The 70,924-nt window shown below is 38.8% G+C and overlaps 7 protein-coding genes and 1 pseudogene across 15 annotated transcripts in view; 3 read left to right on the forward strand and 5 right to left on the reverse strand.

The window, feature by feature from the left end:
- The window catches only part of ggnbp2 (gametogenetin binding protein 2), a 6,731-nt gene extending 5,354 nt beyond the window's left edge, over positions 1-1,377 (reverse strand). For 3 of the 4 annotated variants that reach the window (XM_057357680.1, XM_057357676.1, XM_057357658.1), the window contains exons 1-2: positions 1,283-1,377; positions 138-248 (exon numbers count right to left, since the gene is read on the reverse strand). In XM_057357680.1, coding sequence (XP_057213663.1) covers positions 138-230 — 93 coding nt within the window. In that variant the 5' untranslated portion in view covers positions 231-248; positions 1,283-1,377. Of the gene's footprint in view, positions 1-137; positions 249-964; positions 1,173-1,282 lie in introns of those variants that run through there. The other variant, XM_057357667.1, reaches the window with a different exon arrangement.
- A 316-nt stretch (positions 1,378-1,693) lies between these two features.
- On the reverse strand, positions 1,694-3,964 carry pigw (phosphatidylinositol glycan anchor biosynthesis, class W). Of its 2 annotated transcripts, XM_057319531.1 has the most exons (3): positions 3,896-3,964; positions 3,747-3,792; positions 1,694-3,492 (listed from the first exon to the last, which is right to left on the reverse strand). In XM_057319531.1, the coding sequence occupies exon 3, from the start codon at positions 3,487-3,489 to the stop codon at positions 1,996-1,998; it is 1,494 nt and encodes a 497-aa protein (XP_057175514.1). In that variant the 5' UTR covers positions 3,490-3,492; positions 3,747-3,792; positions 3,896-3,964; the 3' UTR covers positions 1,694-1,995. The 2 variants fall into 2 exon arrangements, with proteins under 2 accessions (XP_057175514.1, XP_057175506.1); XM_057319523.1 differs by having other exon boundaries at positions 3,747-3,944.
- Positions 3,965-4,032: 68 nt separating this feature from the next.
- LOC130550323 (unconventional myosin-XIX) lies at positions 4,033-16,869 on the forward strand. Its single transcript, XM_057327763.1, has 23 exons — positions 4,033-4,297; positions 6,227-6,374; positions 6,527-6,675; positions 7,498-7,611; positions 8,153-8,279; positions 8,374-8,443; positions 8,523-8,625; positions 8,870-8,966; positions 9,060-9,136; positions 10,942-11,032; positions 11,248-11,413; positions 11,715-11,788; positions 11,955-12,190; positions 12,289-12,465; positions 12,569-12,703; positions 12,934-13,041; positions 13,216-13,286; positions 13,397-13,464; positions 14,324-14,481; positions 14,770-14,899; positions 15,855-15,940; positions 16,075-16,407; positions 16,611-16,869. Exons 1-23 carry the CDS (start codon positions 4,187-4,189, stop codon positions 16,722-16,724), a joined length of 2,943 nt encoding a protein of 980 aa, XP_057183746.1. The 5' UTR covers positions 4,033-4,186; the 3' UTR covers positions 16,725-16,869.
- A 130-nt stretch (positions 16,870-16,999) lies between these two features.
- On the reverse strand, positions 17,000-18,909 carry znhit3 (zinc finger, HIT-type containing 3). 2 transcript variants are annotated; one of them, XM_057327774.1, is made up of 5 exons: positions 18,726-18,909; positions 18,588-18,625; positions 18,399-18,461; positions 18,201-18,284; positions 17,000-18,016 (listed from the first exon to the last, which is right to left on the reverse strand). In XM_057327774.1, the coding sequence occupies exons 1-5, from the start codon at positions 18,791-18,793 to the stop codon at positions 17,814-17,816; spliced, it is 456 nt and encodes a 151-aa protein (XP_057183757.1). In that variant the 5' UTR covers positions 18,794-18,909; the 3' UTR covers positions 17,000-17,813. The 2 variants fall into 2 exon arrangements, with proteins under 2 accessions (XP_057183757.1, XP_057183765.1); XM_057327782.1 differs by lacking the exon at positions 18,201-18,284.
- Positions 18,910-24,835: 5,926 nt separating this feature from the next.
- On the reverse strand, positions 24,836-28,206 carry LOC130572047 (serine protease FAM111A-like; annotated as a pseudogene).
- Positions 28,207-36,366: 8,160 nt separating this feature from the next.
- On the forward strand, positions 36,367-39,443 carry LOC130545879 (serine protease FAM111A-like). The gene is given in 4 exon segments (XM_057320770.1): positions 36,367-36,442; positions 36,575-36,628; positions 36,767-36,829; positions 37,173-39,443. Coding segments are annotated over 3 exon segments (1,782 nt in total). The 5' UTR covers positions 36,367-36,442; positions 36,575-36,619; the 3' UTR covers positions 38,883-39,443.
- A 3,634-nt stretch (positions 39,444-43,077) lies between these two features.
- Positions 43,078-60,035, forward strand: LOC130548186 (serine protease FAM111A-like). 4 transcript variants are annotated; one of them, XM_057324816.1, is made up of 5 exons: positions 43,078-43,295; positions 43,977-44,037; positions 51,188-51,248; positions 51,339-51,395; positions 57,670-60,035. In XM_057324816.1, the coding sequence occupies exons 4-5, from the start codon at positions 51,345-51,347 to the stop codon at positions 59,356-59,358; spliced, it is 1,740 nt and encodes a 579-aa protein (XP_057180799.1). In that variant the 5' UTR covers positions 43,078-43,295; positions 43,977-44,037; positions 51,188-51,248; positions 51,339-51,344; the 3' UTR covers positions 59,359-60,035. The 4 variants fall into 4 exon arrangements, with proteins under 4 accessions (XP_057180799.1, XP_057180778.1, XP_057180807.1 ...); XM_057324795.1 differs by lacking the exon at positions 43,078-43,295 and adding an exon at positions 43,322-43,440; XM_057324824.1 differs by lacking the exon at positions 43,078-43,295 and adding an exon at positions 43,322-43,440 and having other exon boundaries at positions 51,344-51,395.
- Positions 60,036-65,530: 5,495 nt separating this feature from the next.
- Positions 65,531-70,924, reverse strand: part of LOC130572088 (rapamycin-insensitive companion of mTOR-like) — a 6,536-nt gene continuing 1,142 nt past the window's right edge. Inside the window, exons 1-3 of the mRNA XM_057363538.1 lie at positions 67,069-70,924; positions 66,822-66,977; positions 65,531-66,092 (exon numbers count right to left, since the gene is read on the reverse strand). The exon at positions 67,069-70,924 is cut by the window's right edge and continues 1,142 nt beyond it. Of these exons, the coding sequence (XP_057219521.1) occupies positions 65,965-66,092; positions 66,822-66,977; positions 67,069-67,165 (381 nt within the window). The 5' untranslated portion in view covers positions 67,166-70,924 and the 3' untranslated portion in view covers positions 65,531-65,964. The remainder of the gene's footprint in view (positions 66,093-66,821; positions 66,978-67,068) is intronic.

Here is a 70,924-nt window from a genome sequence, read left to right on the forward strand (position 1 = left end):
TCTTAAGAATCTATACTGGAAGAGCTATTAATTATTATTAAATGATCAGACTTGTGATTGCCGCCTAGCAGATGAGAAAGCTAGAGAAACAATCTTTTAGAGAAAAACACATAATTGAATGAATAAAAGAATTTTACAGTGAGGGTGTCATCGATGTAAAGGGGAATCTGGCGTGCAAGGAAAAGATAGTCCTCTTCTCCATCCCTGCAGACAGCCACCAAACGCGCCATGTCTCTCCTGAAACCTCCCTACGAAAAATTAAGACAATCAAAGATGTCAATACACAATATCAACTCTATATGCGACATTAAATAAAAAAATTAAATCTAGATCGATGATTATTAATGCACATTATGCCAGATCTAAAAGTGCAACCAGTGCCTGACTTCCCATCAGCCCTTGCAGCTTTGCTAGGGATTATTATCTTAAACACACACTCTCAGCCCAGTACAGAGGCTTCAACACTCACTATACTCCTCTTCACTCCCAAGTATTACTGAAATGCGTATATACATGCATCATGCTGTGCACACTCGTGAACTCGGATGTAAAACACACGCAGTATGTGTCTCTTTATTAGATGTACGATCAGAAGTCAAAAGAGGTCAACCCACAGCGCATGCTAACAACGAGCAGCTAAACACCTCGAAACCAGCCTCTCTAATATATCAAAATATACATTTCACATGAATGTATAATAACATGCTTGACCGTCCTGTCGCCATGACAACGTTACATAATGAATGCTGTAATAACTTCCCTCATATATCCCCTCCAACGACATGCATGCTAATTAGCCTGCTAGCTAAAGAAATGCACGCACGCACACACAGACAAACTTGTAGTTGAGCTTTAACGTGTGATTTTGAAATGTTTTACGTTTCAAAGTATTAAAAGACTTTAAACTAATGGTTTGAAAACGGGACAATTTAGCATCTCAGAATCGAGTTAGCACACGGCTAACCTGTGAAACTTCCTCAAGCTGCTAGTCATGACTGTAGCTTGCAGGCTGACATCTTTCACTGCGACTTTTAACTACTGCAGCATGCATTTCTGCATGTTAGACATGCAGCGACAGGTATCATTCATATTTCAAATATTAACTGATAAAGGTGCGCTGTTAGATATCTGACGTTATTCTGACTGACGAACGAACTGACACCTCCAGCTTTCACTCGACCTATTCCGGGTTTATCCTCAACGTGACGTTCCTTCTGTGGAGTTTTAAGACTTGTACAAGCTTTCAAATGTTCAAGTATAGAAATGCATTAGTCGTACACACCTGTTTTCTGAAAATTGGTTGTTTTTTGGACAAAAACAAACAAGTGCGACGGCGGCGTATGTGGCTGGCGAATGTTCTGTGACCTTTAGCCCCTGAATACGTCAGAAAGTAGTTCCGGGCTCTGGCATGACGTGTGGAGTTTGACTGACACCGGGGAGGAGTTATTAATCATGTACGTTGTTAGAAAGTTATTTTCTTCATGTATAAAATTTATATGAATATATTGTTCATTACCATTTAAAAATGGCAAGACACGTACAACTAAGACAATGTAATATGCATTTTTTGATCACGATAAAATGTATTAAGCATTTAATTCATTTGCACTTTGTATTTTTAAACCCATATTGGCAGTCTGTCTTTTTTGATGTTATGTTATATACAATAATGTTACTGTGTATGCTCTTACAAAACAATAGGTTGCTTGTACTTTAAAACATATTTAATCATAATGCAGGACTAAGCAAACTGCATAAATGTAAAAATAAAAAATGACATGAAAATGAACTCCTGATTATGAAATAAATGTCCATGTTATTTGCACTCGGGTATAATTTTGGTATAATACATTCATATTTACTTTACATTTTGTACTAGTATATTTGCTCATTTTATTTTATTTACACTATGCAAACGTTAAATTCAGCACACTTCACAACAGAAAAAAGACCAAATAAAAAATTAAAATGTAAAAATAAAAAGGGGTCAATGTATTACCAGAACTTAATGGTTATTTTATTAACATGCAATATAAATATAACTAAGCTGTTCATGAACATATACATCAACAAAACACTTACAGCTAAGACATCACTGCGGGTTAGAGTGTCTACTAACACATTGGTCAAACCAGTCATGATATTTGCAAGCAGAAAATATAATAACTGATTCCGGTTTACAGATTGTACGAGACACAATGCATCTAAATTTTGTCTAATCTTGTCATCTGCTGATGAATTGACTGACTTCTTATTTGTACAAGGAGTCCACGATGAAGATACAAGAGAAACATTAGAGATCACTTTGGAATAAAGCAAAAGTCCATCAGCAATGCTTAAGCACGAAATAAATAGCATGGATTGAGCTACAGTCCAAACACAGAAAGAAAGGTTGGCCATTCTGCGTGACACTGGCTCTATATATGTCTGGCAAATGTGCAAGGTGATAAATAACCCAAAGCAGGTTAACAGAAGGTTACGAATCACTTTGATCCAGTCCTTAACTAATGTCCTGCTCTGCATCAGGTAGAGGCCAGCCTGAACCCCGGCCATATAGATGGATATGTAACCCACAACTGAGACGATACCCTCCCTGTTGGCCTGCAGAAAGCCTGTACGGTCCTCATTGTGGATGAGAAAAGATTTAAGATCTGTTGTCTGCAAGATAACCTGGTAAGTTCCACTAAGGAGGAGAGCAAGAAGCCAGGAGACATTTACAGGAAAAATGGCTAAAAGCACAGATGCCACCACTCTAACGATAGCTAACGTGAAGAAGAAGTTCCAGTGAACTCCGTACTCGGTCACATGCTCGTGGTAGCCAGTTGACTTGACGCTCGCCAGCCTCACCAGCCCCAAAAGCACCAGAGGCCATACAGACAAAAACTGCTTTAACACATGGCTACATTTTGATCCTTGAATATTCTTTCCTCTCGCTTCAGGACACACTAGTGCATTGGCCATCACATACGCTCCAACACCAAAATCCATGACCCCCGTGCCATACATCTCTGTCTTTGCATATCGTCTTGGGAACACAGCGAAGTCAACGGCCAGAATGCTTATGGCCGTCTTCACATTGACCAGAACCCGGAAGACGGTTACAAATGGGACTAGGTTAGATTCTACTCTTGTTTGTAGAAACCTGTCAATCGTACTGTGGAGGGAACCCTGAGATGGTCGCCTTTTGTTGTTGTACACAAAGTATAAGACAGCAAAATCCACTAGAGCCAGACCCATGATTACAAAGTGAAGAATGTCGCTAAGTATGGTACATGACAGGACCAAAGGCATTATCAGTGTCATGAAGTCCAATTGGAGATGGACTCCTTGGGATAATGGAAGGACCCCTTTTCCCAGGTGGAACACTATAAGGAGGAGTCCTCGACTGAGGACACACAGTGGAGCTAACAGGGATCCCAGTGAAACCTCTGTCAGCGTTGTTCCATTAAGGTTGCTGACAAATGCAATCTTGCCTTCTGGCAATGCCATTTCCTGTAAAAAAAAAACACAGTACAAACATGATGTTACTTATGGTTAGTGAGGGACCTATATGGTAATGTGATATAGAATAAAAACAATTGACATATTAAACATAAAGTAGCAAAATAGGTCGATTTTAAAATAAGACACAGTGGTCCTTTTGCCAGACTCATCTAACGAGTTTGTGCTCAAATGTGTTCAGTGAACAACAGCGGTAAAGACAAAAGGATATGTTTCGACGCAAAAACATATTTGGATATACCTACCTCCTCCGGCTAACAGCAGACTGTCAGGATGAACCGGTTTAGCACACTAAAAACATTTAATAAACACTTAATGTTACCTGGTTTAATAATAACTTACTAAATAAAAACGACTTACAAATCTACTATCATTATTCATTGCTCATTCTTACTTTCAAACGAAATGCGTCCGCACATGAGAACTATTTAGAGATATTTCTCTTCCGCATTGGGAGTGGCTTTCTGTGTAGTCATCATGTGGGTGGGACTAGCATACAAACTGCGTGACGTCACCGCTCGAGTCAGCGGCCAGTGAGGTGAGTGAGCGGGATCGCGCGGTGGGAGTTTTGTCCTTCACGCAGGAATGTTCATGGCTGGAAAGGCAAAAACAACTAAAATGTCATGTCAGTGACAGAAATATAGCACAAAATACCAGGGGACTTGTTTTTATAACTTTTACATTCATGGCGACTGTCAAACAGAAAGTTTTATTTGGAAACAAAGACGTGTCGACCGTTAATAGTTCTGAGGGAGCGTTGAGAAATTTGGCTGGAACACCAAACCTACACGAGACGGTAAGTGCAATGTGTTTACTAGACTAGACATTTAATATCTTTTAACGCTACCTCACCTACACGTTATAAACATTTCCTCTTTATAACAGTACAAAAAAAGTTGCTGTATTGTATGTGTTTCAGAGTGTGACGTCCAAAAACATAGTGCTGCCAATAAAACACCATGATGTGTTTATAACAACATTGCTGAACTTTTTGTTGGTGTTGTCTGTTCATAAAATAGTTCCATCACAAGTAATGTGTAAGTGATTTTACGATGAATGGTCTTGTTTTGCGGTTTATACCTAAATGTGCATGTTCATTGACGTGGACAGTAGGGATGTAACGATTCACTCAGCTCACGATGCGATGCGAGTCACGATTCTGATCTCACGATGCGATTTATTCACGATTTACTCACGATTTATTTTTACAACATGAGTTGAAACAAATTAGAAATTTCTTAAATGCTTAACGTTTCTTTGTATATTAAAATAATGTTTTATTTCAAATAACAAAACTAAACTGCAGTTTTATAACAAATGAATAATAGAAAAAGTCTCTTTAATATAAACAAACTAATACTGTCTGAGCTTTTCTTGGATTTTTTTGCATTTAAGAAATATCAGCATGTCCACGTTTAGATTTGCAGTGAAAATAGCGGCCCCTGCTGTTCAAAAAATGTATTGCGATTCAGTTCACACCTCGACCGATTTGAATCGTCACTCATTATAACCGATTTTCAACCGGCTCACGGTGAATCGTTACATCCCTAGTGGACAGTGTTGTCAATGGCCCGGATTAACCAGGGGTGCTTTTAAACTCAGATTATTTTGGGTGTTCTGGATCAATGGATGTTACACCTATTATTGATAACGCAGCCTTTTTTACTGTTTTTGGTTTTATATCAAAGTCTAATAAAAGCGCACAAAATAAAAATGTTAACAACAACATTTTAAAACAGTATACAGTTGGTTTGCCAATGCCATGCCTCTCTGAGCCATTTCAGCCATTGGCACGGATACAGCCATACATTTGTCATTGTTACTATGATTCACAGACTGCAGTGTTAGTGCCACACAGGAATTCTTCTGTATCACATAATCGTTAGTTCTGTGGCTCATGTTTAAATACAGGAAGACTGTAATTTTGACATTGCAGATGTTCTCTCCCAGCTGGAGCCATCATTTTCTCAATAATGGTAGTAGTTAAGGTCTAATTGACTATTTCTTTTAAAGATGCTTGCCGCCTAGACTCCTCTTACCTTAACCGGATAGTGGTGTTACCCAGTGTTTGTGTGATTGGATTAGACACAGGTCTGTTCAGCATACGGTGTTTATTATTAGTTTATCCTGACCGTGTCCTGGCTCTGCACGTCCACGGCACATGCTTAGAACATACTGTCTTCAGCACAGCATAGTAACAGAATGCTGACCGTGACATGCAAACGTGTTGTATTAAAATACTGTTTTATTCATGATGTGTCCCATTAGAAAGGTTTGCACAGTCAGTAACTACATTTCTTTTTTAGAAAGATGCATGTATTAAACATGACTGCACAAGCAGTTCTAATAGTCATAACTCAAGGAAGGTGTTCACCAAAGGACTTATGACAAGCACATGTGTTAAACCTTTGTTAGTTGTTGCAGATAAGTGATAAGGCTCTTTTCAATGATGTCACGCAGAGGTCTGTGTGTACAAAACAGCTGAGTTTAAATATGTTAAACTGTGCGTTATGGTTTTGTATTTCTATGTGAATGAGACGTGTACATTTATTTAAGTATTGTTAGTTTGACTGAGTTTGAAAACTTAGAATTAATAGAAACCAAGTCGTCGAGCTTTTGTCATGGCTAGTTAGGTTAAGAGCTTTACTGTGTTGCATCTGGTTAAAATGTGGTATAAGAGATCTTATGACCGCATGGTCTGTGCAAATATGTTTTTATTATGCAGGTTAATGGGCTGAAAGGCAAAGCCCAGACCCGCAGGAAATCTCTCAATGATTCACTGGAAGGGGATATCCGAGACTTCCTTATAAATGAATCTGAACTTCATACTTATGATGACCTCACCAAAGTTAACCCTGTTACCCCCACTACAGGTAAGCTTTTTTTAGAACAGATATGTTTCGATTGACAATTCCTCAGAATGAAAGTGTGTGATATAACATGTCTGGAGAAATAAATCACTTTTTTTTGTTACCTCTATTGCATTCGCTTCTGCATATGTAATTTTTGCTGGTGTTTTTTGCAGTCCTGAAATGTTTGCAGGCCAGGTACAGTGCAAAGGTGTTCTACACACATGCCGGCTGCACGCTGGTGGCTCTCAACCCCTTTCAGCCCATCCCTCATCTGTACTCTCTGGATGTGATGAGGGAATATCATTCTGCCTCTCAGCCTCAGGTAAACACACCAGAAAACATGGTGAGGCCTGCGGGTACATCTGATGTACTACTGGTTTATAAACAACTGTAGTTTCGTACTGCTTTGTTTATACGTAACAGATGTCATCCAGATGATATCTAGTCACCCATCTGCCTTTTTTTCACAATGATGGGTCAAACAGTGTTTGTACACCTGGTCTATGAAGTATGTTTTGAGTTGAATGGGATAAAAAAACCCGAAATGTTTTATGAAAAATGCTACACAAATAAAAATAACCTAAGGCACAAGGATCTTGTATATGAAACCATTCTTATGTAAATGATTCCATTTAATTGAATGTTACATCTGCGATAAGAATAGATGAATTAAACTATGATGCATGCAGAGTTTGACCTTCTTTTCACATTATGCCATGGACCAGTAACTTCGCTTTACGCTCCTTGTTTATTTTGGCATCTGAGACTGTTAATGGCAAATTTGCAAATCAGGAAGTTGGACAAAACAGAGCACATTCAGAAACATAAGTAAAATGCTGAGTGATAGCTTTCCTTCAAGTCAGGTGTACTAGGCAGCAACAATGATACATGTCGTTTTACCTCTTCTTTTGCAAAACAGTGTATCTGTGATACATATGCCAGCAAGGAATGCTGAATCTCTCAAAAATGCAAACGAAGTTGCCATTAATCCAACATTTTGTAGCAGAACAGAATGAAGGTTAGGACATTCACTCTAAAACAATTACGGAGTAAACTGTTGAAACATGCCCAGTGGACACTAAAATGCAGGAAGTAATGTTGCTTTGAAGCTGGCCGTGATGTTAAAGCATCTCTTTGTATGCAGGATTTCAAGCCGCACATCTTCATCGTTGCAGAAGAGGCTTACAGAAATGTACAGGGGCAGGTGGAGCCCACGAACCAGTCTCTGGTGGTCTCTGGAGAGAGTGGAGCTGGGAAAGTGAGTGATGTGTGTGTGTGTGACCTCCTCATTTTTGCTTGGAGGGATTCAAGTTTGTTACTATGTGAATAACGTCATCACAAACTGATAAACAAGATTTAAGACCGATATTTTAAACCGATTAAATTTAGTAAGGATTTGATGTAATCTGAATAAGCAGTCTGGATGGATCTCAAAGCACTTGATGTTGATCGGAGATCCACAGATTTATTGAGGATGAAGGGTGTGTTTATGCAAAGTGTCCATTCTGACATCTGGTTTATTTGGCTAGATTCCACTGAGTGACCGGAATATTTGCACCATAATACTGTAGAGTTTGATTGAACCTGTCAACCACTGTAAAAGATTTGGAAAGTGTTTTCTCCCTCCTTTTACAAGTTGATAAGATTATTTATATTCTTACTACCACAATTATATCATAAGTTGCATTTTATTGTTTGCATGTGGTTTTATGCTGCCCATGACTCTAGCAGAGCAGATGAGAACCGCAGCTTTAGATTACAGTAATCTACAGTAACTCCTTTACTAAATATGTCTTCAGACCTGGACGTCACGCTGCCTGATGAAGTACTACGCCACGGTTGCAGCATCATCTCAGAAGTGCCAACACACCGTAGAGAAGATAGAAAGACGAGTGTTGGACTCCAACCCTCTCATGGAGGCCTTTGGTGAGGGGAAAAGCTAAGATTTGATTATTTTATCTGTCCTTCACTATGCTCTTATACTAAAAGCCCATGTTTGTCCTTTTCTTTTGTTTCTTAGGCAACGCCTGCACATTACGCAACAACAACAGCAGTCGCTTTGGAAAATACATTCAGCTTCAGCTCAACAGGTCAGTTGTGCGGTCTCTTCAGCTTTTGAGCCTGAAGCAGTATGTGACCGGTGTAAATATCTCTGTTTTTATAACGCAGCTCTCAGCTGTTGGTTGGTGCGTCGGTGCAGACGTATTTGTTGGAGAAAACCAGAGTGGCTTTCCAAGCACCTAATGAGAGGAACTTTCACATATTCTATCAGGTAAAATATCTGCATTCACAAAACCTTTCAGAATAAAAAACAACGACCAGTTCTTTAAAAAAAATGTGTTTATTGTTTCTCCAAGTTTTATTACTGACAACTGACAGCTCTGATGTTGATTTATTGATCTTTTTCCCAAAAAATATGATTAATGAAGACAGTTTTCCTCAAATTAACTTTTAGTTCCCACATGTACGTTTATCCTGATTATGTCTGCATCTCTTTTGATTTGTTTCATTGGAAGATGATGAAAGGGGCCAAAGAAAAGCAGAGACTGGACTGGATGTTACCTTTAGATCAAGCCTTTGCCTGGTTGCCACATGCCGATAAAAACTTAGAAGGTAAATATCAGAACTGAAATGTCCCATCATGCATGTAATATCATTTTAAGGGGAGTTTTGTTGTCTGATTTGACACTGTTTGTGTCCGAGCAGAAGACTGTCTGCAGGAGACTGTGGTGGCAATGGTCAACCTCGGTATCGATGAGGAGAAAAGGGCACAGATATTTAAGGTGAGTTGTGATGGGGTATAAATACAGGGTTTTCGCGGGGTCTAAAAAAGTCTAAAAAAGTCTTAAATTACAAAATCAAAATTTTAGGTATTGTGTTCTATGTCTTAATTCATTTTAAACAGGTCTTAGTTTTCCTACGGCCGTGTAACGCTACCTCTAATGCAGAGGTTAACCAAAAATTCCAGTGACGGAAAAATCTGAAGAGCGTCAGTGATTTTGACGGATTACAATAAGGGCAATTTGTCACTCCCCGTTTTGTCATTTCCCTTCATTAGAGCGTGATCTTAGGCTTCTACCCCTCTGCCCTGAACATGATCGCGAAGAGCCGTGTGTTTCCCATTCATTGGCTTTCTTACAATGCCTGGGCCGTTTTGGAAAATGCGCGCACGGTCAGACGAGACTCACGGTGCAGATGCATCTGTCACAGACCACACCACGTCCCGTGCACGCATACACACAAAGGCGTGTAGTGGTGCTGTGTTTACAGAGTTTTTTCCTTCAGAAAAGCGAATAGCGTCTTTTTGGATAAACCTTAACTTTCAGTGAGTGGGAAAATGTCTCTCTTGGCGTCTTCTCTGTTCAGTGAGTGGCAGAAGCAGCACATTCGTGACCAAACCGCAGCTTACTTGTGAGTGAGTACAGAACATCATTTACAAGCACATGTCATTGTTACTGACTAGACCAGGGGTCGCAACCCGTGGCTCTTCTGCCACCCTGATGTGGCTCTCTGCAGTCTTTATAAGGCCCTGGTTATGCCTGGTAATAAGATGCGTTTTGGTCGATGGATCACAAGTGGACGAAAGCGGCACATACCCGTTTACACCTGCTACCACTACTGTCCTGATTTCTTCAAGAAATATCTGAAAAAGCATTTCATTCGAATATTCGAAATAAGTCCATGCAATGTACATACTGTATGTGCGCGGACCAGAGATGACAGAAAAAACATACAGAGAGCAGCGGCTTTATTTCTGCTTTGACAGATGTGAGACACACTGTATACGTGTGTTAGAAGTGGAATGGTGAGAAAACATTCTGCTTGGTACGTTTTTCGTCTTTAAACCAAACTATTAGGTCTTTAGCCGGCATGGTTTAAATCGTGTCTGGCTAGCGCGCTTCTCATAATGTTTATGCATGATGTCCGTATGCAGAGTAGTAGACGGTCTCTTGTGGCTGTTCATCGCCAAAACAAAAGTTCACAGAAAAAATCTGAAGTCTAACTAATCGCGACGCTACTCTCCTATTGCAACACTCCCACTTCTTGCCAGGGACAAAAATGTATAAATTGCTTATCATCTAAGTACAATAAAAATACTACACTATATACAACTGGGTAACTACTACCTTACATGCATAACCTGTGTTACAGTAATTTAAAGGTTACATATATTTTGCGGCTCCAGACAAATTTTATTTGGTGGGAGAAGGCCCAAAATGGCTCTTTTGGTTGCAAAGGTTGCCGACCCCTGGACTAGACATATGAACAAAAACATTTGTTTAAAAAAAAAAAATTATGTCTGACAACAGAAACATTAAATATATAAATGAATATAAACAACAACGGCTTTATTGGGCATTCAGTTGTATTAAAATACAACAAGTTCCGCTGTCATTACGAGAAATTGATCTGGGAATGTTGGGTTTTTATGTTGTGATACAGGTCTTAAATTTCATTCATAATGGTCTAAAAAAGGTCTTAAAAAGTCTTAAATTTGACTTTGTGAAACCTGCAGAAACCCTGAAATAGTAGATTTAAACATCATAAGCTATTTAAAGTAACATGATTGTATCATAGCTTTGTGTAGATCCTTGCAGGTCTTCTGCAGCTGGGAAATGTGGACTTCAGTCCTGCATCTGAAGAGTCTCAGTCATGTGATCTGGAAGAGAACTCTAAAGGTGCGAGACATTTCTGCTGTACAATCTACAAACGCAACATTACATGGTGGCGCAGTGGTTGTGTGCATGTTCCAAACACATTGAGCTTTTATTCTATAGGCATGCACTTATGTGAATTGCTGCTGCCCAGTAGTCTTTCATCATGCGTTTGTGTTGTATCTTGTGGCTTGTGCTGATAAACTGCTCTCTCTCTCTGTGTTGTGTGTTTTCTGTAGGTTTCCTGCAGAAGACTGCTGTCCTGCTACAGGTGCCAGTAGAGGAGCTGCAGACGTATCTGGTAGTGAGAACACTGCGTGCTGGAAAACAGAACGTGCTCAAGCCGTGTTCTCAGACTGAATGCACCATCCGCAGAGACTGTCTTGCTAAAGTCATCTATGCACAGTGAGTCAAATATGGGTGTAAACCAGCTTGTCTAGTATGTCTAGTGGTATGAACAGCGAGGTTCCTATTAGTATCATATAGTCAAACATTGGTCAGCTTTGAGCCGTCCACTTACACAGGAAGTGATTGGAAACTAAGTGACCAAACTATAATTTATGTTTTTACATAACATTTATTTAAAACAGGTGATATCGTGATATATTACAGAAAGAAATCAGATAACAATGAATATACAATCTACAGTTGTTGAGATTGCAGTGGGTATCTAAAAAATCTACAAACTGATGTTTTTAATTTACAGGCTATTTGAGTGGTTGGTCACTTTCATTAATAACAGTATGTGCGCAGACAGGTCCATGTGGTGCAACTTCATTGGTACGTATTTTATTCATTTTGTATTCTTTTCCAGTGGTTCTGAAACTTTTTTGTTTTTGCGGCCCCCCAAATAAAAACGTATAATATTAAAGTTAGAATTTTAAAACGTTTTGTTTTGGATATTGTGAAGCACAAATAAAACGTGTCTAACTGGTTTCCTCTCCAGGCTTGCTGGATGTTTATGGTTTTGAGTGTTTCCTCCTGAATAACCTGGAGCAGTTGTGCATTAATTATGCCAACGAAAAACTCCAGCAACACTTTGTGGCTCATTATCTGAAGGCCCAGCAGGAGGAGTACGTGTCTGAGGGGCTGCAGTGGTCCTTCATACGTTACCAAGACAACCAGGCTTGCCTGGACCTGATTGAAGGCAGCCCCACCAGCATTTTCTCTCTGCTCAATGAGGTCTGCTTCCACTTCCACAGAGAGAGACGAGAAATCAAACTCCATTTCTGTCACAAGCATACAAATGTATTTGTGTCAAATGTGTCTTTCCTGTCTAGGAGTGTCGTCTGAACAGAACGTCAGATGCTAAGCAGTTCCGTGTGCGTCTGGAGAAGGAGCTGTCGGGAAATGCCAACATCAGCTGGGACAAATTCAGTAAAGAGCCTCATTTCACGGTCGCCCATTATGCGGGCAAAGTCAGCTACCGGATCGAAGGCATGATGGAGAAGAATAAAGTATGACTGTGATCTGTGTAAATGTTGACCTATAGCTGAACAATACATTTATTCACAAGCTTGCTTTATTTTTTGCACACGTGTGCACTCATGTTTTCTACAGGACCCAGTTCCCCCAGAGCTTATCCATGTCCTGCAGAAATCCCAGAATGCATTGCTGCACGGTCTCTTTGATGAGAGTGACAGCGGAGGGTCCAGAGGGCACAACAAAGTTGTTACTGTTGTCTCCAAATTTAAGGTACAGAGCTTAAATTAAGCTGGCGTCTTTGTGTGTATGTTTTAAATTGTTTAATGAAAGCGTAAGCATTATTTTCACAATCACTTGAATCATCAAAAGGATCAAGGTATAATACTGCTAAAATATTTCAAGGTTCACAGAAGCTTTATATTCATATTATATTCATATATTCAGATCATTTAAGACTGACCTGCCTTTTTATGTAACGTGATGTTTTTGTGAAATTGCAGAACTCGCTGGAAAGCCTGATGAAGATCTTGTACAGCACCACCCCCCACTACACACGCTGTATCAAACCCAACCCAGACTGCAGACCGCTCACCTTCCAAAAGGAGGAGGTAATGACGTCATCTGCCTCTGTTGAATATATGGTTACTCTCGCATCAGGTGCTTAAGGGATGCTATTGCATACTCTCTGTTGATTTCATTCATTCATTGTTTTTCTTTCTAAAAAGTCCATATTCTAAAGTTTTACAGGCTGATTAGTGACTGTCCGTTTGGTTTGTGCTCAGGTTATCACTCAGCTTGAGGCCTGTGGGATAGTGGAGACCATAAACATCAGCGCAGCAGGATTTCCCATCAGGTAACGCATTCACAACAAAAACATCTGTCACCCAAGTAACTACAAATACATTTAATGGCAACAGGACGTGGTTACAGCATTCTGTATGTTTTTAAATATGACTTATACAGGATCCCGTATGGCAGTTTCCTTCAGCGTTATGGACTGATTACAAACACTCTACTAAACAGAGATGACGGTAAAAGACATAATTCACCTGTTATTATTAGCGTCACACATCACTGTTCTTATGATCATACTCTGAGCTAAACCTGTCCCTGACCCACTATTAAAGTATTTAAAGTCATTTGTTCACTTGTTTGTTGACTCGAGGTGGCCTAAGCTTTTTGCTCAATTAGACTTTTGAGTTTTGCCTGGAAGACAAAAACAGTTTCTAAAACCAATGAAACGGTATCTAGTATCACTCGGTGAGCAGAATATAGAGACAAGGGGGTGGGTTATTTTGACTTGGGCTATCTAGCACAAAGAACATCTTATTAGCAACACCCTCACAACCACCAACAGCACTCTAGAGTTGAAAGTTTTGCACACTTGCATTCTCTCAAACTTTCAAACGTTTACCATTTCTTTATCTCTTCCCTTTTTTCTCTTTCAGTATTCTCATTTCCATCCTCTTTATTGGAAAGTTGTACAAAAAAAATATTCCGGGTTGTTTCTTAACCACAGATCTGAGTTTTTCGGGTGAATAACTGCACGTTTTTCTAGTACATATTTTCATGCAGTTTATGCATCTTTTATTCCAACTTGCATTTTGTATGTTAATGTTAAACTTTACTAATCTGACTAATATTACTTTCATTGCTGTTAATGGTTTTTGTCCAAGCTGTGGAAAGTTGTGTGTGTGTGTTTTCATGTCACTGCTTGCACACCTGTTTTATTTGTTTTCTTATAAACAAGCACAGTAAAGTTAACAATGCTGCATATGAATTAAAACCAAACAGAGCCATCATCATCATCACAGCGTTGTGTTTGTCCTGTAGTCGCGTGTGCATGCCCTGCAGTTAACGCTGTGTCTAAAGTACATCTATCACCCGCAGGACCTGAGATGAGTGATCCGTCTGTTCTGCGATCTGCAGTGGAGGACGTGCTCAATGTGGTTCTCAAGAGACACGCCCCCAGCTCCACCCTCAGCCCTGATGACAACAATAACATGGTGCATTGTGGGAGGACCAAAGTCTTTCTGACTTACGCTCTGGTAAAGCAGCCCCTCACGCTTTTGTAAAATGCTCATTTGCTCTGAAGAATAATGTAAAGAGAAGAAAGACGTGTGGATCAAGGTCCTGGATAACATTAAAAGCCAACTTGTCAAAGTAACAAAATGATTGTGACGAAACAAAAAGTTTTGTTCAAAACATTACCACAGATCAGATCACGTATACTGTAACAAGCAGTCATAAAAATCCCCTTTGTGTTGCGTGTGAGTGCCAGGTGTAAAGCATGATTTACTGTGATGTCTGTAAACTTAATGTTCCATGTTGTTTAGTTGGAGGTGATGGAAGACCACAGGGTCAGGGTGCGCTCCCAGAAGGCGTTCTGTATCCAGTGTGCCTGGCGCAGGTATCAGTGTCATCGCCGCAACATCAGGACACAAGCTGCCACTCGTATACAAGCAGGTCAGCATTTATCATTACAGGTTTTTGGATTTTATTAATCACATTTTTACAAAAACCCTCATGCTTCTGACTGTAAGAAAGTAATAGATTTTTATCTGGATATGTTTTTATTCATTAGCATAAAGGACATTTGGCACAACAAATACTACCATGATAATTGACATGACCTAATAATGACTTTACAGATGTATTCTACACTATCAATAACAAAGTGATTTTTACCACTACAGTAATGAGAATTCAAAAGGAAAATTGACTTGTACAAGACTTCTTTATACAAAAATAATCACAAAAAACTGAAGAAGTGATTGGTCAAAAGGTGTTACAACGTAAGCTGTAACAATCGACATACTCTCTCTCATGATTGGCTAAAGCATGTGACATCTGCCATCCGTCTAGACACTTTGCACCTGATTAACTCAGTACAGAAAAGATCAAGCTCACCCAAGCCAGACCGATCCTGTACTGAGATCAGATTTCTGTTTCTAAACTCAATTCTGATCTGGCTACGTCGCATTTACATCAGAGAAATAAAAGTGTCAGTAAATCCCTTGCACATCAAAGAGAGTGTGTTAAACACCAGACTGATCTTTTAGCATTACTGACATGATAAAGAGGTGTATTGATTCCAGGCTGTTGGATGTTTCATCAGTATGTATGTATTGGCTTCTCATCCAAACGCCAGTCCACAGGAAGTGCCATGACCTTCTTAGCACCTGTTCTTGGCTCTACACACGGACACTTTTAGCATGTGGGATTTTGTTAGTGTCACACATATGTGACCTGCTCCGTCAATTTGAGTTGCTTTGACCCAGAAACACATACTCTGAAGTCAAATGTTTTCTTTTGTTTTGGTTTTTGTCTTCATGTCATTATCCAAATCACTTCAGATATATAATCATTTAAAGGTTTACCGAGACTTGTGTTTTCAAAACTTTGAATGTGTTTATAACAGGGGTGAGATCCTGGCTGCTCAGAAAAGAGGTGAGGAAACTGCACAAAGCCGCAGCAGTCATCCAGCACAAATGGAGACGCTGGAGAGTAAGCACCCTGCTTCTATTTAATGCGCTAATGCAATAATTCATTTCATTGTGCTTTGAACTCAGTTTTGTTCTCTTCTTCTTTTTGTGTGTCTTTCTGCGCATCTTCCCTGCTCAATATGCACCGTGCTGCAGGCGCGCATGGATGCGCTAGCTGAGTCGGAACTGGACAATGCTGAAGATTTGGTAGAAGAAGAAGCGTACGTGCGTCCCAAGCTGGACACTCTGCTGAAGGAGAGAGGCTCAGTGCAGCTCTCCAGCATCCCAGAACCTGTGGTGGTCAGAGGTTGGCCCATCGGGCTGGCTGTTGCTTCTGCACCCACCATCACCGTGTCTATGACCGCTTCTGGTTTCCAGAGGGTCATGTCCATGATGGCCTGTCTTAAGATCCCCTTCAGACAGGGTGACTATAAAGTAAAGACCAACCAGTTTGATCAGGGTGTGGCCTCCATCAGAGCACAGCCACGGGTAAGACATTTCTCAAACAATACATCTTACCTTGGACTCTTTTACTTCAGTTTTTTTTTTTTATGAAACATGAATGACTTTAACAGGAATATGCAAGGATAAATAAGATTTAGGCTCTATTGACTGTTCCTGTATTATAACAGTGTGTATGTCACAGATGTTGTCCACACAGAGCTGAAGTTTTTCTGCTCTTTATTTTCCAGGGGTCCATTAAAATGCATTTGCAGAGATCTCCACTGCTGTACGCTAACATGCACCCAGTACACAAGACCGAGGGAGTGACTGGATTTAACCAGATCCTGCTGGAGGGAACCTGATATTTCATGTCATCTTTATCTAATCAATGCACCTTTAAAGTACATGTAGGAACTTGGTAATACTGAGGTGCTAAGTGACAAAAATCATTAAGGATACTGATAATCCTTATTGTTCGTGTAATGTTGGATGTTTATTTCCTCTCAGGTCTTAGCAAGAAGCACAAGTGCCTTTAAATCTGGAGCTTCCTCAATCGGTATAATACTGGAGACATTTTTATAATTATGCAATTTTATACTTAAATGATCATTATACACAAAGATTCGCACTCACAAAAGTGTAAATATATGAAATACTTTTATTCCATGATGGGAGGCAGGTTAACCTATAAATGATCAGTAACTACATTTCTTGCACAACTGAAAAAATGATTTGTAGATATCCTTGAGTATTATTATTTTTTTGTTAATTTAATGTGCTGCTTATAAATGCCGAATTTGGGCATTATTAAAACACTTTTAACTGAATTTAATATAAAACATAAAGTGACGTAGACATCTTGTTAAATGACAGATTAGGCCTTATTGTGTATGACCACTGTTTTATATCCAGTACATTGTACCGTTTATTTGTATTCTGTGCAATCACTAATGTAAAGTATAACACTACATGGTTAAACAATGGGAAGCTTTGCAGTTGAGCTTGCAACCAATTGTTTTGGCGTATTCATAGTTCCTGGTTTTTGTCAGTTTGTACTGGTAAATATCTCATGTTGTTAACACAAAAATCTTACTTTTTTGTTATCAAATGTTTAATGATATGCAAAATATGCAGTTACAACCAAATCTACCATTATACAGTTCTTTTCTCAGGGCATTAATGACGAAAGCCCTTAGTTTAGGTACAGCTTCAATAAACCAATATATAAGTTGTGTTTGTTACGGAAAATAAAAATATTGTCAACATGTTCTCCAGTCCCAGTTTCTGATTTAAACAAATCGGATAGTATTCTAAATGTGCAGAAAGAAATCTAATCACCGACTTGATTTAATGTTACATATAAAACAAAAAACAACAGGAGGTATTTGAACTTGAAACGTGTCAGTTAGTCCACGTTTACATTGAAACAATCCATACGTGACCAGTGAGCATCATTCATCATTATCATCATCATGATAATGTTCTGTTTCTTTTGGTTCAATCATTTTCAAGCACTGGTCAGCAAACTCTGTAAACAGTGGTTCCTGCATGGCATCCTTCACGGCCTTGTCTTTATTTTCAGCTGAATCCACTGATGTTATTAACTGTCTGAGATGTGGATTTAGCAACAAACACTTGAGTGCCTCTGAATCACCTGTGTGAACAAATACAGAGATTCTGTAAACCCGCACAGAAACGACACAACAGGTAAGATGACTGCAACACGATCTAAGATTACTGTAAATAAAGAAGTGCATATATGGAATATTCTGTGTTATTTAAAGTGAAAATCTTCATGGCTTAATGTAAACATCTGTGTCACTGTCATTTAACTTCACCTAGTTTCTGAAGTTTCTCTAAGGCTACACTGTCACTCTGGCTGTCCTCATCAAGTAGATCATTAACAGTCCAGGGCTGGTCAGCTGAAGTCCAAACACATTTATGTTAATGACAATCAAATGACTGAATAATTCTCAGTATATTTACATGATTACAGTATAATACAGGATCTATTACAAACTACAGTAATGACTCACCACTGCACACAGGTGTTGGGGTGATGGAGGCTGGACGTGTTTCTTTATTTGGATGACATGAATCTATGAAGAGAAATAAAGCTTCATTTTAACTAGCCATTACTATGGTTAATCAGAAAAAACAACAGAACAAGTAGACAAAATCAGACAGTAACCTGTCATTAAAATGTTAAAATCAAATAAACTTACCACCAGCTTTGTGTTTCTTAAAGCAGTTCACTGAACAACTACAAGAAAAAATGAGAAAGAAGTGACAATACTTGACTTACAAACATGATCTTAAGCTGCTCGTGTCTAAACTGAATCAGCACGGAGACACAAACTTACTATCTGATTCTGCAGGCAGGACATTTGTATTTAGGAACAAGTTCGTTACAAACTACACAAAGCTGCATGATCAACTCAAAACTCTATAATCAATCAAATAAAAAGGGCTAAATATCACACAAGCTCCACTAGTTTACTAGAAATCCGACTGTCACCTAACATCGTATCAAGCACGTGGATTCGCTGTTCTTCTATTAGTATATTATGTTGCTAAAGCGCGTCATGGCGCATTACCGCCACCAATCGGCCAAATGTATATTTACACCAGAATTCTGGATTTACTGTGAATCTTTAGGTAAAAGAAAATCGAAAATTGGAAGAAGATTAGGCCTATTTAAATTATTTGAAAAATCTGAGCTATTAGAAGACCCTGTTGTTTAATTATTGGATTTATTTTCACTTTGTACATTTTTTGTCTGTTAGGATTGTTATGGTAGTTTCTCGTGTATTGTGTGTGCTCTGTTTTTCAGAATCTCTTGCTCTATGGTTTTGAACTGCCTTACTGTATTTGAAGAGTTTGGTTCCAAAACGAGATAACTTTAAAAAGTTTCAAAAATCATGTTTTTTTATTGTGCATTCCAATTATGCACATATATCAATCAAACTGCAGTTGGTTTGTTTTGATTTAAGCCATAATAACTAAAAAAATACAGCTAACTAACACAAAAAAAACATGATAACACAATAAAAAAACAAGATTTTTGTTTTAGTTGGATGTTTCATCAGTATGTATGTTATCTCAGTTATCTCATTTTGGAACCAAACTCTTCATTTGTATTTTTATTAAGATTGAATAAAAAAGTCCATAGGGAACAATAAAAAAATGATGTACCATCATTTTTTTCATTACCAAATGGTGGAACCAATAGAAAACCATTAAATCCTACTGGAATAAAGCCCAAAACACATTACAGTTATAAGATGTAATAAAAAGGGGTGCGGTAACATGATTCTACACGATGAATTCTACACGATTGAGTCATCACATCAGGGAATATGGGCAGGACCTTGACACCGTCACATGACTGCAGTCCATCATGAGCTAGACCACTAGATGGCGCTGGACACCATCAGATTTACAAAATAAGAGTCATGACAAACCACAGCAGTAAATCACCTGTTTTTGTAACAGGTAAATTGAGTCCAAATAATTCGTGTTTCTGTGACTGTGGAGACAAACCAGAGGCCGTCCAAATCTGTTCCCTATCTGGTAATTTTGTGGAAACTGTGGTTTTACTATAGTAACTCTGTTTTTTGGTCTCAACTGTGGTAAAACCATGGGTTTTTGGTTTTAAACCATGGTTAATTTTTGTAAAGGTTAGTTTCTTCTAAAAGCATGTGATGGGGACCTTTATTCGTTTTTCTTTAAAGATTATTAATGATGATAAAAAACTATGTAAAAATGATGTAAAGACAGCATGAAACCAGTGTCCGTGTGTGAGGTCAAAGGTCATGTTGTACCTGTGTGTGAGTTATGAGTCTATGGGTCATGTAGAACATGTGAAGAGTGGTTAAATCCTACAGAACCTCAGTCAACTCATTACAACACAACAAAACTAACGACAAACACCACAACATACGTGATCCGTTCACACTTGAGCACTGCAGAACCACCTCATACTGAAATTCACACACAAAACATGTGATGTGGCCGGCTAAAGCGTAACACATCCATGTTTGGTTTAAGGTTAAAGATTATTGATCATGTTTTAGGGAAAAGCTGTATAATTTGGTGCTGCGACTGGTCATTGTTCATTTTTATCACCAAACTGCATGATAATATATAAGAAAATGCTTTATAAACCATTTAAGATGGAGTTCATCATGCCACTGTACAACTGAACCCCTTTAATGTTGAGATTGACAGCTGAAACTCATTTAGATATACACACTCATACTGATTTCACCTCTTTTCTTTTGCACCATTTTTCAATAGGGGAGTAAAAATAGTGTATTTATCATTCAGCAAAACTCAAAAATGGCAACAGATTTTTTATTCAGATTTTTCTAAAATGTTCTTAAACAAAAATTAGTAACAGAATTGATAACCATAACAACACATACAGGACACTCAACCCATCAAACTATATTAAATCCCAAATCCCAGATTACCTTACATTAATTTTTATGATAATTATTATTTAGTCAACTCTCTAATAAACATGACTCTTTCTAAACTATATATGTAGTTATATTAAACATTATTAATTGTTATTGATTTATGTTGTGCAGCATGTGAAGCACGTGGGTCTTAAAAAGGTCTTCCAGGACCTGCAGGTTTGGTTGCCATGTGTCATCTCTGGATATGGGTATAATGACACTGTCTTTTGTCATCCACACGACGAAGTAGCAGGTTTGTCTTTCAGTGAGGTGAAGCTGCCCCTGTACTTGGTGCCAGTAGCGATGGTCTCTGCGCAAGCTGTAAGTATCCCCTTCCTTACTGAAATAGAAGCGCTTCATTTTCACTGCATCATCAATTGTCATTTCTCTTGCATTGTAGGGACACTTGACCTCCAATATTTCAGACGACCCCACCAGACCATCTGGAGATGCTCCCAACACTCCCGACAGAGACAGCCACAAGCCGGACTCCTGGACTTCCCTCTGAGTTTTAGTGGTGAATGCCTGGATGGCCTTACTCTCGTTCTCAATACCCCAGTCTATAGCTGGATGACCCTCCAGTGGTTGGTCTCCCAGCACCCTGACAAGAAGTTCATCAGTAACAACATTTGACATTAGGACATCTCCAAAGTTGCTGGCAGTCAGCCTCCCTCTCCTAAACAAATGCCACATTGGATTGTCGCGCTGACCAATTGTTGCCTCCTGAATGGCACTCCGTTCCTCCACTGTCAAAGCCATACTGTCCAGGATAGCTTGAGAGCCATTATGACCTACAGACTCTACAATGCTAGGAACAGAATGTGCTTCCATGGTGTGAGGTTCCTCTTCTGGCTCAGGTGAGTGATAGGTCTGAGTAGAAAAATATAATAATATCTATTGAATCTGTTCGTAGTCAGACGGAGATCGACTGAGCATTGAAGAACAACGGAGATGATTCAATAAATCATTTTCATTTTATTCAACATCACTTCGTCTCCTGCCTGCTGTTCTTCCCTTCGTCTCTGTGTCTACCTGGTGGTTGATTTACAGTTTTAATATGTTCAGATTTAGTCATTTCCTGACGAAGAGAGATCTAGTGAAACTGGACTCTAATCTTTGGATCTGCAAGCCATATAGTTGGATCTATCATGAGTCTGTTCCTCAGCCATTCACGCTGTTGGCTCTCGTGTCAGCGGGTTATACATTTTGTTTCTAACACAGATGGTGATAGACAGGCAAAAGTTACGGAGAAGAGGGAAATAAGACGGAAATCTGTCTTCACAGCAGCAGGCATTTGGTCTTCTAATGTTAGGACAGATGTCGAATGTCACGTGACTAAACCGGTAAACTGGTCTCGTTACATCCGCTTGTTGGAAAAAGTGTATTAATAGTATAAACTATCAGCGATATCTATGGATTTTTAAGGTAATCAGGTAACCTAGTTTCCATTTATTCTGTTTATGTGATGGGCATCGATTTCGATCATCTTTGGTTTTGCTCATTTAAAGGCATTTTGAGTCAAATGTTTCATAAGTCACTACATATGTTTCAGATTTTAATCTATGAATTGTAGAAATGACAGATCACATACAAAAAAAGATTCAAGTGAATACCAGTGAAAAAAAGGTTATCATTTAAATGATTCATTATTAGGACATGTTAAGTGATTAGCTCTTCTTCTTTCTTAAGCGCTTTATTCATCCTGTCCTGGAGAGTGTCAACATTAATGCCATCATGTCATGCCGTGTGAAAAGTGCCGTTTCAAATGCCTTAAACACTATAAACATCATACAATACCTGAGCAATGTCACTAGGCTCTTTGTTTTTGGTGTGTGTAAAGATGACTAAAGATGATCAGCTGAAAGGAAAAGAAAACATTTAATACTTGACTTAATAATATCACTTTATTTTATTCAAGTAGCTTTAAAAAGACAAAAATCTGCTGCTCTTCTAAAAAACAGCACGGTTGTGTTCATGAGAAGGCAGACAGACAGAGTTGTGTTTGTTGTGTGACTATCGTAGATTGATGGTAGACATGTTGATAAATCTAGATTCTATTGTTTAAAAGTTTTATGGTAAAGCATTTTTATTTAATTGTTGAATTTAATTCATTAAAAAAGCCTGGATTTAAGAACACACAGCAAAATCGCCAGTGTTAAAAAGGTCCAATTAACACTCACAGTGTATATATAATCCACACTATCGAAGTGTGGATTATATGTGAGAGTTAATTTGACCTTTTTAACACTGGCGATTTTGCTGTGCAAGAATATCTGAGTGTAAGTACTTTTTCTGCCTGTTTGTTGTTTAAGCAACTATAATCTGTCCACACCTGGTGTGGATGGAAAAAAAACAGGAAAACTGACAGTAAAGTCCTGCAAAAAGCAACAGACTAAGACAAAGGCAGATGAACTTCCTAAAAGTCAAAATGATAACTAACNAACTGTTATGTTGCTGATTAATAAAGTTTAGCAGGTTGTTTACTACGGAAACAAAAGTTCCACCTTTAAATCTCTCGGGATTTAATGTGAACATTTTCATAGAGTTAATGTGGTATTCAGGTATATTATATTTCAGCTCATCTGGTTCCTCCGGTCCACAAAGATTTCTAGTAAACAGATGCAGAAATGGAGTTTAAGAGGTAAACGAAAGTATACGTGTTCTTATTTGCTTTGAAGTGGTCTTTTGTGAAGTAGGGCGTGTGTAACAATGATGAGAAGGTTGATGATTGATGAACGATTAGATTTGTTTGTGCTGTCAGGTTTTCATTGGTTACAGCAAATCTTCTTTCACTGAGATCTATAAACAGGTTCTGATCCACACGGATGACAAACTGGACAGTCTGCAATGTTGTCAGATGTGTGGTGTGTACGAGTGTGCGTGTCTAAAAGAGTTTCAGCTGTCAATCTCAACAGCAGTGTGCTGACGTGTGAATGACACGTGTAGTGTCACACACACACACGCATACACATGTCTGGTTTATTATCTCCGTGGGGACAGTCCATAGGTGTAATGTGTTTTATACTGTACAAACATATTCTATCCCCTAACCCTACCCCTAAACCTAAAGATTTTAGATTTAAAAAAATATTGTTCTGTACAATTTATAAGCTTTTGTGCCAATGAGGACCTCAATTTTGGTCCCCACAGTGACACGAGTCCCCATGAGTTGGTGTGCATTCAGGTTTAGGTCCCCACCGGGATATACAAACATGAACACACACACACACACACAACTTTTTATTTGAGGAGGACTGTGCCTTTTAGCCAGTTTCCCAGAATAACGGCCATTATTTCAGTTTCTTTGCATCTTTACATGGCTAAATGTGACACCAGCCGATGAACTAGGTTGTTTTCTATTGAAACGATTAGTCATTTGCTACGAAAAATTCTACTTTTTATAATTTATACCACAAATACACGGTTTGCACCCAACCGTGTTGCGCGTTCACGACTCCCCGTAATGCGTAATCACGTACGAAATAAAGACAGGGACGTCTTGGATGACATGAGGGTGAGTAAATAAGCGTAACATTTTTATTCTAAAGTGAACTCTTCCTTTACTGTAAGACTGAGCAATCTTGTGCTGCCCACCCCAAGAAGGAACTGCCGAGCAAATGTTTCGAGTATTATTGAGTTTTACATTCAGAATAAATCATTTCTTAACGTTGTCTTGGCTATTAATGGCTTGTCTGATATTTTTCAAACTTTTGAATGCTATGAAGTCCCAACATAAATACTGATATTCAACTGGACAACCTCTTAACAATGCTACAAATAAAATGACTAGGAAGGCTTATGACTTTAATCTTCTGAATACAAGACATCTTGATTTGATCTCTGCTTTTTTTCAGTCCTATAAAGTTTTACACCCTCTTCATGGAAAACAAAATTCGAATTGAAAATGAAAGCGATTCGCAATTAAAGTGATAGAGATAAATGCCTAAAAAGTGTGAATTAAACACAGTGGCTTTACCTTTAAAACTGAGGCAATTATTGGCATAAGCTTTGTGAAAAATGTTATTTGTCCTTTTAGGCTTCACTTGTTATCATCTTGCACACTTAAATAATGGCAACTAACCGCATCAACTCACAAACTATACTTTTAAAGTAAAGTGAGCAGTTGTGGCCGAACGGTCAGAGAGTCACAGCCCAAAGGTTGTGGGTTTGCATCTCAGTACCTGCAGTAAATGTTTTTATGTAATTGTTGTGAAACATTTCTTAAAGCAAAACATGTAATTCATCCATCCTCCAAACATGCTGTCATGTGATTTTTCAGGACAATACTTCTGGAATAGACGGCCAGTTCATCTCAGGAGATTCACAAACGTGCAGAGTGACTGTTGATCTTTCTGTGTTTGTATTTGCTTTCAGTGTCCCTTGCAAACTAGGGTGTGTATAACAGTGATGGGGATGTTGATGATTGTTGAACAGGTTTGTTTGTGCTGACAGGTTTTCATTAGTTACCATTTTGTTCCTCTCTTTCTGCATCTGCTCTCTCTCCGCTCATACATGAACGATATTCAGCAAAACAAAGCACTTTAGAAAGAAACATGTATTGATTAAAATATGAAAATAATGAAATAAGAAACGTCTCATTGAATGGGCGTCTGGAGAGAGTAAATACTGTACATGGCAGCAGTCACGACTGTGAAGACGGTTTGCATTGCAGTCAGTTTATTGAGATGTTTTTGCTTTAAATTCCACAAATGATTCATCAACTGTAAAATGGTGAAATTTCTCTTTTGATTATTATTTAAGTTTAGAAATTAAAGTGGAATTTAATAGGTTCCATAATGGGATTAACAAATTTCATTTTCCAAAGAAAAAAATAGAGCCGTTCAGCATTTCCCCTTTTTAAAGAAATTGAAATATTAAAAGCAAAATAGAAATAGAGTAGAACTTGTATCGAGTTCTATTGAGATGTTGAGAGCCTGATTCTGATGTTCTGCAGTATATGAATCACTTATATTGCCATGCTCTTCTAAAATGCTTAGGATTGTGTTTCTTATGTTCTCCTCTTTGTTCTCAACCTTTATTTTGATGTCTTCCAGGATGGCCTCCAAGGAATAGGCGTATTCTAAAATACTCCCTTTCTCTTTGTCAGAAAAACCACCAGTGTGAATGCCAATCAGATAGCAGTGTTCATCAAAAACCGGGGAACCAGATGATCCATTAAAGAAACAAGAGTCATAAGGAATCTGGTTTACTTCCATGTTTTCCAAATATTGTTGAGAAATGACATGAAAGGGATCATTTATAGTATCTTGTGTAGTCTCCCTCTTAATGATGAAGCAGGGGTCCACTTTCTTCACCCCTTCACCTGGATGACCCACAATGCAGATCTGACTTCCAGCACGTGGAGGAGAATAACTGTGAAAACTGAGCAGTTTGGTATTGTTGGTAACATCAATTTCCAGTTCAAGAAGAGCGTAGTCAAGATGTCTTCCCTTGCTGTCTCTTCCCTTTGCCACAGCAAAAACTTCTTTATTGACTGACACTTCTATCAGTTGTTTGGACTGGTGATCTTCAAAATTAAATACAGTCGTTACAGTCTTCTGGAGCTGTATTAATGGATAAGGATCCACCTGAATGCAACTAGCAAAGGGCTCAATAACGTGTGCATTAGTGAGGACATATCTGTCGAAGAGTAAGAAGCCAGTTCCCTCAGGTCTACCCTCCACTCGAATCTGACAGACAGCATCAGACAGCTCTGCAAGCATCTTCACTATCTTCACCTCCAAGAAACTCTGAACACTTTTAGCAAATTCTTCTTTGAAGAAATTTTGCACTTGCAATTTATTCTTAAGATTTTCTCGCTTCTTTAGCTGTTCTAGTAAACCTGCATGTTGCTCACGCAGAAGTTTCAGAATCTCTCCAGAATCTGGCATTTCTTTAGGTGCAGACCATCTAGCTGATGGTCTTGTGGACTTCACTGGGATTTTCTTTTGTTTTGTTTTTTGCTCAGTGTTCACAAGTGTCTGTCTGGTGTCAGCATCATCAGCATCTGAAGCTACTTCAGGTTCAGTCTTGACTGGAGAAGTTAGATCATCTTGACTTTTAGGCTGTTTGGCGCCCTTAAGAACAGTTACTTCAAATTCCTTTTGGTCAAGATGGTTTACTGAGTGTGACATTTCATAGTTGTTATTTCCACCATCAGTGAGCACACAGTGTTTCTCAAATACTTTGTCAAATCGCCCGTCATGCTCAAGAGCAGTTTTCAATGTCTCTCCCTTACGTGCATATACACAAACATAGTTTATGCTGTCTCTCAGGGCTGTGTTTTCTAGGTAGTTAACCATATTTTTCCCTCCTCTTTTTTTAATGTAGAAGATGACAAACATGTCAGGGTTACTGGACAGTGGCGGATTCGTATTTTGGTTCGTAGAAGCACTTCCATCATTTTGAATGAAGTTTACATCTATAATCTCATCGTTGTCAATGAGACAGCAGGGGAAATCCGTCTTCACAGCAGCTCTAGAAAATTAAAATTTTGATGTTAGAATAAGTACTTGTTTGTCTTTGTTCTTAAGAATTTCTTTTTCTTGCTTGAAAACACGACTTGTATTAAGAGCATCTAATACAGTCATGGATGGATCACATTGCACTGCATATGTTTTAGAATCAGAGTTTAAACGATACTTAAATGCTTTCTCTTCCTTGTCCTGCATTAGAAAATAAACCAATAAAACATACAAACAAACATTTAATCGCTGTAAATATCACTAAATAAATATAATTCACATGATAGAAGGGGAAATCTGTCTTCACAACGGCTCTATGCACTGGGTTTTTAATATTAGAATAAGTACCTCCTTGTCTTTGTATTTAGATTTTTGCATTTATTTCTGACAACATGACTTGTATTAAGAGCATCATAGGCCAACGAATAAATTTAAGAGATTACAAAAAGAGTTTATGGGAAAACATACTAATTATTATTAAATAACATTTGTTATTTAAATGATTTATTATGAGTAAATGTGTTTTATAGAGATCAACCTTCTGCTGATCTTTTGAGGGTACTTCTTCAACTTCTTTCTTAGGCACTTCATCTATGCTGGCCTGGAAAAATATTAACATTAATGTTAAGTTGTATTTAAAACTGTCTTTCTGTTTTCTATAGCAAAATATTATTTCTTTATGTAATCATTCATAATATTTATCATTTAAATCAACTTAAAAAAAACAAAAAAATCAACTTCAACCCACCATGTCCATAATGGTGCAGTCAGGCAACTGTTCAGATATAATCAGAAAAGTACACTATAAAAGTGTAAAAAATAATACAATTACAAGAGACATCATACCTAAACAAAGTCACTGGGCACAACCAAGCACTGCAGTAGCCATTAAAATATATTTAACACCTTTTGAAGTAGACAAAAAAATCTTTACCTTCTCCAAGTCGAATGGGAGTCTAAAGAGACTGTGTATGTGGCTTTATAACGTTTGCTTTCGGTTTCTGCACCTGTTGTTAGTCACGCCTTTTCTGCCCCTGGATTATACTATTTTGTTATTGATCTAAAATGATCATGACACCAAAAATGAAAGATCTTATTCCCTCCTGCAGACTTAGATGTCTAGAGATGAAAGGGAAGAACAACAAGCAGGAGAAATGGTAGTTGCGTTTAGATGCTCATTCTAACTCCGTCTGACTAGAAACACATTGAGATGGGCCCAGTTGCATAAACTTAGCTGCAAAATTAAGACTGCATCTTAACAACTAGACTCACTGACTAGCAATTAGTTAGGACTAATCAGTCTTACTTTTCATATTTCAACTAGCCTAACCTACCTTTTTATGTCACTGATTTAAAGAAGTTACGACCAGTCTTGATGAAAAAAAATAGATGACCAACTTCTAAAACTAGTCTAAGCAGTTTATACAATCGGCCTCAGGTGTTATACAAACACAGACAGTTGAAAATTACTGCTTCACAACATTGTCTCGTGACGTTATCAAGAACCTTGAGAAGACAATACGAATACAGTATCCAATGTAACGGTAATAAAAGTAATGTATAATATAATAGACAAATGGGAATGAATATCATCTAAAATATAAAATAATAAAATAGAATAATAAGGATAAGGACATGAGAAATTAAATATAACACTAAATGTATGTCTGTACTCTCAAGTCAGAATTTCACCATCTTAAGAAAACGTACGTGGGAACACACACACACTGGTTTCCATGGTTTATGGGGACATTCCATAGACTACCATTGATTTTATATCAGGCAAATGATATATTCTATCCCTACCCCAACACCTAATAATCACACAAACCTTTCTGCACTCTTACATTTTCAATAAAAACCATTCTATGAGATTTATAAGCTGTTTTCCCTCATGGGGACCTACAAAATGTCCCCACAAGGTCAAAATCTACTGGTATTTCTATCTTTGTGGAGACATTAGGTCCAAAAACATTGATGAATACCAGTACAGACACACACACACGCGCGTGTACAGGCTGCTTTTAAGAAATTCGATCTATCGCAGTCACGCCTGTTTTAAGGAAATTGAAAGTATAGGCTTTAAAATTATGATGGAATTTTCCTATATTAAAGTGACAGGGATGAACTAAAAATGACAACATTTGTAAAGATTGACTTCTCAACTAAATCACCTTTACATTTGTCCAGATTAATGTGGACATTTTCATAGAGTAAATGTGATAGTCTGGTGTTTCATATTTCAGCTCATCTAGTTCTTCTGGTTCTACAGAGAATTGTAAGAAAACAGAAACTGAAGCAGAGGTTAAGAGGAAATCGAAAGTATTTGTGTTGTTATTTGCTCTGAAGTGGTCTTTTGTGAAGTAGGGTGTGTGTAACAATGATGAGTGTGATGATGATTTGTTTGAGCTGTCAGGTCTTCTTTGGTAACCAGTGAATCTTCTTTCACTGAGATCTATAAACAGGTTCTGATCCACACAGATGACAAACCAGACAGTCTCTGGGGTTCTAGTAAAACTACACTTATCACACAGACAAAGACAGGCGATTTACTATTGTGGTCTGTCAGGACACTTATACTGTGCATGTGATGGTATCAAGCGCCATCTAGTGGTGTAGCTCATGATGGACTGCAGGAATGTGACTGCAAATCTGACCATTCTTCTCTAAGGGGCTGTGTCCACAGAGGCGTTTTCTGCCTCGTTTTTTGAAACACGTATACTTTTGTTTTCCTCTCAACCTCCGCTTATGTGTCTGTGTGTCTGAACCGGAGGAACCAGACGAACAGAAATATGAATCACAATCACATTTAGGTACTCTATGACAATGTCCACATGAATCTGGGCAAATGTTAAGGTTGTACTCTAGTTTCAAACATTCTCTATCCACACACTGGTGTTTTTAAACATTTACCAAAAGTTACTAGTCCACAGTGAAACTGTAAATGACTAAATCCCCTCACTGCTCTTGCATAGAAACGTCATAATTCAAATAATAAAACTAATCGTGTGTTAATACTTAAATGTGATGCATTTTAATTAAATTGGGTTTAATATGTAAGAACACGTAGTCCTAATGAATTTAAAGCGCATTTTATTTATTAATATTATTACATAAATCTTACTCGTTTCATTTACAAATATCTTACAAATTTGTATCACATTAAGTTTATTACTTTGTTTAGTTTAAAAATATGTCATCCAAATGGATGGAAATTCTATATGTAATCAAAATACATAAATCTTTTTTGAGTGTATGTACCAAACAAATAAAGGCTAGTTCTTCAATAAAATGAGGAGTCAATCGTTACAATTGTTGTCATTTTTGGTTAATTCCTGCCATTTTTTGGGGGGGCATGTACGCATTTAGTTTCGATTTCCTTCAGCGGGTGTGACTGACACAGGTGCAGAAAAGAGACGTGACTACAGCAGGTGCAGAAAGAGGCGTGACTGACGAGTGCAGAAAAGACGTGCTACACCGGTGCAGAAAAGAGCGTGACTGAACCAGGTGCAGAAAGAGCGTGACTGACACCAGTGCAGAGAGGCGTGACTGACAAGTGCAGAAAAAGGCGTACTGACACCGTGCGAAGAGGCGTGACTGAAGGTGCAGAAAGAGCTCTGCACCATCAAAAGAGGCTGACTGAACCAGGTGCAAAAGAGGCGTGACTGACACCAGGTCAAAGAGCGTATGACACATGAGAAAGAGGCGTGACTGACACAGGTGCAGAAAAGAGGCGTGATGACACCAGTGCAAAAAGAGGCGTGACTGACACAGGTGCAGAAAAGAGGCGTGACTGACACCAGGTGCAAAAAGAGCGACTGCAGAGTGCAGATAGACGTGACTGACAGCAGCGTGCAGAAAAAGGCGTGACTGACACCAGGTGCAGAAAAGAGGCGTGACTGACACCAGGTGCAGAAAAGAGGCGTGACTGACACCAGGTGCAGAAAAGAGGCGTGACTGACACCAGGTGCAGAAAAGAGGCGTGACTGACACCAGGTGCAGAAAAGAGGCGTGACTGACACCAGGTGCAGAAAAGAGGCGTGACTGACACCAGGTGCAGAAAAGAGGCGTGACTGACACAGGTGCAGAAGAGCGTGACTGACACCAGGTGCAGAAAAGACGGTGCGGTCAAGGAGTGATGACAACAGTCAGAAAGGATGCAGTGAGAAAGACGTACTGACACCAGGTCAAGACGAGACAAGAGAGACGTGACTGACGCAGGTGAAAGACGTGATGAAAGTGGGCTGATGATAGGAGTGAGTGCCCATGAGAAAAGAGGCGTGACTGACACCCAGCCGTGCGCAGGAGGCGATGAAATCGGGCGTGACTGACACCAGGTGCAGAAAAGAGGCGTGACTGACACCAGGTGCAGAAAAGAGGCGTGACTGACACCAGGTGCAGAAAAGAGGCGTGACTGACACCAGGTGCAGAAAGAGAGAGGACTGAACGGTGAGAAGAGGCGTGACTGACAGCAGGTGCAGAAAAGAGGCGTGACTGACACCAGGTGCAGAAAAGAGGCGTGACTGACACCAGGTGCAGAAAAGAGGCGTGACTGACACAGTGCAGAAAAGAGGCGTGACGACACAGGTGCAGAAAAGAGGCGTGACTGACACCAGGTGCAGAAAAGAGGCGTGACTGACACCAGGTGCAGAAAAGAGGCGTGACTGACACCAGGTGCAGAAAAGAGAGGTGACTGACACGCAGGTGCAGAAAAGAGGCGTGACTGACAGCAGGTGCAGAAAAGAGGCGTGACTGACACCAGGTGCAGAAAAGAGGCGTGACTGACACCAGGTGCAGAAAAGAGGCAGTCGGACTGGACTACACAGGTGCAGAAAAGAGGCGTGACTGACACCAGTGCAGAAAAAGCTGACTACACAGGTGCAGAAAAGAGGCGTGACTGACACAGGTGCAGAAAAGAAGGCGTGACTGACACAGGTGCAAAAAGAGGCGTGACTGACACCAGGTGCAGAAAAGAGCGTGACTGACACAGGTGCAGAAAAGAGCGTGACTGACACAGTGCAGAAAAGAGGCGTGACTGACACCAGGTGCAGAAAAGAGGCGTGACTGACACCAGGTGCAGAAAAGAGGGCAGTGAAAGACTGACTGACACAGCCAGTGCAGAAAAGAGCGTGACTGACACCAGGTGCAGAAAAGAGACGTGACTGACAGCAGGTGCAGAAAAGAGGCGTGACTGACAGCAGGTGCAGAAAAGAGGCGTGACTGACACCAGGTGCAGAAAAGAGGCGTGACTGACACCAGGTGCAGAAAAGAGGCGTGACTGACACCAGGTGCAGAAAAGAGGCGTGACTGACACCAGGTGCAGAAAAGAGGCGTGACTGACACCAGGTGCAGAAAAGAGGCGTGACTGACACAGGTGCAGAAAGAGGCGTGACTGGACACCAGGTGCAGAAAAGAGGCGTGACTGAACAGGGCAGAATAGAGCGTGACTGACAGCAGGTGCAGAAAAGAGGCGTGACTGACAGCAGGTGCAAGAGGCGTGACTGACACAGGTGAAAGGCGTGACGTGACGTACAGTACACAAAGGTGATGACAGGTGCAGAAAAGAGGCGTGACTGACAGCAGGTGCAGAAAAGAGGCGTGACTGACAGCAGGTGCAGAAAAGAGGCGTGACTGACACAGGTGCAGAAAAGAGGCGTGACTGACACCAGGTGCAGAAAAGAGGCGTGACTGACACCAGGTGCAGAAAAGAGGCGTGACTGACACCAGGTGCAGAAAAGAGGCGTGACTGACACCAGGTGCAGAAAAGAGGCGTGACTGACACCAGGTGCAGAAAAGAGGCGTGACTGACACCAGGTGCAGAAAAGAGGCGTGACTGACACCAGGTGCAGAAAAGAGGCGTGACTGACACCAGGTATGGAAACCGAGAGCAAATAAAAAGTGCAGACACTTTAGAAAACCAGGCATTTAGGCTCTCCAGACTCCCGCTCAATTTGGAGAAGGTAAATCTTCTGTTTTCATTTTAAATATCTTATGGAAATATTTTTTTCTGTAAGTGTTTAGCTCGATCATGTGTTGTATAAGAATACAGTAAGACACAGCAACATACACTGAATCTGTCTATGACTCGCGCTACAGAAAGAGAACAGAAAATGCGGATAAAAGAAATCTAATTAAATAATCCATGCTTTTATACGCTCATAAACGTATTTAAAATAACGTAATACAAACTCGCATTCGTACTGTATGTAAACATTCGTACTGTATGTAAACAGGCAGCAGTGCTGTGTCGCTATGAAAGCACATGTGGGCGCGAGCTGCGCACGGGACGCTCCGTTCATCCTGTATATAACAGGCAAGAAATCATACTGAACTATTTGCGCACGCGCGCATAACATCTAACGAATGTTTAAATAAATACTTTTAGCTAAACTAAATGTTGTGGTGTAACGCATTATGACTATCAACGAATACTTAACAAACGAATTAAATAAAACGAAAGTGAAACTAAACATGAACTCGGATGCATCTACAGTGCCAACCTAAACGAGATTTAGAGCTCGTCTTTTAGTGCAAACTCTTTCTCAGCTTCACGTCCGCCCTCCGCTATACCCGTTTTCGCTTCACATAATTATGAGCTGTGAATGGGTCTCACAAAGAAATACGTCATCAACTAGAATTTATCGTTTATATCGCGGGAAGACTAATTCCTATCGTGTGGGGAATTTCTACCGGTATATCGCAAACGATATAATATCGCCCATCCCTAACATGCCCCCCCCCAAAAATGGCAGGAATTAACTAAAAATGACAACAATTGTAACGATTGACTCCTCATTTTATTGAAGAACTAGCCTTTATTTGTTTGGTACATACACTCAAAAAAGATTTATGTATTTTGATTACATATAGAATTTCCATCCATTTGGATGACATATTTTTAAACTAAACAAAGTAATAAACTTAATGTGATACAAATTTGTAAGATATTTGTAAATGAAACGAGTAAGATTTATGTAATAATATTAATAAATAAAATGCGCTTTAAATTCATTAGGACTACGTGTTCTTACATATTAAACCCAATTTAATTAAAATGCATCACATTTAAGTATTAACACACGATTAGTTTTATTATTTGAATTATGACGTTTCTATGCAAGAGCAGTGAGGGGATTTAGTCATTTACAGTTTCACTGTGGACTAGTAACTTTTGGTAAATGTTTAAAAACACCAGTGTGTGGATAGAGAATGTTTGAAACTAGAGTACAACCTTAACATTTGCCCAGATTCATGTGGACATTGTCAAAGAGTACCTAAATGTGATTGTGATTCATATTTCTGTTCGTCTGGTTCCTCCGGTTCAGACACACAGACACATAAGCGGAGGTTGAGAGGAAAACAAAAGTATACGTGTTTCAAAAAACGAGGCAGAAAACGCCTCTGTGGACACAGCCCCTTAGAGAAGAATGGTCAGATTTGCAGTCACATTCCTGCAGTCCATCATGAGCTACACCACTAGATGGCGCTTGATACCATCACATGCACAGTATAAGTGTCCTGACAGACCACAATAGTAAATCGCCTGTCTTTGTCTGTGTGATAAGTGTAGTTTTACTAGAACCCCAGAGACTGTCTGGTTTGTCATCTGTGTGGATCAGAACCTGTTTATAGATCTCAGTGAAAGAAGATTCACTGGTTACCAAAGAAGACCTGACAGCTCAAACAAATCATCATCACACTCATCATTGTTACACACACCCTACTTCACAAAAGACCACTTCAGAGCAAATAACAACACAAATACTTTCGATTTCCTCTTAACCTCTGCTTCAGTTTCTGTTTTCTTACAATTCTCTGTAGAACCAGAAGAACTAGAAGAGCTGAAATATGAAACACCAGACTATCACATTTACTCTATGAAAATGTCCACATTAATCTGGACAAATGTAAAGGTGATTTAGTTGAGAAGTCAATCTTTACAAATGTTGTCATTTTTAGTTCATCCCTGTCACTTTAATATAGGAAAATTCCATCATAATTTTAAAGCCTATACTTTCAATTTCCTTAAAACAGGCGTGACTGCGATAGATCGAATTTCTTAAAAGCAGCCTGTACACGCGCGTGTGTGTGTGTCTGTACTGGTATTCATCAATGTTTTTGGACCTAATGTCTCCACAAAGATAGAAATACCAGTAGATTTTGACCTTGTGGGGACATTTTGTAGGTCCCCATGAGGGAAAACAGCTTATAAATCGCATAGAATGGTTTTTATTGAAAATGTAAGAGTGCAGAAAGGTTTGTGTGATTATTAGGTGTTGGGGTAGGGATAGAATATATCATTTGCCTGATATAAAATCAATGGTAGTCTATGGAATGTCCCCATAAACCATGGAAACCAGTGTGTGTGTGTTCCCACGTACGTTTTCTTAAGATGGTGAAATTCTGACTTGAGAGTACAGACATACATTTAGTGTTATATTTAATTTCTCATGTCCTTATCCTTATTATTCTATTTTATTATTATATATTTTAGATGATATTCATTCCCATTTGTCTATTATATTATACATTACTTTTATTACCGTTACATTGGATACTGTATTCGTATTGTCTTCTCAAGGTTCTTGATAACGTCACGAGACAATGTTGTGAAGCAGTAATTTTCAACTGTCTGTGTTTGTATAACACCTGAGGCCGATTGTATAAACTGCTTAGACTAGTTTTAGAAGTTGGTCATCTATTTTTTTTCATCAAGACTGGTCGTAACTTCTTTAAATCAGTGACATAAAAAGGTAGGTTAGGCTAGTTGAAATATGAAAAGTAAGACTGATTAGTCCTAACTAATTGCTAGTCAGTGAGTCTAGTTGTAAAGATGCAGTCTTAAATTAGCAGCTAAGTTTATGCAACTGGGCCCAACTCAATGTGTTTCTAGTCAGACGGAGTTAGAATGAGCATCTAAACGCAACTACCATTTCTCCTGCTTGTTGTTCTTCCCTTTCATCTCTAGACATCTAAGTCTGCAGGAGGGAATAAGATCTTTCATTTTTGGTGTCATGATAATTTTAGATCAATAACAAAATAGTATAATCCAGGGGCAGAAAAGGCGTGACTAACAACAGGTGCAGAAACCGAAAGCAAACGTTATAAAGCCACATACACAGTCTCTTTAGACTCCCATTCGACTTGGAGAAGGTAAAGATTTTTTTGTCTACGTCAAAAGGTTTTAAATATATTTTAATAGCTACTGCAGTGCTTGGTTGTGCCCAGTGACTTTGTGTAGGTATGATGTCTCTTGTAATTGTATTATTTTTTACACTTTTATAGTGTACTTTTCTGATTATATCTGAACAGTTGCCTGACTGCACCATTATGGACATGGTGGGTTGAAGTTGATTTTTTTAAGTTGATTTAAATGAAAAATATTATGAATGATTACATAAAGAAATAATATTTTGATATAGAAAACAGAAAGACAGTTTTAAATACAACCTAACATTAATGTTAATATTTTTCCAGGCCAGCATAGATGAAGTGCCTAAGAAAGAAGTTGAAGAAGAACCCTCAAAAGATCAGCAGAAGGTTGATCTCTATAAAACACATTTACTCATAATAAATCATTTAAATAACAAATGTTTATTATTTGAATGCATAATTAGTAGGTTTTCCCATAAACTCTTTTTGTAATCTCTTAAACTTATTCGTTGGCCTATGATGCTCTTAATACAAGTCATGTTGTCAGAAATAAATGCAAAAATCTAAATACAAAGACAAGGAGGTACTTATTCTAATATTAAAAACCCAGTGCATAGAGCCGTTGTGAAGACAGATTTCCCCTTCTATCATGAGAATTATATTTATTTAGTGATATTTACAGCGATTAAATGTTTGTTTGTATGTTTTATTGGTTTATTTTCTAATGCAGGACAAGGAAGAGAAAGCATTTAAGTATCGTTTAAACTCTGATTCTAAAACATATGCAGTGCAATGTGATCCATCCATGACTGTATTAGATGCTCTTAATACAAGTCGTGTTTTCAAGCAAGAAAAAGAAAAACAAAAGAACAAAGACAAACAAGTACTTATTCTAACATCAAAAAAAAAAATAACTAGAGCAGCTGTGAAGACGGATTTCCCCTGCTGTCTCATTGACAACGATGAGATTATAGATGTAAACTTCATTCAAAATGATGGAAGTGCTTCTACGAACCAAAATACGAATCCGCCACAGACCAGTAAACCTGACATGTTTGTCAACTTCTACATTAAAAAAAGAGGAGGGAAAAATATGGTTAACTACCTAGAAAACACAGCCCTGAGAGACAGCATAAACTATGTTTGTGTATATGCACGAAAGGGAGAGACATTGAAAACTGCTCTTGAGCATGACGGGCGATTTGACAAAGTATTTGAGAAACACTGTGTGCTCACTGATGGTGGAAATAACAACTATGAAATGTCACACTCAGTAAACCATCTTGACCAAAAGGAATTTGAAGTAACTGTTCTTAAGGGCGCCAAACAGCCTAAAAGTCAAGATGATCTAACTTCTCCAGTCAAGACTGAACCTGAAGTAGCTTCAGATGCTGATGATGCTGACACCAGACAGACACATGTGAACACTGAGCAAAAAACAAAACAAAAGAAAAACCCAGTGAAGTCCACAAGACCATCAGCTAGATGGTCTGCACCTAAAGAAATGCCAGATTCTGGAGAGATTCTGAAACTTCTGCGTGAGCAACATGCAGGTTTACTAGAACAGCTAAAGAAGCGAGAAAATCTTAAGAATAAATAGCAAGTGCAAAATTTCTTCAAAGAAGAATTTGCTAAAAGTGTTAAGAGTTTCTTGGAGGTGAAGAAAGTGAAGATGCTAGCAGAGCTGTCTGATGCTGTCTGTCAGATTCGAGTGGAGGGTAGACCTGAGGGAACTGGCTTCTTACTCTTCGACAGATATGTCCTCACTAATGCACACGTTATTGAGCCCTTTGCTAGTTGCATTCAGGTGGATCCTTATCCATTAATACAGCTCCAGAAGACTGTAACGACTGTATTTAATTTTGAAGATCACCAGTCCAAACAACTGATAGAAGTGTCAGTCAACAAAGAAGTGTTTGCTGTGGCAAAGGGAAGAGACAGCAAGGGAAGACATCTTGACTACGCTCTTCTTGAACTGGAAATTGATGTTACCAACAATACCAAACTGCTCAGTTATCACAGTTATTCTCCTCCACGTGCTGGAAGTCAGATCTGCATTGTGGGTCATCCAGGTGAAGGGGTGAAGAAAGTGGACCCCTGCTTCATCATTAAGAGGGAGACTACACAAGATACAATAAATGATCCCTTTCATGTCATTACTCAACAATATTTGGAAAACATGGAAGAAAACCAGATTCCTTATGACTCTTGTTTCTTTAATGGATCATCTGGTTCCCCGGTTTTTGATGAACACTGCTATCTGATTGGCATACACACTGGTGGTTTTACTGACAAAGAGAAAGGGAGAATTTTAGAATACGCCTATTCCTTGGAGGCCATCCTGGAAGACATCAAAATAAAGGTAGAGAACAAAGAGGAGAACATAAGAAACACAATCCTAAGCATTTTAGAAGAGCATGGCAATATAAGTGATTCATAAACTGCAGAACATCAGAATCAGGCTCTCAACATCTCAATAGAACTCGATACAAGTTCTACTCTATTTCTATTTTGCTTTTAATATTTCAATTTCTTTAAAAAGGGGAAATGCTGAACGGCTCTATTTTTTTCTTTGGAAAATGAAATTTGTTAATCCCATTATGGAACCTATTAAATTCCACTTTAATTTCTAAACTTAAATAATAATCAAAAGAGAAATTTCACCATTTTACAGTTGATGAATCATTTGTGGAATTTAAAGCAAAAACATCTCAATAAACTGACTGCAATGCAAACCGTCTTCACAGTCGTGACTGCTGCCATGTACAGTATTTACTCTCTCCAGACGCCCATTCAATGAGACGTTTCTTATTTCATTATTTTCATATTTTAATCAATACATGTTTCTTTCTAAAGTGCTTTGTTTTGCTGAATATCGTTCATGTATGAGCGGAGAGAGAGCAGATGCAGAAAGAGAGGAACAAAATGGTAACTAATGAAAACCTGTCAGCACAAACAAACCTGTTCAACAATCATCAACATCCCCATCACTGTTATACACACCCTAGTTTGCAAAGGGACACTGAAAGCAAACACAAACACAGAAAGATCAACAGTCACTCTGCACGTTTGTGAATCTCCTGAGATGAACTGGCCGTCTATTCCAGAAGTATTGTCCTGAAAAATCACATGACAGCATGTTTGGAGGATGGATGAATTACATGTTTTGCTTTAAGAAATGTTTCACAACAATTACATAAAAACATTTACTGCAGGTACTGAGATGCAAACCCACAACCTTTGGGCTGTGACTCTCTGACCGTTCGGCCACAACTGCTCACTTTACTTTAAAAGTATAGTTTGTGAGTTGATGCGGTTAGTTGCCATTATTTAAGTGTGCAAGATGATAACAAGTGAAGCCTAAAAGGACAAATAACATTTTTCACAAAGCTTATGCCAATAATTGCCTCAGTTTTAAAGGTAAAGCCACTGTGTTTAATTCACACTTTTTAGGCATTTATCTCTATCACTTTAATTGCGAATCGCTTTCATTTTCAATTTGAATAGACCTACTTTTGTTTTCCATGAAGAGGGTGTAAAACTTTATAGGACTGAAAAAAAGCAGAGATCAAATCAAGATGTCTTGTATTCAGAAGATTAAAGTCATAAGCCTTCCTAGTCATTTTATTTGTAGCATTGTTAAGCGGTTGTCCTGTTGAATATCAGTATTTATGTTGGGACTTCATAGCATTCAAAAGTTTGAAAAATATCAGACAAGCCATTAATAGCCAAGACAACGTTAAGAAATGATTTATTCTGAATGTAAAACTCAATAATACTCAAAACATTTGCTCGGCAGTTCCTTCTTGGGGTGGGCAGCACAAGATTGCTCAGACTTACAGTAAAGGAAGAGTTCACTTTAGAATAAAAATGTTGCGCTTATTTACTCACCCTCATGTCATCCAAAACGTCCCTGTCTTTATTTCGTACGTGATTACGCATTACGGGGAGTCGTGAACGCGCAACACGGTTGGGTGCAAACCGTGTATTTGTGGTATAAATAATAAAAAGTAGAATTTTTCGTAGCAAATGACTAATCGTTTCAATAGAAAACAACCTAGTTCATCGGCTGGTGTCACATTTAGCCATGTAAAGATGCAAAGAAACTGAAATAATGGCCGTTATTCTGGGAAACTGGCTAAAAGGCACAGTCCTCCTCAAATAAAAAGTTGTATGTTTAAGTTTAAGAGTTTAAGAGGTAAACACGTATACTTTCGTTTACCTCTTAAACTCCGTTTCTGCATCTGTTTACTAGAAATCTTTGTGGACCGGAGGAACCAGATGAGCTGAAATATAATATACCTGAATACCACATTAACTCTATGAAAATGTTCACATTAAATCCCGAGAGATTTAAAGGTGGAACTTTTGTTTCCGTAGTAAACAACCTGCTAAACTTTATTAATCAGCAACATAACAGTTCCATTAATACTGAAACCTTTTGATGTCCCTGTCTTACATATTAAAATTTAATCCATGAAATAATTTATGAAATGTGAAAATGTGGAGAAATAAATCATTGTTGAAATTGATATTGTAGAAGCTAACTTATTGAATACAATATTTAGAACTTCATTTTTATGGAAATAATACTTTTTTTAATAAAAAGTGAAAACTAGCGCTGGACTCCCAAAGTACTGTATCATTGTTTTGTTCACTTCTCAACATAATGACATGTAGCATTTGCATATACGAAGACTAAAATAATTTAATTTACTATTTATTTCCAGGCATTGCTAGGAAAACGTGTGAAACTGTTAAATCTGAATACATTGACTGCTTAAATGCATCACTATCCACACACATGACTGCAGGAGGATTCATCGAATCATCATCTTTTTCTTGTCTGTCATAGCGCAACGGTTCGCCTAATGCATTCCACTAAAGGAATAAACTTTTCTTTGGTGGAAAAATGTTGTTTCTAATCAGTAATATTACATGTACCAAACAAATATGATAGGCTAAGCCTCAGCGTCTATTCTTCCAGCATCCCTCCTTCTCATCTCCTCCTTATTTGCTCGTATTCTTCCTCTGTGCAGTTCTGCTACAAAGTGGGTTAAGCTTGGAGTTTGAGCCAAGAATCGGGTTTCAGCCCCCTTCGAGGACAGCAAGCCAAGTTCATTTACCAACTATGAACCCTGAATTTAGGTCTTCAGTCCTTCAGTCCCATCGCATCGTCTTTTCCAAGACTGTGGTGACTTCCCTGACAATGTTGCGTATCCTCAACCATCTTGATGACTGGCTCATCTTGGTGCACTCGCGTGATCTGTTGTGTACGCACAGGGACCTCGTGCCCCGGACCTCGACCGATTGGGCCTCCGGGTCAACCGGGACAAGAGCAAGCTCTCCCCTGTGCAGAGCATCTCTTATCTCGGTATGGAACTAGACTCTGTTACCATGTCAGAACACCATACCAACGAGCGCGCCCAGTCAGTGCTGCGCTGCCTGAAGCTGTGAATGAATGGGCACGCCATCTTTCCTTTTATACCCGTATGCACGGGCGGGGACTGGCATGCCACGCCATTAGCCAAATTTCATTGGCCTTTTAAAAGTATGATCAGAGATGATTGGTTATCAAGTCAAACCCCATTCTGTCGTCTCAACACAACATCTCATTCCCCCCATCAGAGAACTGAGATTACATACGTAACCAAGACGTTTTCACCTGTCTGATCATTTTCACATGTCTGAAACCTTTTTATTTTTACTATTTTTACTCGATTCTTAAAGATGATGTACAGTTAGAATAATATTACAATAATCAGAGGTTGAGGCTCACCCTATTTAGAATGGTCAAACAGACTGGTCATTGCTCTAAACGCTCTTACCTGTGGCTCAGTGGTTCGAGCATGGCGTTAGCAACACCGAGGTCATGGGTTCGATCCCAGGGATTGCACATACTCAGATACAATGTATAATATAATGAAATGTAAGTCGCTTTGGATAACAGCGTCTGCCAAATGCATAAATGTAAATGTAAACGGAAACCTCCACGGTCTTTCACTTACAAGACTTACACTAGCTCCAAGTTGTTAGTCGAATCTCAAAAATTGGTTTGCTCCACCTCGACAGGATTTTAGTCTGTCACGAACCTGAATGTATATTCTGTGGTAACATGGATTTAACGTAATAAATTCAAACATGACAATTTATTAGTCAGGTAAATGTTTCATGGCAATTTGAGAATACAAAACAAAATATTAAATACTCAAAGGTGCGTATACCTGACAATCGAAAAAGGCATAGTAGAAAAAGACATAGGAACACATGGCACCAGGGGGTTCAGAAGCCCCCCAAACATTTTGCCAGCTTCTCTTAAATACCCAGACCAAAATACCCTTTCTCCACATGAAGATCTAATTTACATAGAAAATGACTCTGTCCTAGATCCGGTCAGTTCACAAATAGTCATTTACATGAAAGGCCCAGGAAGAGCACACCCTTAACAGTGAACAGAATATATTTAAACCCTCAAACCTATATTATGATCTGCTCTACTGCTCTGGAAATGAGACCATTGTACCAAAACGATGTATGAACGTGTTCTGAACGTCGCCTTACAGTTGCTGAATGTTCCAGAACAATGTTGAAACAGCCCTTTGGCGTCTTAACATTTCTGTCGTCACTGTGTTGCGAGAACATACAGAACAACATTGTCAGAGGAAAAATGAAACATGGCATCGGTGTAGAGGTACATTCAAGTCATTTTATGAGGAAATTATCATCCCTGGAAAAAACATTTACATATGCTGTTTAGATGCTCAAAATGAGTTTTCAGTGATAAAATCATCGACTGCAGTGGGACTTTAAAGCCTAGTTTCGTTTTCCAATAAGCGGGCGTGACTGACAGCAGGTGCAGAAAAGAGGCGTGACTGACAGCAGGTGCGGAAAAGAGACGTGACTGACAGCAGGTGCGGAAACCGAGAGCAAATAAGAAGTGCTGAGATGTTTAAAACTAGGTGTTCAGGCTCTCCAGACTCCCGCTCAGTTTGAAGAAGGTAAAGATTTTTCCTTTTAAATAGCTCATGGAAGTATTTTTCTCTGCAAGTGTTCGGCTCGGTCATGTGTTCTATACATGAATACAGTAAGAGATAGTTATCATTTTGACTTTAAGGAAGTTCATCTGCCTTTGTCTTAGTCTGTTGCTTTTTGCAGGACTTCACTGTCAGTTTTCACGTTTTTTCCCTTCAAAGGTTTTCATCCATACTAGGTGTGGACAGATTATACTGTAGAAGCTTAAACCACAAACAAAGTACTTGTATACAGATATTCTTGTGATTAAATCCAGGCGTTTTAATCAATTAAATTCAACAATTTGAATAAAACGTGATATTATATCTCTTTATCAATTTATCAACATGTCTACCTTCAGTATACAATAGTCACACAACAATAAACACAACTCTGTCTGTCTGCCTTCTCATGAAGCAGCAGCAGATTTTTGTCTTTTTAAAGCTACTTGAATAAAAAAGTGATATTATTATTATTATTATTATATTACATTATTTAATACATTTTATCTTTCTCCTTTCAGCTGATCATCTTTAGTCATCTTTACACACACCAAAAATAAAGAGCCTAGTGACATTGTTCAGGTATTGTATGATGTTTTTTGTTTATAACTTTTCACATGGCATGACATGATGACTTTAATATTAACACTCTCCAGGACAGGATGGACAAAGCACTTAAAGGGTTATTTCACCGATTTCCCCATGTTTTATTCACCCTCAATGCATCCTAACTGAATATGGTTTTCTTCTGGAAGAATAGTCCAGTCAGAGTTATAATACTACGTATCATTTTACTTCCAAGCAGTAGAATGCAGTGAATGGGCGTCGACTTTTTGAAGCTCTAAAAAGTGCATCCATCGATCAAAGGACTGGTTGACAAGGCTCCATGGTCTTAAAGGGATACTTCACCCAAAAATGAAAATTGTATCATCATTTAGGCCTACTCACCTTCGAGTTGTTCCAACTGTGTATACATTTCTTTGTTCTGATGAACACAGAGAAAGATATTTGATAGAATGCTTGTAACCAAACAGATCTCACCACCCATTTACTACCATAGTAGGATAAAAACAATGGGAGTCAAAAGTGCCCCAGAACTGTTTGCTGTCCTACATTCTTCATAATCTCGTCTTTTGTGTTCAATAGAACAAAAAATGATAAAGTAATTTTTCTTACTATGAGTCAATGGGGGGCAAGATCTGTTTAGTTATAAGCATTCTTTCAAATATCTTTCTCTGTGTTAATCAGAACAAAGAAATGTATACAGATTTGGAACAACGTTTTTCCTCTTTTTCTTTTTTCTCGTACAACTGCTTCGATACAATGCAATTCGTTAGAAAGCGCTATAAAAAATAATAAAGCACGGAAGCACGGAAGAGCACGGAAGTTTTGACGCTCTGTTCAAGTTTAATACAAGAGCTTTGAAAAGAAAGAGCAGCAAGTTGTAAAACAAAGCTAGCACTTGTGACGTTTATAATCTGAGATCCGTCTGTCTGTCACACGTGTTCATGTTGGCTGAGCTGTCTGGCACATATAACACTTGGCGGGTGATTGACGGCCGGGTAAGTAGGTGATTCTTTATCATTGTCCTCCATGTGATACAGTAGACTCTCAAAAGGCAAAAGGTCGTCTGCTGCATCTAATTTAAGTACACTATACCAGTTGGAACCTCTATGAAGTTGGCACTCCATATAAATAAATTGTCACCAAAACGATACCATTCGTTCGTGCTGTGTTTGTGCAGATTTGTGCCGCAAAAATGAACGTTTGTGCTAGTTTGTCGTTCAAGATATTAACCCTTTAAATTAAGCCGGATGTGTCGTCGCCAACGCATTTTACCAAGCGGTGTTCATTTAACCGTAACTCTTCAACCATTTATGCTATCAAAAAAAATCTAATTGCTCCTAAAAGTAGACAAATTGAGATTTTTGAACATGTATGTATTACGGTAATCACTTGCGTCTCATAAGCCATTTGCTGCAGTTTTCGTGGAGAGCAGTAAAGGGCAGATATGAACAGGGAGTGACGGAGTGCGACAGATTAGAGAGTTTTTGAGCAAGTAAAATAAAATAAAAATAGGCAAACGAAACATTGCGAAGAGGAAATATACAGCATCAGAGGTGATTGAGATACTTTTTGATCATGAAACTGACGGTGTGCAAGACCCGGAGTCTGCATATTCAGAATATGCTGTGGGTGTCGATCCAGACGTGGAGGGGTAAGTAAATGTTGTCTCATGAGAAATGTTCATAAAATAGGCTTACACTTATTGTTTCAAAATACCAGTTTCACATATCTTGTGTTGTGTGCGTATGCCTTCATGCACATGCTTGGATTTGTATAGATGCGTGTGTGCTCTTATATGCGTGTATGTGCGCACAAGTAACGTTATGCATGGACATAGGCAGGGCATGTGTATTAGTGATGGGTGTATTAGTGATGGGTGATTAGTTCTTGAACGATTCGAATCTTTAATGTGACTCGGGAAGAACGAGTCGTCTCGGGGAGTGATTCGTCCACTCGCGCATGCGCATTGCGCAACTTTCTATGGGTCCTGTGACAAAAGAACTAAGAACTCGAACCCGAAGACTCGAGAGGTGAACTAATCATACTCTGACTGCATTGGTTTAGCTTACGAAGCTGTCACGTCGTGAACGAAGGAGTCAAACCCGAGGACTTGTCAGATAAGAGGTGTGGTGAGCTAATCATAGACTAAAGACCCAGGTAAACAATGAATTAATCTTTTCTGTTTCTTATAGCATTATAGTTTTGTGTTGTTTGTAATGTGATCAACGTTTGCATAAGTAGTAGATGTGTTAGGAAAGTAACATGTAACATTTTAATTATATTTTGCTAAAATGAACGAAATGAACGATGACTCGAAAAAAGATTCGTTCATTTTGCTGAACGAGACTCAAAGGTCCGAGTCAGTAAAATGATCCGAACTTCCCATCACTAATGTGTATCACTGAGTGTGTGTGTTTGTGTGCGTGCGTGCATGCGTAACCGGTCCCACTCACATGGGCCTGGAACCGCGGTCGGTCCGGATGGGAGACGGGCGCTCTAACGAGGAGGCTAAAGACCGCAGTCTCTAGCGTCTGTCGCTAGAGCGTCTCTGTTGGTCGGGGAGTGAGGTTTACACACCGCACAGCTGGCCTCCGTTACACATGCATGTGTGTGTGCATGCATATGTTGAAGCATCTGTATTTGTGTGTATGCATGTGTGTTTGTATGCATTCATTTGAGTGAATGGAGTGAAAAGTGCAAAAAAACGCCTGGAGAACTGGTGACAAAAAAGGCTCCTGAATGAAAACTATGTACATGAGTGATACTAAAAAGACTTTTTTGCATGTACTACAGTATATTCTTCATGTCTGAAGTCCTAGATTCTTTCGTTCTTTAGTTTTTTGAGAATGTCTGAATAAAAATCAGTAAAAATGTATTTACGTTTTTTTATTTTTGTCTATTTAAATTCTATTTACAAACTCACAACATACAGTAATAGTGAAAACCCTTATTTTATTGAAAGACCGTTGTTTTCCAAAAAAAAACGATACCTTGCACATGATGATAGGACATTGTGTTAGAATTTGACAGTCAAAAGAACAAAATGTGTGAAAAAAACATATTTTCCCTTTAGGCTCTAAAGGGTTAAATGGTTTTTTTTGGCTATGTGGCGTCACTCTCCACCCCATGTCGTCCAAATAGTATTAAATTGGTGCCGTTCGTTTGTGCTCGTTTGTGCCATTAAAACAAACTGTAACTACTTTCCTTCCCGAGATATAACAAGAATAATTTTGGGGCAGTGACGTCCAGTGTTGGGTAAGTTACTCTCAAAACGTAATTAATTACTAGTTACTAATTACATATTCAATAGTGTAATTAGATTACTGTACAAATTACTCTCTCCAAAAAGTATTCAGTTACTTATTACTAATTACTTTCTATATCCTACATCAACCGTAATTAGTTAAGTGATTGAAGGATAGGCATGAAAGGGCTCTTTTAATTCATTCAAATAAATGATATTAAACTACATAAAGTACTATTATTAACTGACGAAAGTGTTACAAATGATGTCAATTCCACTATTGCACACACATATTACACAAAGTATTTAGTTTAATTACATCAAAAGTAACTGAGAGTAATCCCTTACTTTTTTTTCAAGGGAAAAGTAATTAAATTACAGTAACTAATTACTTAGTAACTAGTTACACCCAACATTGGTGACGTCACTTTCCACCCCATGTCGTCCAAATCGCCCCAAACAGGTGGCGTTCATTTTTGCTCGATTCGTGCCCGTTTGTGCTGTTTCACGAGTTCGCATATGCAGATAATAACAATAGAGCAAGGGTAGAAAATGGTATGCGTATTTGGCGTGCTGTTCGGGGAGTAGGCTCCGAGCTCGGAATCGGCACAAACCAAGAGCGCACCCCAAAAGGCGCAATTAATGCGGGACAGCAGCCGGGCGATGCATACCCCCGAAAGACGCAAGGCGGTAGCCTGCATTGGGAGTAGGGCATGAAGGAGGATTTAGGCCCTGAGGGTGCGAGCGCTGCTGCGGTAGCGGAGAAGATGAAGGGTCCTGCAAGGGGGTGTTTTCTTCGGCAGCAGAAGATAGAGATGCGAGCCCCTGTGGGGGCAGTCGTGGATGCAGTAATAGAGATGTGGGCTCCTGCGGGAGCGGTGCTTGCTGAAGCAACAGTGAGTAGAGATGCGGGCTCCTGCTGGAGCGGTGGCTGCAGAGGCTACTGAGAGTAGAGATGCGGGCTCCTTGTGGAGCGGTAGATGCTGAGGCAGATGAGAGTGGAGATGCGGGCTCCTGGTTGAACGATGCTTGCTGATGCAACGGAGAGTAGAAATGGAAGCTCGGGCCCCTGCGGGGGCGGTCACTGTGGCAATACTGGCTTCTGAAGGAGAGGTGTCTGTTGTGGCAAAGCTCGAGATGGAAGCATGGGTCCCTGCGAGGGTGGTCGCTGCGGTGATACTGGCTTCTTGAGGAGTGTCGACTGCTGCAGCAGGGCACGAGATAGCAGCACGGGCCCCTGCAGGGACGATCGCTTCGGCACTACTGGCTTCTTGAGGAGTGATGGAGATGGAAGGAGGAGGGAGGAGATGGAAGCACGGGCCCTGGTGGGGGCGGTCGCTGTGGCGATACTGGCTGGTGAAGAGAAGGAGAAGCCTAGTAGGAGGTTGGAGGGCTCAAGCTAGACAATTCGGGTGATGAGGGTTCGATGGGCCTCTCTGATGAGGGTGCGTTCCAATCTGATGTAGCTTTTGAAATCCTCTGATGTCCGAGCATTTTAGAAAACCGAAGAAGGCCAGAATGAACATGGCATCGAGTGTGCGGGCAGTATGCATAGAGTGATAGCCTTTGCGGAGGGTGGAAATGCATTTGGTTAGTATTTCTAAGGTTATGGTTTGTCTGGCATCTGGGCGGGCAGGTTGGGCTCTCTGGCAGAGGCATGCTTGCGCTGCTGGGATGGTTAAGCCAGAGATGTTCGTCTATGGGTGATTTGTTGATGTTAAGTGGTGTGTTTACGTTATGAAGAACTGGCTAAAATCCAAATAAGGCGTCTTAGGAAAGACATTGGTGTGAGGAAATGGGAACGACTTTATTAATGTAATGCATGGTTGCTTCATTGCCATTGTGATGTTGGTGGTGGACCGTTATGCCCCCCGCGGGAAGGCTGATACGATCAGAGGATACGACTCGAAAAGTGTTGAGGATGTTAGTGACTCACTGTGGTATATCCAATAACTGGGGGACCACGTAGGTTTTACCAAGGCCACAAACCAGCTGCCTTGGTAAAACCCCCCGAAATTGATAGAGGGAGCGGTGTTGGTTAATAGTTGAATATATGGGGAGAGAAATCCACTTGTTATGAAAGAAGGATAGGCTGTTCCATTCTTTAAGTAAGGTTATCCGTAAACTGAGCTCGTTGCAGTGTGAGCTAGTGAGGGATCTTTGATCCTCGAGAATTTTATGGCTGCTTCTGCGGCTGAAAGTTAGGCAGACAGAAAAAAGTTTTCTGCGGCAGCGTGTGCCGAATAAATGCCAACGATCCGGATGAATGGGCATCACTATGTAAAAAGAAGTGATGTCGACTTGACCAGCCAAGCGCCACAACCCGTGTTTAGGTCAAGGTGGTGGCTTAGTCGATCTTGTGATATTGTAGAGAAAATTCTTAGAGTGAGATAAGGTTATAATGTTTGGAAACGAGACGTTTCACGGGCTGAGAGATAAATTATTAGGCGTTTTTGCCTGCGCATAGTGCATTTGAGGCTTTCGATGTTGGGTTTAAGGCTGTGTCTGAGAGGGTACATTGGAAAATAAGAAAAGTTAGTTTCAGGGTGACGAGGCAATTCAGAAGACACGAGAAATATTCATGTAGTTGGAGTTGACAAGTAATTTAACCTTATTTATAGCTTTGGATGGGGCATTCAGTGCTGGCGCGAGCGACGCCACGAAGTTACAAATAGGTGTAATGGCGGCACAGCCATGTACATCTGCTTGGATGAAAACTGATGCAGACTTGACTGTTAGGGGTGAAAGTGGAATTTAGGCCGAGGAGTTGACGTTGATGTTTGCTGGATGCGGGACATAACTGGTTAATTTTACTTGTAATGGATCTGGGCGAGAGGGAATTGCCGGGTTGATCGGTAGGCAAGCTGGGGGGGAGTGAGCAATGGGAACGTAGGCCTATATGACTGCATGGATAGACATGAACGCAACTTGTCTATGAATAGGCACAGTGTTACCCGGATGGTTATTTGCGGTTCAGTTGAAGTGACTGCTGGTTAATGTGTAGCCTTAAGTCGTTGCATTCGTGCACCATTTCATATTGTTGTAGTCTGCCAACAAAAACAAAGTAGTGAGTGAATAGAACAGATTTGTTGAGCATTGGCTGTTTTATGTATTAATAAAATGCAGAGTAGTATGGTACAGACTAGGGTTGTCACGATATCATAAACACATCTTAAAACAGCCTACTATACCAGCGGGAGTGTCACGATACAAAATTGTATCACAATGTGAGCAAAATAGTGGTGTGATTCATCATATACGTCTACAAAATAAACCAAGATTTGCCAAAATATAAACCTAAATGTTTCACTAAATTTTTAAGTAAATTCCAAAGTATTTCTACGACTCTGTTCCCGATGGAATTAATTAAACGTGCAACAATTCATCTGTACAGCAGTGATAGGCCTACTTTAAACAAAAGCAAAATGGCCGGCAGGTTGCAGCAGTGAAACATTCGACCGATTCGTTCAAAACAAGGATTAATTCAAAACGAAGCGGCGCTGTTGTTGTTCAGAGAAACGCAAGCGCTCTGTTTTTAACTGTTGGAATTGGCAAAGTAGTGCAAAAACAGTCATTTAATGCTATTTAATATTAGCTTCATGTTTATTGAACTGTATTACACCGAGCAGCCGTCTACCGGGGGGTTGAAAAATGGCAATGGCAGCGACATAAACTTTCAGGGTAGAAGGGGAGCCACCGCCGTCCAAGCGATGCTGCAGGAGGCAAAAAAATATCAACAAAATCTCCATTTATCAACATGTCTACCTTCAGTATACAATAGTCACACAACAATAAACACAACTCTGTCTGTCTGCCTTCTCATGAAGACGCACGCTGCTGTTTTTCAGAAGCGCAGCAGATTTTTGTCTTTTTTTAAGTTACTAGAAGTGATATTATTAAATCTTTTTTTTTTCCTTTCAGCCGATCATCTTTAGTCATCTTCAGACACACCAAAAACAAACAGCCTAGTGACATTGTTCAGGTATTGTATGATGTTTTGTATATAGTGTTCAAGGCCAACGAAACTTTTCACATGGCATGACATGATGACTTTAATATTAACACTCTCCAGGACAGGATGGACAAAGCACTTAAGAAAGAAGAAGGAGCCTCAAGCGACCAGCAGCAGGTTAATCACTTAAAATGTCCTAATAATTAATAGTTTAAATTATAAGCTTTTTTTCACTGGTATTGTCAGGGATTGTAGGGGAAGAACCCAATTGCAGGCAGCGTGGTGAAGGGGTTAACAGGTCACGGATTTATTAAACAAAGAACAAAACAAAAACCCACGATGGGGTATAAACGAGAAAACAGGACAATAAGCAAAACAGGAGGAAGACTAATTAACACTAAACTAGAACAACACTTGACATTAACTAAACTAAACACTTACTAGACTTGACTTGACTTGACTTGCACGTCAAGCACGCGAGTACACTGGTAAACACAATATACAATGACAACACAGGACAATGAACATGAGGGCATTATAAAGGGAGACAAATAAAGTATAATTAACAGAGGACAGGTGTCGGGGATGAAATACTGATGGAGAGCTAAATGAGGAACGAGAGGGCGGGAACAGAGACAAGACCAGAGAGAGAGAGTATATGGAAGGCCTACAGGGCCAAAATGCCTCTCTCCACATAAAACCTAAGACTTTGCCATGATTCTCCCACAAGACCAAGAAAGACATGACATGATGGGACAGAATCATGACAGGTATTCACTTGAATGTTTTTTGTACGTGATCCGTTGTTTATTGATGTTTCATAGAAACAAAGAAAAAACTAATTTGGGTAAAATCTGAAACGTATATAGTGGCTTATGATACATCTATGACTGAAGGCCTACTAGATGCTTTTAATACAGATCATGTTTTCAGAAATAAAAGAAAAAACATAAGCACCTGTCTACACCAGATGCGAGCTGTGTGTTGTGATGCGACAAAAGACAATAGAACCTATTAAGAACAAAGCGTTTGTCTAGTGTGGACAGAATTTCTCATTATAATGGGTTCTGTTCTATGATTAGACAGGGTGTAAGTAAAACGACAAATAAGTTCTTATTCTAACAATAGAAGACCAAATGACGTCTTAAATCACATACATGGAACTGTTTTACTACGGAAGGTCTGCATCCGGTAAAAATGAGCTAATGAAACATTTCTAACTCATATTTCATTCCAGTTTTTTCTCATGTGGCAAGTAGCCGTGTAATAACTCAACTCAACTCAACTTTATTTATATAGCGCTTTTACAATTTTCATTGTTACAAAGCAGCTGTACATGAGACACATTGACTACAAGCAAAACAATCAAAGTTGTACCTGCAAAAACAAGAAAAGGTTGAAAACACAGAAGACAGACACACCCACACACAAAACACTCCACACACACAACACGCACAACAGACACAGAGACACACACACACACGGATGCGCACGCACCACACACACACACACACAACACACACACACACGTACGTACACAGACAAGTACGCACACACACACACGCTCAGTGAGAGCACACATTTAGGATAAAGGAGAGGAGAGCAAGTGTTCAACGGGTTATTGATAACAGTATCTTATTATAATATATCGCCGCTATTATGGCAATATTAGATTAATAGGAATTTTAACTAATAGCACCTACCCAGGCATGCAGATTGCAGAAAACATTTAACAAGTTCTTACTGCATATAATTAAGTAAATACATGTTTAACGTTATAACATGTAATTAATTGTAAAACATCTATATAAATTAACACATATCATTGTAATTATGAAATGTATGCAAATAATCAATGTTAATATGATAGTTCAAAATAATATTTTTTTCTATTATTGAGATCGAGTAGCATTTACATATGATACCAAACATTCCATTATTATTAGGAATATAAAAACAAGTATTGGAACCACTCCACTGGCCCAACGACGGAATCCAATGGTGTGGAACGGATCTCGTGTTCTGCTTCTCCTCAGCGATTCTTACATGAAGTTATTTAAAAACGTGTTACAATTTAGTTCAATTTACGATGACTCTGTGGTTAAGACCGATCTGACTAATTTTATATAATATCAATATAAGTTATATGACATTTCCAATTGTATCTGTTGATCATAGTTAATTTTATCTGTAAATCTTCATACTTTATATCAACGCCCGATTCCAAAAAAGTTGGGACACTGTACAAATTGTGAATAAAAACAGAATGCAATGATGTGGAAGTTTCAAATTTCAATATTTTATTCAGAATACAACATAGATGACATATCAAATGTTTAAACTGAGAGAATGTATCATTTTAAGGGAAAAATAAGTTGATTTTAAATTTCATGGCATCAACACATCTCAAAAAAGTTGGGACAAGGCCATGTTTACCACTGTGTGGCATCCCCTCTTCTTTTTATAACAGTCTGCAAACGTCTGGGGACTGAGGAGACAAGTTGCTCAAGTTTAGGAATAGGAATGTTGTCCCATTCTTGTCTAATACAGGCTTCTAGTTGCTCGACTGTCTTAGGTCTTCTTTGTCGCATCTTCCTCTTTATGATGCGCCAAATGTTTTCTATGGGTGAAAGATCTGGACTGCAGGCTGGCCATTTCAGTACCCGGATCCTTCTTCTACGCAGCCATGATGTTGTAATTGATGCAGTATGTGGTCTGGCATTGTCATGTTGGAAAATGCAAGGTCTTCCCTGAAAGAGACGACGTCTGGATGGGAGCATATGTTGTTCTAGAACTTGGATATACCTTTCAGCATTGATGGTGCCTTTCCAGATGTGTAAGCTGCCCATGCCACACGCACTCATGCAACCCCATACCATCAGAGATGCAGGCTTCTGAACTGAGCGCTGATAACAACTTGGGTTGTCCTTGTCCTCTTTAGTCCGGATGACATGGCGTCCCAGTTTTCCAAAAAGAACTTCAAATTTTGATTCGTCTGACCACAGAACAGTTTTCCACTTTGCCACAGTCCATTTTAAATGAGCCTTGGCCCAGAGAAAACGCCTGCGCTTCTGGATCATGTTTAGATATGGCTTCTTTTTTGACCTATAGAGTTTTAGCCGGCAACGGCGAATGGCACGGTGGATTGTGTTCACCGACAATGTTTTCTGGAAGTATTCCTGAGCCCATGTTGTGATTTCCATTACAGTAGCATTCCTGTATGTGATGCAGTGCCGTCTAAGGGCCCGAAGATCACGGGCATCCAGTATGGTTTTCCGGCCTTGACCCTTACGCACAGAGATTGTTCCAGATTCTCTGAATCTTTGGATGATATTATGCACTGTAGATGATGATAACTTCAAACTCTTTGCAATTTTTCTCTGAGAAACTCCTTTCTGATATTGCTCCACTATTTTTCGCCGCAGCATTGGGGGAATTGGTGATCCTCTGCCCATCTTGACTTCTGAGAGACACTGCCACTCTGAGAGGCTCTTTTTATACCCAATCATGTTGCCAATTGACCTAATAAGTTGCAAATTGGTCCTCCAGCTGTTCCTTATATGTACATTTAACTTTTCCGGCCTCTTATTGCTACCTGTCCCAACTTTTTTGGAATGTGTAGCTCTCATGAAATCCAAAATGAGCCAATATTTGGCATGACATTTCAAAATGTCTCACTTTCAACATTTGATATGTTATCTATATTCTATTGTGAATAAAATATAAGTTTATGAGACAGTGTACAGTGTCCCAACTTTTTTGGAATCGGGTTTGTATATATTTAGTTATCCTTTCGTTTGGGACCTGCAGTCGCACGGAGTCTCACGCCGGCCGCATCGCGGATCTCACGGTCACAAAACTGTCAGTTCTGATCTTTAGTCAGAGGTTGCCGGGTAAACTAATATCATTAAGTCTGGCCGCCCAATGCTTGCTCAGAAACATAACAATAGTTATTTTAGTCACGATCATGCAACTTGCTAAGACAGATAGATAGGTGGAGGTCTATGTGAGCTTTAATAAATATGCCCCATTCATTTATTGTTGAAAATCAAAACTACAGTCCATCCTATCCTGACATATTGATTTTGCGGTAATAAAACAGGCTCCTTTCAAACTACCGGTCATAACAGACTCTGAAGAATTCCGATATAATCAACAATAACAATTTATTATGCCAGGCAGGTACAACATTAATTCAATCATAGAATGCACATACAAAGAAAATCCAAACTTAATAGACAAAGATGATCAATATAATATAAGAATAAAATAAAACCACAAAGTTTATCATACCTGGCAAAATCGAGACACACAGTTGCAGTGTGGGAAGTTCTGGTTACAGATGCTATTCTGAGTCTTTTGCCTGTTCACCTTATATACCCAGATGTAACAAAGAATCCAATGGTCAGTGAGAAACTTAGTTTGTTAGTTTTCTTGTGACTGAAGAGAGCATCAAATGGGATCTCAATCTATCTGTAAACAAGATTCCCTGAGAAAGTCACACCTCTTAGAGAAGTGCAGGTTATGTCCTAAAGTTAAAAAGCTCTAATACACTCTTTGAAGGAACCAGACACTTTTACCCATCGTTAAGTCTTCATAACATGACAATAAATGATATAACAGTATGAAATGTGTAAGGACATTTCCAGTGGTCAGGGCCTGAAGAGATGAAGGGGAGAGGTGTGATAAGAAGAGGGGAGAGATTCCTGGGCATCAACAACCCCTGAAGGGAGGGCAGGATATCATTCTTCGGGATCTAGCAACAAATGGGGTTTAATTGTTTTGTGTCCCAGCATCACAAACAAACTCAGTTCTTAGTACTTTTCCAGCTGCCTTACATTATCATCAACATAACATAGCACCATGGGCGTAGGGCCTTTCCCCTCATCTTTACATTAGGATGATTCTGTCGATCCCCTGTACTTTACAAATTGTCATGCTGTCAATTTTCAGCTAATGCTATAGAGAGCTGTGTTGGCGATTACATGTGATTCATTTATGAATCATGTTCCCATTTGTTGTGTAAACTTATATCGAACTACTTAAATAATGAATATACTGTATAACACGCTCTAAAAAAACATTGGAATAAGAACTGTTTATGCATCTGCAATATACACCACCTGTTTTAAAATCACAAATATGTAGCACTGCCAAAATCACATCATGTTATATTGATGAACTTTAATATATTTCAAAATAATGTAGAATGGTAATATGAAACAAAATAAAAATATATAAAATTATTAATAAAAATGAATAAAGGTTAGTAAAGATTGGAGAAGTCCTCGAAAAAAGAATGAAAAATAGGATGTGAAATACAACATAAAGTAAAAGTATGCCTGTACTCTCTTGAGAGAACTTCAGTCAATGTCATAGATAAACACACAACATAATAAACACACTGTATGTAGACATGTTCTTACACGAAAAAAAAAGACAATACGCCTAGAAAAATGTGCGCACCGCACCGTATGCACGTTGTGACCGTCGCTCCCTATTTTCACGCGCCTGTCTACATTTAAAATAACGGAATTGCTCAAAAGACGCGAAATGTGAATTGTCCCTTTCTCAGTCAGTATGTAGTCCCTACAAGGGACAGCTACAGTATAAAATAAAAAAAAAACACACAAACTGTTCACTCAAGTGGACATCAGAAAATCTCTTTAAAATTTGTAAAAAAAATCAAATCTTGTTTTACAATCGGTAAGAGCAAATAAAGCATACACAAAATCATGAATGTGTCACGGTTCTCAGGTAAGGTGAGACAAGGAGAGAGGACCCAGACGCAGACAGCGGTAAGGGGATAAACAAGGCTTTTTAATAAATAATAAAACACAAAACAAAAACCCACGAGGGGGAAACAAGGGTATAATAAGAACAAAGACTAACTACACTAAACAAGACTAAAAATAACATTAACAACATATTACACAGGACTAAGCTACACTTAACAGGACAAGAACTCACCCACACGAAACAAGACAGAGTACAATGAACAAACACAAGACAGAGAACACAGGGGCATTAAATAAAGGGACAAATCAAAGGGGAACAGGTGTGGGGCATGAACTAATAAACAACCAGTAAGGAGAGATACAAAAGGGCGGGAACACAGACAAGGACCGGAGAGAGTATCGAAGGCCGACAGGGTCAAAATGACTCTCTCCACATAAAACAAGAGGTTCTATCATGGTTCCGCCACTAGGTCAAGAAAAGCAAGACAAGGTGGGGCAGAACCATGACAGAATGAGGTTGTCGTAAATTCATGCAAGAAAGAGAAAAAGCTCCCCAAAAATGATCAGGTTGCAGGTTAATGTCATCTCCCAATTTTTCAATTAATATCTACAGCTTTGCAAGTAGTAAGTAGGTTTTGAGTTTTGTAATGTACATAACTATAAAACAAAGTATAATAATAAATGTGTTTGTTTCTTTTTTCTATATTCAACAGCCTGCAGAAAATGAAGGAAAAGTTTTTCAGTTTTCAATCAAAGATAAAAAAGGCACATATAAAGTACAGTGTAATACATCCATGACAGTAATTGCTGCCCTTGAAGCAAGTGATGCATTTAAGCATTTAAAAGTCAAGGACAAAGAAATTATAATCCAGAGAGGCAAAGGAAAAGTTCCTGGAGCTGCTGTGAAAAAATATTTTCCCTGCTGTCTTCTTGTCGATGATGAGATTTTGGAAATATCCTTCGTCAGCGATGAAGAAGATATTTCTAATGACCAAGAATCTGCCCAGAAATCTGACCAAAAAGCAGAGCCCACTTCCCCCAGTGAATATAAAGTAATTTATGTCAGAACGAGAGGGCAGGCCAAGAAAATAATAATGAAGAAAACCCAACCGAAACTTGACTATGTATGTGTATATGCGCTCAATCAAAATACACTTAAAGAGGCTCTTGTCAATGATGGTCGGTTCATGAATGAAATATTAAATTGTTTCTTTACACTTAAAACTCCTTCTGAAGATCAAAGCTTCGACCCGTCCATGCTTATGCATACTCTACCTGAAGATCAGTTTGAGATTTATGTACAAGTCCCAAAAAAATCAAGACCAAAAAAATCTCAAAGTAGTGCTAACAATGAAAGTAACAAAGCTCAAGCTGATCCTTCCACATCTGACCAAATCAAAATAGAATTTACTTGGAAGTCTAACTTATTCCAAGAAAAAAATTCTCATATTCCTCCCTCCACTGAAAAAATCCTCAGTGATGAGTTGAAACATTTACTTGAGAAGCTAAAAGATTCTCAGGCCCAAAAGCTCTTTGAAGAGAAATTTGATAAAAGCATTAAGAATTTCGGTGAGGTGAGCAGGATGAAGGAGCTCATGAGGTTTTCTGACTCTGTGTGTGTGATTGTAGCTGAAGGATCTGGCCTTGGAACTGGATTCTTACTGTTTGACAGATTTATTCTTACTAATGCACATGTTGTTAAGGACTTCCTCTCAGATGAAAGAAAGCTTTCAGTCCCCTTTGGTGCTGCCTTCAATTATGAACATCAATTTTCAAAAGAGTTTGAATTTCTACAAATTAAGGAAGACCTTGCTCTATACCTTCTAGAAACAGATGACAAGATGGTAGATGGCAAACACCTTGACTATGCTCTTCTTGAACTAAACATTGATCCTCCAAGCAAATATCCTCAATTGCTTAGTTTTTACAAAGATAATCCTCCAAACAGTGACTTTATCTACATTGTGGGACATCCAAACTGTGAGACCAAAAAAGTTGACGTCTGCTGCATCATTGACACTAAGAATCAACTCCAGGCTATAAACAAACACAAACAGGAGAATCCTATCTGTCCGTATGTGTCATGGCAAATTTGGCCATGTCTTCGTGAGAACCAGATCACTTATGACACTTGCTTCTTTCATGGAGCTTCTGGTTCCCCGGTGTTTGATAAAAACTGCTCTCTGATCGGTGTCCACACTGGGGGCTTTGCTTACAAAGACAGTAATAATCAAACAAGGAGTGTTATAGAATATTGCATTTCCATGAAGTCCATCCGGGAAAGTATCTTTGAAACGGGACCACCTGATATCACTGAATTACTCCATAAATTTGAAGAAGCACAAATTGATAAAAAAAAACAGCGGGAACAGAATGAGGAGCCTATGCAAACAGATAATTAGATGAATCACTGTAATCAGATTCTTTCAGTAGGTACTTACACACAGACAAAAATAAAAGTACCAAATAATCTTCCACACATTGATAACACTGGACCATGAACTAAAACAAAACAGAACTATAAATACAAACAACCCAAACCCACTTAGAGTCCCAGAAGTCATTGCGGCGCGTCCATCCAAGTTGGTTCTTCCGAGGCAGCCTCACAAGACCGGTCTCCACCAGAACACAAGTCCGTTCTTTTTGTTCTTTGAATTGAGAAATGGCTAAAGTCCATCAGTAAATCTTGATTAAAACATTGAGTTTTGTCACTGTTATTATGAATTTTTATTTTCAGATTTCAGTAGATGTATTATGTTACACAGTTATTGAATTAAGTTTATATTAGGATGCAAATGTATTTGTTATGTTCAAATTTACTCAATATTTACGCAAACATTTTTTTATATCACCTTTTATATATACTTTCAATTTCTTCTATATCAACATTGTAGACAGACTTATAACTTTATTTCGTTTTTTGTAAACCGTTTAAATCATTGTATTTTGCACTATAAATTGCATATTTGCTTCTGAAACATTGTGGATTGTCTCTGACCTTACTTCAGATTGCTGTTAGATTTGTTTCCAGGGATCTCTTACAATAAACAAAGCTTTGCCTCATTACAATCTGTCTGAAAATTTCCCTTGTATTCATTTATAAATGATTTTATTTTTCAACAACACAAGAGAAAAAATCGACAAAAAGAGACCGCAAAAATCTCTTTGCTGGTGTGTGAAAGTTAAATAGGAGAAAAACTGCGGATATCAGAGCAATAATTCAGATGTAAGGAAAAGTTAAAAATACTGATTTAAAAGAAAGCTCTCAGCACTGTGCTCTATTGATTAGTATGTGTTAGTATGCACGCAGGTACTGTTTCCACGAGGTCCTGCACTAAAGGATGCTGGTTGGAAAGCACGGAGAGAAAGGAAACGTGTCCTAAAAAGACCAAGCCTTTGAGTTTACACAGCTTTAGCATACTGTCACCCCACACAGACCATGAGGAGATTCTCTCAATGTCTCAAGTCTGAGCACATCATCAAGTGACACACGCCCTTCCTCAGCCTCCACCCCTCTCAATTCATCTTCATCAGTATCAGACTCCTCAACGTCTGACAGACTTCAACACAACACTTCAAAAACATTTCATCCCTTTAAGTCTCATTACTGTCTGCATAAAAATGTAATATCTTAATAATCTCGGTCCAAAAACAGTGTCCACTATTACTGTACAAGTTATTATTGCCTCATGTAAGTGTTTTTTATTTAAAACTTTTTTACAATATTTTATGGTGCTTTCTGATGCATCACTGATATTTTGGTGTTCAAAGCTCATCTAATGCTCAAATGCACAGGAGTTTTCATTTTTAATTTCTTAACTTAACTTTGATAAGAATCTCCAGAGTCAACGTGGGCTAAAAACACACTGTACATTTTACAAGGTAAACCGCAACTCGGACGAAAAACAAGTCCTAGGAAATCACATCATCTAAGAAATATATTTCTTTTGTCTTACCCCACTATGGTACTGATCTGTGACACTGAGAAAAGTCGAACGCATGACACTACAACATAAATTCGGTACATAGATTATACATAGAGTATACACAATAGTCTTGCAGTTAATAAATACACAAGTGGATATTTATTCATTCAGCATGCAATCGAAAGATTATATTTGAAAAAAAGAGTCAGTGCTTTGGTTTTGAATGACATGAGGGTAAATAAATGATAAAATTATTATTATTTTTGGGTGAACTATCCCCAAAAAGTGCAAAGCAACATACTGTAACAATTAACATTTGTCACCTGTAATGGTGAAATGAGTCCAAATGCTTACGTAAGAGTTTAACCCGAACAGGTCCAACATCCGGATTCTTTTTATTGATGACTCATGCATCTAGCAATCTCACGGGAATAAATAATTATGGTGGTTATGCTGTGATTTCCTCTCATGAGGTTTAACTGTCAGGTCCAGGTCCTTCACATTATTTTGCACGCAGGCTGCAGAACAGAGAAATGCAAACTAGCTGAAGGCAAGAGAATCAAGTGGATTCTATAGGCTTTTGATGCGCTGCATGAGTTTGGGGCACTGTGTGAAAGCTTTAGAAACCGGATGGTAAACTTGTTCTTAAACACAATACGATGGATGCTTTGGTAAATTGCAGTGTGTAAATGTCAAGCTCAGAGAAAAACTGGAGACTTGATTAGAACAGGAGACGTGCAGCTTCAGTGCTTACCTGAATGTGCTATGATGACAACTTCAACCCCACCACTTCCTGATCGATTCTCTTTTGTCTTCTCGCTGTAGAACAGTTGCACAGACAAGGCTTAGCTTAAGCCAGGACTAGGCCTAGACATTTAAATCGCTTTTATAAAAATGCCTCGGAAAACCCATAACTGGTGTGCATCTTGAGACAAAACAATGCCACTGACATATTTTAAGATGTGTCAGGGCAGGTTATTTTCACACAGCTCAAACATTTATTTTAGTTCATGAGACTATAGCATTAAGCCTTGTCTCTGAAACCAGGCCTTTGTATCAGACGACGTTCTTACTTATTTCAGTTTCACCTTGAAAGAAATTTCCATGACAGCTCTTATTCCCATTTCTGTCATATATAGTATATCAATAGAAAAAATACTTTATTAATATTTTGCCTACTTAAAGAGATACTTCACCCAAAAATAAAAATTCTGACATCATTTACTCACCTTCGAGTTGTTCCAAATGTGTATAAATGTCTTTGTTCTGATGAACACAAAGAAAGATATTTGGAAGAATGCTTATAACCAGACAGATTTTGCCCCCCACTGACTCCCATAGTAAGAAAAATTACTTTATCATTTGTTTTGTTCTGTTGAACACAAAAGAAGACATTTTGAAGTGAATATCTTTCTCGGTGTTTATCAGAACAAAGACATTTATACAGATTTGGAACAACTCGAAGGTGAGTAAATGATGACATAATTTTCATTTTTGGGTGACCTGTCCCTTTAAATCTTTATCTCAGCTTTATAACACATTACAGATTTACAATTTCAATATGTTCTTTTGACTTTATTTTCCATTATAGAATGGGGGTAAGATGTGCTACATCAAAGCAAATTTTAAAAATGACATTTTTATTTATTCTAAGGAATAAAAACACATTTTACATTTGTAAATAATCTGGTGCTTTCTGATCACTCATTCAGATAGAAACTGTCACACAAACAGTGTTTGATGATGATACACAAGTCACATTGTACCACTTACTGTTGAAAAGACACAATGACTCACTGGATGAGTTTTGCTCTTTAATTCCTTTGATAAGACTGAGATTTCCAGAGCACAAAGAGGCAAAAGACACACTGTGTGTTATACAAGATAAACCACAACTCAATGAAATTACACACACAGAATCATCTTAAAATATAAATATCTTCTCTTATTTCTGTCTCACTATGGTACAGATCTGAGACACAGAGAAGAGTCAAACACGTGACTCTCTCTTCAGCCAATGAAATCACAGCAGCAGCCAGAATTCAGTTCTGTTGATACACACATATGAACAAAAGGTTTTGCAGGTAATAAATACACAAGTGGATTTGTGTCTATCAGCATGCACTCAAAACAACGAGAGAGACGAGTCAGTGCAGTGTGTGAACTGAACAAATACTCTGAAATCACCTCATCAAGATGTCCATTTACATGTTTTGTCCATTTCTGACAGTGTTTCAGTATCTGTAAAGATTCAGTGCAGGTTGATAAAGTAATAAACACCAGATACATGCTCGAGGTCCAATATACTGGAATATCTGTGGCATTTTAAGGAATATTTCAAGATAAAAGTATTTTTTTTAATAGCACCTGTATCCATGCTTTCCATTTCATCAAAGTTCGAATTTTGAGCCCTCGAGTGTCTTTAAGTCTTGATGAATCATATTAAAAAGCACTTCACCCTGAAATTAAAAGAAAAAAGATAATACAGCATATCATTCTGGAATTTTTATTACAATTCAGCACATCTTCCTCCCACATTCTCATTTGGAATTTATTTGTTCATGAATGATGATCCTCATTAAATACACTAAAGACAAACCATGTATTTTTTTCATTGTGATGATAAAACTTAATTGTCCAACTGGGCTTAATTTTCATTAGGACAAATGAGTCTTAATTGCCCTAAAATAGACCTTCAGTCTTTATTCTTTACACACAACACACGGGTCACCTGTAAACCTCACAGACTTGCATTTTAAAGTGATAGTTCACCCAAAATATCATTTACTCACCCTCACGTCTGTCCAAACCTGTATGACCTTCTTATGCAGAACACAAAAGAAGATATTTTGAAGAACATTGATAACCAAACAACATGAACTTTCACAAAAGAGTCAGATTTTGAATGACATACAGTGAGAGTGAATGAATGACGACAGAATTTGTATGTTTTGGTGAACTTTCCAGCGTGAAAAATCAACATTTGTTGTCTGCAGATGTGAAATGATTCAAAATAAGATCAACAGCACGACACAAATGTTTTCAATAGAGTTTAACCTGTGATGAACCCAGAACATGTCCGGCTGATAACCATCGTACTAAACCAGTCAACAAAACTATTACTGGAACTCTGGATGGAAACGCAGAGATGCACATCAGTTCTAAACAACGTTATGCATTAAGATGATATGTGAATAAACTACAATGGAAACAATTATCAGAAGAATTTCCTCGATGAAGTCATGTGACTTTCATTTTGTGATTTTGTCGTTTTAAATCAAAGGATGCAAACAATGCCCTATTCTCAAATGTTTCATGCAACACTACAATTGTGAACGCAAGTTACATTCGCAGCTTGGGATAGAAACAAAGCTGCTGACAAACTTCACGAGATAAACTTTATATGATCTGTGGAGATACATGACGATCAGGTACATTGCAGAGATTTCATTTCTGAAGTTTAAACCTCTGTCGTGATTGACAGGTTAGTGGGCGGTCCTTCCCTGATGACACAAAATCTTTCTTTATAGTGTCATCTATATGTTTTTTCACAAAAAAACCCCAAAAATGTGTGAAATAAAATGTGATCTATAACCAAGAAGGTAATGAAATATCTTGTTGCTTGTGAGGGCGGCTGTGTTATTTGGAGAGAAATTGACAGACATGACATGACAGAACAGAAAGCACACATACTGAAATGAACTGCACGTCCTGGAAGAGCTCCTGAATGAAGCGTCGTGAAGTCAGAAGAAACGTGCAGTTGGCCAACAGGAAGGAGACCTCCGAGTAAAGACAGATGTCATCGAACGCGTATGGAAACTTCTCAATTATCCTGTTATACACAAACATCACATGAGTACACTGTAAACATGCATGTAATAAACTACACAAATACATTCTCTGAGCAAGCAGAAATCACATCTTTTCTTTTTTAATGAACAAAAACACAACAAATCAAATTCAACAGCTTTGAAAGTTACATCATTACTGATGGCATACTGTAGTGACAACACACCAAACAAAGACACGTTCGATATCACACACACTCCCGCATCAAAGTTGGGCGGAATGGCCAAAAATCTATTTCACGGAATGAGTAATTGTATTTCACGGTAACAATCTCTCATTATAATTCTATATCTTATACCTCATTTTTCTTAGATTTATTTCCTTTATTTATTTATTACAGTTCATATTTATAACCTCACCATTATAAATATACTTTATTATCGTGAAAATACCTGAGGAGGCTTGAGTAACAGTGATAAAAACATGTCCTTAAGCATTTCCTAGAACTACGTGCGTTATGGTCTTCTTCTGCAGTGCATATTTGGAGTTTCTGCACGAAGAGCGCCCTCTGGCTTTCGGATGCAGCAGCATTTTACCGCACTTCACTCACAAGTTGTGCAAAAATCACGTGATAGATATTTTCGGTTAATCGGGCAGATGTCTGATTTATACAGTAGGAAGAGATGGACAACATTGATTTATTGCTCTTCACTCTCTATTAGATGAGCATTTTTAGTGTGTTGCGACTCTTTGTCTTTAGGTTTGTTTATTCTGACGTTTGTCTTTGCACTGCGAAGTCTCTGGTGACTCCACACACGTCTCCCAAAACGGGGGAAAGCAGCGCGTCACGCAGCGAGCATCATCGCACGTTTCAACGCAAGTTTCACCTTGGCTCGCCTGAAGTTAAACTTTATTAAAACTATTAACAGCTTCACCATGCAATCTGAATTCTGAAATAGGCCTACGTGGTGAGTATGAGCTTTTTTATATGCTCGCAGAGATCCCTGCACGAGCACTGTGGGTGAGAGAAGCGCCGGACTGGAGCGGATCACAAAACTACAGACTGAAAGAAGCTCAAAAGAATATTTGATGCGTTAATTTGTTATGGGTGGATTAATTCACTTGTTTTTTTTTTTCAAAATAACGCTAACCTGCAGAGCGTCGAGTTAACCACGCCTACTTATTTACATTCCGCGGAATAGAAAACTCTCTTACGGTTGACATTTTATTCCACAGTAACATAATATTCCGTCATTCCACCCAGCCCTATCGCGTATAGTTTGCCATTCGGCCTTAAGTGAGCAGTCCGGTTTCATGACCTTTGGTCCCGACGGATGAACTGAGATGGATGACCAAACGCAGAACCTCTTTTCTCAACAGGACTCTACAGGCGGGTCCGTCCTCAGATATTGCTTTACCACCTGAACACACATACACCAGTATATACATTACCCCTGCTACAATAACCATCTATGGGGTGAATATAGAAATCTATTGTAATGATTGCTATGATGCTGACTTACAATATTTGCCGTCATATTCATGATTTATTATCTCTCAAAACCAACATACTTCTATTAGGGCTGGGTTTTGAGTAGTGCTGTAGTACTCGAGTCCGGTCTCAGACTCGAGACGTTTTTTATGATCTCGGACTCGTCTTGGACTCGTTGGTATTTGCACTCCGACTTGTCTCGGACTTGGTCATTGGTCTCGCAAAATGTTCTAGTCGGTCTCGACCGAGTCCAGCGATATATGTTTTCTTTTCTCCTTCAAAACAAAACATTGATAGAGCATGCTTCTTGTGATCCGAAAACTAATGATCCGAAAACTGTTGCCGGCTCTCGGGCCTTGAGTCGAGACGCGTGTGTTCATAAGTTCTCTTTTCACACAGCAGTTCAGTTCAGTGTGTGCTGTTGTTGTAACTAAATAACTCCGGTATATTGGTTCAAGTCCTCGGGACTGTCATGCACGCCAGAAAGTGAAGAACTGTATTAATTTGTGGGTAATATTAAGTGTTTACGGGAGACGCTAAACGCGAACAATTCAGGTGAACTGGTTCTTTTTTGACCAGCCCTCATTTTTAGATTTTTATCCAGCTCAGATTTCAAACATATCACGCAGCCATTGATGGGATGTGGTGTGTTACTCACCCAGTATGAGTTCTGTACTGGGAGTGCTGCTGGCCGAGCCCTGACTCACAGCGGCGTCACTGCAGCCCGACACGCCCGAGTACTTTGACTGCGCAACCACCTCCAGGTGATTATGGGATGGCTGACTGTGCCACTGAGAGAAGCCATCCGACAGATCTGACAACAAGTGACGAGAGAAACTCTGTATGAGCATTTGTATTGCATCACAACAAAACAAAGTCACTTAAGGAATGTGTATAAGATTGACCTGTGCGAGTGTGTGTGTTGTTCAGATGGTTGTGTGTGTTTGAGTGGAGTACAGACAGTTCTCCTCCGTGTGTTCCTGTAATCTGACGTCTCGTCATCACCCAGCAGATGATGCTGATCCGACCGACTGCTGTTCAACAGCTCAACAGATCCAAAATGATACCGTAGTATTGTTCCACCTCGTTCATACGCCAACACTGACAGATCTAACTCTCCTGCAGACACGGATGTCAGGGGAAGAACAGCAGGCAGGAGACGAAGTGATGTTAGAATAAAATGAGCAAAGTTTATTGTAGAGAGAAATCACAGTTGGGTTCGGATGCCCATTCTATCTCCGTCTGACTAGAAACACATTCATCAGGTGCCATTATACCAACATAGACAGTAGGAACAACATCGTCTCGTGACCTTATCAAGAACCTTGAGAACGAGACCACGCAAACTCATATCTACTTGTGAAGACAATGCAAACGCAGCATCCAACCGAATGTAGAATATAGTAACATATATATAAACATATTGACTATAGTAATATAGTCAAGTAAAAACACAGAAGACAGACACGCACACACAGGTTCACACGGACTCACAACTCCACAGACACACACACACATTAAGAAAAGTAATATAGAACATAATAATTATAGAAATGAATATCATCTATAACTAATAAATTAAATGCATAAGAAAATGGTAAAGAATTAAAATAAAGAATATTAAGGATAAGGAAATGAGAAATTAAATACAACACAAGATGTATGTCTGTACTCTCAAGTCAGAATTTCATCATCTTTAATAAAATACACGCATGCACACGCACAGGTTTGCTTTCAAGAATTTCAGATCCTATCTATCAGGTAGTTTTAATGTACAATGTAACCATGTGATGTCTCAAAGTAACGCATCTTTAACAGTTTTCCATAGTCAGGCAAGTGAATTGTGACATCCATAACAGTTCATATCCACATGAAAATAACAAGTTGTTGTCTATGAAGAGTCCTCCCTTCTACATTTGTTGTTTTATTGCTTCTGGTTTGTACATTTTAGTTCCTAGAAATCTTACAAATGATGTTGTCTTTCAAATGTGAATCTTTTTTTTCTTTGTGAATCTTATAAAAAAAGAAAACTCCTGCATAGATTGATATTCTCTCATGTAAAACAGATGATTTAATATATTAGTAAAAAATACCTTCTCTGAGAATTAATTTGTCAGGTTATATTTTAAAATGTCACATGACACTGGCTGTTTCAAAACTTCCTTCAGTTCAATAAAGACAAAACTCAAGTCACTGCATTGGAAACAAAGATGAAATACATACTTTGACTAAAGGGGCCTAAAGACACAAAATAAAGTCAATCTTGCTGTAGTTTAGATTCAACAGTCACGTCAAAGCAATACACAAATCAGCTGACTGCCATCTCAGAAATATCGCCATAGTCATATGTTTTGTCTCAAGCCATGCTTTCATCACCAGCGGGGTGGATTACTGCAGCGGACTTCTTATTTCCAAAAAGACCATCAGACATCTGTAGCTCATACAGAGCGCCGCTGACAGGATTCTGACCAAAACCAAAACATCATATCACCCCAACCCTCAAGTCCTTACAATGGCTTCCAGTTACATGTGGAATGGATTTTAAGCTGTATGACGTGTATCGATCACTCAATGGCCTAGGAGCTAAATACATTGCAGATGTGCTTATTGAATATAAACCTAACAGAGTTCTCAGATAAGTAGGATCAATGTGGTTTGAAACAGCAAGGGTTCACTCCAAACAAGGCAAGTGAGCGCTTAGCCATTACACTTCCAGAAGATGTTCTCCAACATTTACTACATAACAACTGTGCTGCTTCACACCAACTGCACTTTCATCTCGAAATAAACCAGAATTAAATGCAGTTTTTGTCATCTGTTGTGAGACAAGTAATAAATCGTTTGTGGAAATAGTGGCAAATTATAAAAACTGAAGACAGGGCTATTGTAACAACAGCAAAAGAGTGACAAATGTTTTACATTTACAAGAAAGTGCCGCACATGTGGTATGTAAGGACAGTAACATTTCTAAATATCACTTCAAAACAACTTTTTGCGTATTTTTTAAAGATTGGGACTTCAACAGATTCATAAACAGATGGAAAAAAAACGACACAAAACCAGAACTAACAATGCCACCATAGCTGAAAATCTTTCGTCTCACCAGCAACTCATGATCACTTCACAAATCTGTGTCACTGATCAATACGTAGGTGATTGTTCAGAGGTTCACTAAAACATTAGACTTTTTTATATGGATGAGATTGTGCTAAATTGAATGATTTTGGATAGGTGGGATCAATGTGGTCTGTAAAAATCTACATTTGTTTTTGCTCGGTTAATGAAACAGCAATATTATGGTATAATTAGATCCGTTTCAGGAATTCATGTACAGTTGATCTATTTCAAGTCTGAACGGCGGCATGAAGAATGCACACTGCATCAGAAGAGAGTTAACTTTGAATAGTTTCTGGCATCAGGACTAAAGAAATATATTTCCTTTATTTGCTGTTATAATTGCCATGAAAACGGCTTATACAGACTACTAATACAGAACAATAAATAATCAGAGTTTCATGGAAAAAGTATTGTGTTGACACACGAACACAAGTTGTAATTCTTGTAAGCAAATTACATTTAGCAGTTTGTATGTGGGTTTATTCCAAGCAAACAGGTTTTCTGATTGACACTTTAAACAACTTTCCTTTCCTCCTTTCTAAGAAAAACTAACCTAAGTCAAGCTGTGAATTTAGTCAAATACAGCTGAGCTACAGCACAGCGACCTTATATTTAGCTCATAGGGACTGCATGCACATTTTGTGCCAAATATTGTTGACAATGTGTAAGAATAAACATACATACGCAATAGCAAAAATACTAGATGTGCAATAAAATAAATAGAGACATTAAGATGAAGAAGGTTTTGGATGTAAATACTTGTTTTTTATGAAATCAAAGCAAACACACATCAACCCTAAAACACGGCTCGAACAATGAGAAAACTTAGAACAGCTGATCTTACCAGCATTAAAGAGACATTTTGGATAAATCAGTGAGGGAAATAAGACAATTCAACAAGAACTCAAAACAATGAACAGGTCAAAACTTAAGAATTAGACTTTTGTACAATATCAAACAATTATTTCAAACAAAGGTCATCTGAACAATTATAACTAAAAACGAGAAATAAGTAACCATGCAAGTGATGTTAGAAGTGTACAGTAAGAAAATAAAGCTGAAAAACGTATGAAAACATTATGAAAAAGATCAAATGAGAAACGGCACATTGATAAGAATGCAGACATCAAAGTCTCAAACACTTTCATCATTCGTCAGATAAAAGTCTTAAACCTGGAACCAACTCACTTTTAGAAGAAACGTCACGTGCACAAACATTTCATTTAATCAACGCAGCCCCAGCAGACGGCTTTCACACCGGCTGTGTTGCCAGGTGTAGTTGGGGGTACAACAACAGGTCATAAAACATAACTGCCAACAAGACTGACAGGCCATAAAAAACACAACTTGATTGACTGGTCGACATGACTTGACTGGGGAGTGGGGACGATCACACTTTGATAAGAATGCTGAACCCAAAGTCTCAAACACTCATTTGCCAGATAAAAGCCATTAAACAAGAAAACAACTCAAAAATCATTGACTTTATCACTCTCTAATAGCCTACAGTAGAAAATCAGCCAGGAGGAAAACACAGTTTTGTATTAGGGTGTGAGGGTCGTGTGTAGCTAGGTAGCCTACTGTAGGAAGTGGGGGACAGAGGATGCCCAAAAAACAGAAATGTCAACAAGATGCTTTAGAACA

The sequence above is a fragment of the Triplophysa rosa genome, linkage group LG2 (genome assembly GCF_024868665.1).
Source record: "Triplophysa rosa linkage group LG2, Trosa_1v2, whole genome shotgun sequence".
Taxonomy (NCBI): Eukaryota; Metazoa; Chordata; class Actinopteri; order Cypriniformes; family Nemacheilidae; genus Triplophysa; species Triplophysa rosa.

Bases quoted from the DNA above. Each gene is read 5' to 3' on its own strand.
- pigw (XM_057319531.1), bottom strand. From the start codon at position 3,489: ATGGCATTGCCAGAAGGCAAGATTGCATTTGTCAGCAACCTTAATGGA.
- LOC130550323 (XM_057327763.1), top strand. From the start codon at position 4,187: ATGGCGACTGTCAAACAGAAAGTTTTATTTGGAAACAAAGACGTGTCG. The intron at 12,704-12,933 runs GTACAGAGCTTA...GTGAAATTGCAG, and splicing joins CTGTTGTCTCCAAATTTAAG to AACTCGCTGGAAAGCCTGAT. The intron at 13,042-13,215 runs GTAATGACGTCA...GTTTGTGCTCAG, and splicing joins TCACCTTCCAAAAGGAGGAG to GTTATCACTCAGCTTGAGGC.
- znhit3 (XM_057327774.1), bottom strand. From the start codon at position 18,793: ATGCAGCTTTGTGTAGTTTGTAACGAACTTGTTCCTAAATACAAATGT. The intron at 18,626-18,725 runs GTAAGTTTGTGT...TTTTTCTTGTAG, and splicing joins CCTGCCTGCAGAATCAGATA to TTGTTCAGTGAACTGCTTTA. The intron at 18,285-18,398 runs GTGAGTCATTAC...TTTGGACTTCAG, and splicing joins CCCAACACCTGTGTGCAGTG to CTGACCAGCCCTGGACTGTT.
- LOC130548186 (XM_057324816.1), top strand. From the start codon at position 51,345: ATGGACAAAGCACTTAAGAAAGAAGAAGGAGCCTCAAGCGACCAGCAG. The intron at 51,396-57,669 runs GTTAATCACTTA...TATATTCAACAG, and splicing joins CCTCAAGCGACCAGCAGCAG to CCTGCAGAAAATGAAGGAAA.